At 37.0% G+C, this 65,179-nt stretch overlaps 3 protein-coding genes across 7 annotated transcripts; 1 reads left to right on the top strand and 2 right to left on the bottom strand.

Annotated features, from left to right (window-relative positions):
• The first annotated feature begins 4,520 nt into the window (after positions 1-4,520).
• Positions 4,521-7,003, top strand: LOC132180411 (seed biotin-containing protein SBP65). Of its 2 annotated transcripts, none has more exons than XM_059593218.1 (3): positions 4,521-5,022; positions 5,501-6,205; positions 6,519-7,003. In XM_059593218.1, exons 1-3 carry the CDS (start codon positions 4,615-4,617, stop codon positions 6,795-6,797), a joined length of 1,392 nt encoding a protein of 463 aa, XP_059449201.1. In that variant the 5' UTR covers positions 4,521-4,614; the 3' UTR covers positions 6,798-7,003. The 2 variants fall into 2 exon arrangements, with proteins under 2 accessions (XP_059449201.1, XP_059449200.1); XM_059593217.1 differs by having other exon boundaries at positions 6,516-7,003.
• An 18,533-nt stretch (positions 7,004-25,536) lies between these two features.
• LOC132181168 (uncharacterized) lies at positions 25,537-32,732 on the bottom strand. 3 transcript variants are annotated; one of them, XR_009440227.1, is made up of 8 exons: positions 32,178-32,729; positions 30,330-30,571; positions 30,155-30,251; positions 29,235-29,418; positions 29,043-29,124; positions 28,156-28,225; positions 27,701-27,867; positions 25,537-25,625 (listed from the first exon to the last, which is right to left on the bottom strand). XR_009440227.1 is itself a non-coding variant. In XM_059594259.1 (7 exons), exons 1-7 carry the CDS (start codon positions 32,595-32,597, stop codon positions 27,796-27,798), a joined length of 1,167 nt encoding a protein of 388 aa, XP_059450242.1. In that variant the 5' UTR covers positions 32,598-32,729; the 3' UTR covers positions 27,562-27,795. The 3 variants fall into 3 exon arrangements, 1 of the variants encoding a protein (XP_059450242.1); XR_009440228.1 differs by lacking the exon at positions 25,537-25,625 and adding an exon at positions 28,399-28,538 and having other exon boundaries at positions 27,850-27,867; positions 32,178-32,732; XM_059594259.1 differs by lacking the exon at positions 25,537-25,625 and having other exon boundaries at positions 27,562-27,867.
• A 2,268-nt stretch (positions 32,733-35,000) lies between these two features.
• Positions 35,001-41,926, bottom strand: LOC132180748 (transcription factor GTE4-like). 2 transcript variants are annotated; one of them, XM_059593678.1, is made up of 6 exons: positions 41,742-41,926; positions 39,729-41,591; positions 39,594-39,639; positions 39,384-39,497; positions 39,147-39,220; positions 35,001-35,411 (listed from the first exon to the last, which is right to left on the bottom strand). In XM_059593678.1, exons 2-5 carry the CDS (start codon positions 41,457-41,459, stop codon positions 39,162-39,164), a joined length of 1,950 nt encoding a protein of 649 aa, XP_059449661.1. In that variant the 5' UTR covers positions 41,460-41,591; positions 41,742-41,926; the 3' UTR covers positions 35,001-35,411; positions 39,147-39,161. The 2 variants fall into 2 exon arrangements, with proteins under 2 accessions (XP_059449661.1, XP_059449662.1); XM_059593679.1 differs by having other exon boundaries at positions 39,151-39,220; positions 39,729-41,926.
• Positions 41,927-65,179: the final 23,253 nt, after the last annotated feature.

Genomic DNA, 65,179 nt, shown 5'->3' with positions numbered 1-65,179 from the left:
CACATGTCCTGACCCGCTTTGCAAAATGATCTGATGATTGTGGCTACGAGGCGGGGGTAGTTCCCTAGGCTCCACAAAGACCACCTCATGCTCACTGAGTAACTTTTCCATGTGCTCTTGCTCTTCCTTCTCACTATTGTCCACGGCCTCCATGTTATTCCTCGTGTCAGTTGGGCAAATGGGAAGTAACTCTTTGGATTGTCCCTCACGATATTTAATTCCCTGTAGTACAACAGGCTTCCCATTCCAAGCAAATTGCATCTCCAAGGTTTCAAAATCCCATTGTATGGGCCCCAACGTCCGTAACCACTGAGTGCCTAACACAACCCCATAGCCTCCTAATTGGAGAATATAAAAATCTACTGAAAATTTCCAGCCTTGTAATTCTAATGGGATTTGGACACATTTACCTGAGCTTTGTAATTTTTCCCTGAGGCAACCATCACGTCCATTCCTCCCTCCTTCTTCGGTTGTAGCCTCAATAGTTGAGTGAGAGCCAAACTCATGAAATTATGAGTGCTTCCTGAATCAATGAACACTAGGAAACTGGACTGTCCTATTCTCCCATAAATTTTCATGGTTTCAGGTGTGTCCTTACCAGAGATGGCATGTAAGGATATCTCCGGGGGTTCTCCATCTTCCTCTTCTTCTTGCATTACCATGTCACCATCTTCATCCTCTCCCAAATAAGCTTCGATCATAAAAAGCTTTTTTGCAGCGATGGCCTGGCCCATATTTGTCATTGCATTTAAAACATAAGCCCTTCTCTTGCCTCTCCTTAAGCTCTGCTGGGGTTAATCTTTTGAGTGGAAGTGGTGGCTGGTTTGGCGTGCTCCGATGGGTCAGTAGCTGTTTTCGTATCTCTGAGGGGGAACTTTTTCTAAGGGCCATGTTGCGAGCCTCATAAACTCGTGCCAACCCAATGGCTGATGTGAGATTAAGGGGTCGTCCAGCCAAGACGTCTGCCTTAATTACTTCTTTCAGGCCGCTCACAAAACAACTGACTTGTTGGCTTGGCGATAGTGTCCCTATCTTTGAGAGTAGGGATTCAAACTTGGACTGATATTCCCTGATGCTTCCATCTTGTTGCAGCTTAGTCAGTTCTCCAAAGGGGTCATAGAATTGACTGGGCCCAAAGCGAGTAAACAACCCCTCCTTGAGTTCCTCCCATCCTATCTCTCTTCTTTCCCGCAGCAAGATTTGATACCACAGTTAGGCTTCTCCTTCAAGGTGGAAGGAGGCCATGGCAACCTTGTCTTCTTCGTTGGTCCCTTGGAAGTGAAAAAAATTGTTTTGCCCAACAGACCCAACTAGTGGGGTCTTCTTCTCCGCTAAACTTAGGGAAATCCAGTTTAACGTGTCGATGAATGACGTGGGGTGGCCGTTCTCCAACATGGAAATTCTCCCCTTCACCCTCACGATTCTTCCCATGCGAGGACTCTCCCACTTCACGTTGATCTTTGCTGTGGGTGGACAACATTTCAAAAACTTCTGTCATTCTAGCCAAGAGCTGCTGTTGACCCTCATTAAGGGAATGCACAGATTGCTCCAAACTACCAATTCTTCCTTCCATAATGTGATGTTGATGTTGACTCTTTTGCGTCAATGATCGTGTTATGGGCCGAGATTCTAATGAAAAATCTTGGTGGGCCAAACTTTTATTCCGAGACCGATGTTGACTTTCTCACCTTCCGCTCAATTTTCTGGTTTCGTTTAGAGGGAAACCGGGCCTCTATTGGTTAACAATTCCTTGCTAACACAAAGAACCCTAGCTTTGATACCACTTGATGAGAATCAAATAGCAAAAGCTTAGGGAAAACGATATATGGCTACTTCGAGGGAGCCATGACCTCCAAACAACATATGATTCGAAATAATATTTTTCTGCATACTTTTATTCATGACCCAGACATTTAAATAGAGAAATACAGCTACACCTTTGGAAGAGACCAATTAGGTCTAGCCGCCTACAGCAAGCCAAAATTCTAATAAGGAAAGATTCCTAGCAGACCTAGCCTTTAATTGGAGAAATACTGCTCCTTATTAAACCATAAAAATAAAGAAAGACATTAAATGGAGATTTCACTCCTTATTCATCACTCCTTGGTCCTCAAGGCAATGCCACATAATTGCTTGCTTGGCCCCCACGAAAATACCTTAACACATTACTAATTTCCGTATAAGTAGACGGAAATCATCCAACGTGCGTCTCATGTGGGAGTTTGATGTCTTCTCTTCCAATTTTGCCCTGAGGCCCTATTTCCAACGGCTTCTATAAAACATAGACCGAAAAGAAAGCCAACAAGTTGTATGGTCTCGTGCAATGTAGAGGCGACATGTTAGCTGGTAATTGTGCCAACTGCACAAAGGACGCCATTGCCGAAGCCTTGAGCAAGTGTCTAAAGAGCAAGAGGTTTTGTTTTGGTTTGCCTGATGCTTTCTATGATATTCGAACGAAAGCATTTTTGGGATTATGTAACAGGGTTTAGTGGCCATCACCAATGACACTGATTTCGATGATCCTTATGCGATTTCGAAAGGGCTTTCCTTCATGGGTGGTCTTGCATTCACGGCTCCTAATCAGCCTTGTATGTTCCAGAAAGTGGCGCTGGATGTCGGAAAAAGTGGGAAGAGGTATGGCGTGGCTCAGTGCAGCCTAGACATCAGTAGGGGTGACTGAGGCGTGTGCTTGGATCCTCAATTGGCGTCGTTTCGAACAACAATTGGAAACAAAAGATGGTGGGAAACATTCGGTCCCAGTTGTTTTATGTGGTGCCATGACTACTGGTTTTACTTCAACATCTCGATCTTTGCAAGTGAAGGTGACTTCCGCTGCGTATACCTTAACTGTTCTTTTCTGCTATATATGTGGATGATATGTATAATTAATGTCTTTCCATTGGAAACTGGATTAGGATCCCCATCTCTTCTTAGAGAATTGCCTCAGGATTTTTTTTGAAATCCTGGCCATTGATTTCCATCCAACGGCCACCAACTTGCCACGTGTCCCACCCAATATAAAATAACAAAATATTATTTAAAATTTTAAAATAAAATAATAAAATAATTTATTAAAAAAAATAATTAAAAAAATAAAATTGGGTGGTTCAGCCACCCCATTCTCCTCCTAGGGGTGGCCGGCCACCCCAGCTCAGCCTAGTTGGCCTTTGTGGGGTGGCCGAACCACCCCCTGGGGCCATGGGAGTGGCATCGACCACCCCTAACTAGCCTTTGGGGACGCCACCCTCTAGGCCCCATGGGTGGTGCCCACCCTCAACTGGCTTGGGGTGGGCCACCCACAGGCTCAGGGGTGGTTCGGACACCCCGTAGGGTCAAACCCATAAATTTTGATTTTTGAGTTTGGTCCTAGTGGGTTGCCGAACCACCCACTGGGGCCATGAGGTGGCATCGGCCACCCCCAATCGGCCTTTGGGGGTGGCCGACGCCACCCCCTAGGTTGAGCTGGGGTGGCCGAACTACCCAATTTTATTTTTTAATAAATTATTTTATTATTTATTTATTTTTAAAATTTAAATAATATTTTACTATTTTATATTGGATGGACACGTGACAGGTGGGTAACTGTTGGATGGAAATCAATGGCCAAAATTTCAAAAAAAATCCATGGGCAATTCTCTAAGAAGAGCTGAGGATCCTGATCATTGGAAACTAATGCAGGTTCTAGAAGAGCCTCTTCGTATGGAAGAGTTTCAATTGGAGTAACTATTGCAATATGCTAGCACTTCTGGTAGTGGTCTAGCTAGATTGTTATCCCTGTCGGCTGTCGCCACGGGTAGGAGATCAAGGTGATGGATTTGCAAACAGCAATTTTGGTTTTAATAAGGGCAAAATTAGAAAATAAAGTATAAAAATCTCACGTGAGACACATGTGTGATAATTTATGTCCATTTAGACGAAAATTAGTAACGGATGATCTAAATTATAAATTTTTGAAGCCTTAGGAAGTTATATTGCAAATTTTTAAACATTAAAGTTTAAATTGAAAAACTCCTGAAATTTAAGGGGTAAAATGAATTTAACCAAAGATTCTATTTAAGATCTATTACTCAAGAATAGGGGGTTTTGTGTAATTACTCACATTCTCAATCAGGCCGAATATGGGTGTGCTGAACCCCTCACTTGTATTTGTCACTTCTCTTTGCCATTTATTCAATATTACTCATTTGTAAATTAACACCGCTCTCAATACACTTTTGAGAGGCTATATATTGAAAGCAAATGAGGCCGCCATTTTTGTTGCGTCTCTAGATATCTCTCTCTAGCTACCATCTCTTTAGCAAATGGATGGGCATAATCTTATCCACCAATTTCTCCACGTAGCAGCTCACTCATTTCCACGTGTCTTTGATCTCCCTTCCCAATCGTAATCCTCAATTCACATGCAATCGCTGAGTCACCTCCTTGGTTTGCACAAACCCAAACACGTTGCAGCAGACCACTCACCACATGTCCACTCCATGCAAGCACGTCCATCATCACCACCTCCTCAAAACCGCCATACCCGTTTCTTTTTTAACACCATTAATCTCTCTCATTCCCAGACTCAAACCAGAAAACAACAAAAACAAACATAGCTGGAGATCGAGAACAATCATGGCTTCTGAGCAAGCGCGTAGAGAGACCACCACCAGCGAGAGAGAAATTCCGGTAGAGAAAGACGGGGTCCCGAAGATGACGAGCCACTTCGAGTCTTTGGCGGAGCAAGCCAGTACCAGAGAAAGTGCTCCTCAAGAGGGTGGTGAAGATAGAGAGGAAAGCCAGTTTGAGTCTCTCGCTTATAAAGTAAAGAATGAGAAAGAGGGAGAGGAGGAGGAAGAGGAGAAGTGTGGTGAAGACAAAGAGGGTGAAGCTAGGGAAGGAAGGGAAAAGAGGTCTTATGCTGTGGGAAAGTTTGAAGTTAATGGTGCAGGTGATCAGGCCAAATGCAGGGAAGCGGGAGGAGAAGCCACGGAGGTGGGAAGGAAAGAAGAGATTCCTCAGAAAGGAGGAGAACGCAAAGAGGTGAGAAGCAAAGAAGAGGTTTTGTTAAATCTATGATTTATCTCAGAACTTTAAGGTGATGAGGAAGGGTAAATTTATTAATTTGGTTAAGTAATTATATATATATATATACCCCATTTTTCTATTCTCTTTATCATCTCTTATACTCTTTGGAGAATTTTACATTTAAAGTTGATGGCTTAATGGGTAAAATATAAAATATTTTAATTAAATCAGAGGTGGAGTGACGGATATAGAATTTGAAGTCAGGTTCGTACCATGTTAAATTACTACCCATCTTTTACTCTCTTTATAATACTGATGTTAACATTTTAACATTTAAATTTGATGTGGTGTAATTCTATAATAAGTTACAATTTATTGATCATGTTAAGTTACAATTTATAGCAATTTATTGATCAATTTAAGTTGCAATTTATTGACCAATTTAAGTTGCAATTTATTGATCAATTTAAGTTATATATTGTAATGGAGTCAGGATGAGGAAAAGGAACAACCACCATCTCTAGAAGAGATATCCAAGCTGAGAGCAATGGCGCAGCAAAATTCTCAAGAGGCGCTAAGGGCTGCGGAGGAGCGCTACGAGAAGGCAAAAGAATCTGTAAGCCAGAGAGTGAGCGCAGCAGCCGAGTATGCCGCAGAGACGGGAGCCCAAGCAAAGGACACCGTCCTAGACAAAAGCCTTGCCGTGAAAGACACTGCAGCAGAGAAGGGCGCGCAGGCAAAGGAAACCGTTGCCAGCACAGCAAAGACGGCGGCGGATTGCACGGCATCAACAACAGAGAAAGCTAAAAACTTAGCGCTGCAAAAGGCGGCGCAAGCGAAAGACGTGGTTGTGCATACAGGGGAGACCACCGTGCATTATGTTGAGGATAAGGCGGTTGGCGCAAAAGATGCGACTTTGGAAACTGCCGTTGGCTTGAAGGACAAGGCATCGGTGGCGGGGTGGACGGCGGCGCATTACTCGTGTGAGAAGGCCGTGGAGGGAACCAAAGTGGCGGCGAGTGCCGTTAAAGGAGCAGCGGAGTATGCAGGTCATAAGGCTGCTGAGATTGCAACAAAGCCGTTGTCTGCTGTCAAGGATGTTGCCGCGTCGACGGGAGAGAATGCAAAGGAGTACACAGCTAGGAAGAAAGAAGAGGCACAGAGAGAATTGGAAGCTAAGAGATCAGCCGAATGTCGGGTATGTTTAATATCATGTTAAATTATCCGTCCTCGTAACTTTTAACATTATATATTAAATATTATTTATGTAAATTTAATTATTTAATTAATATTTTAAGACTGTTATTGTACGTATGTGTATATATATGCGAGAGAGACAATAAGTAAAATGTGATGACTTTTGTTTTGATTGCATGTTACTCCACCATTTAAGCTTAATTAATTAAGTTCAAAAGAAATGCATGGTTAATATAAATTATTGAATTAATATTTTAAAAGCTATGAACCCAAATCCTTAATTAATTTCTTAGCTACTTCTTGTTGTTTAGCAGGGAGAAGATAAGGAAGGTGAATCCCAGGTTCAAGAAACAGAGACACAAAAGATGATGGAGAAAGGGACATCCGAGAATGTAATTCGAGAAAGCTTTGAGGGAGGCCAAGAGCATGGAAAAGGAGGAGGAGATGATCAAGACATTGGGGTGCTCGGGGCCATCGGCGAAACCATAGTTGAGATTGCTCAGGAAACGAAAGAGCTTGTTATTGGCGAAGATGAGAGTTATGAGAAGCAAGGGCAACACAAGCATGAAGAGGGAAGTGAAAGTTTGAAATAAATAAAATGAATAAGTAATGGGTTTGATAGATGTTTGAAAGTTGATGCGTAGTGGTGGGAGGGGCATGTGGTTAATTATATAAATATATAATATGCATGTTTGTTGTGTATTTTTGAGTGTGTTAATAAATTTGAGTCTCTTCGGTGATTCAGAAACATGATATATAGTTTCTTTTCAAATAAAAATAAATATGGATTAATGCATGATTGATGTATAATTGTCTCTCTATGAACAGGGGAGTGATCATCAAAGTGGAAATAAATAATTGGATAATGCTTTTGATGCTTGTTTCAAATCAATTTATATCTAGAGATGGACGAAGGTGATTGATTTTTTTGTTTTTTTAAGGAAAATTATTCTTATCTCATTAATAGAAGAATCAAGAGCATTAAAACTCTTACAATCACAGAACATAATGTTCTGAAAGATCCTAGCCGAAGCTAAAAGATCAAAGTCGTAACTAAAAGATTACACATCAAAGACGCCAAACATCCACTAACCTATAACTAATCTTCAGTTGGAATAACAGATCTGCGTTAGGCAGACACAAACTAATGCATAGGTAGCTCTTATTCCTCGACCCTGTGATCAAAAGGACCTTATGCCGACACACATCCTCCTAAACTCGAAAGCCAGGATATCGTTCACATCCACAACCCCAGGGGTCTGGGCCAAAATAACAAGCGAGGAGATCAAGAAAGAGGACATGGCCTTATTACAAGCAGCAAGAAAAACAAGAAAAATATAGGGAAAATCAAAGCAATACAACTAAAAATTTAAAAATAGGAGCACACTAGGCGGATGACAACAGCCGGAAGAAAAGCCGATCGCGTGCTTGCTGGAAACCGATGCGTAGATGGCGTTGGAAGCACATTGCGGTGGGGACGCGTGAAAAGACCCATCAAAAGACAGTAAACGGCAAAGCTGGCGCAGAGGAGATCGGCGGCGCACTCAAAGAAATTGGGGGGAAGTTTGAGTGAATCCCCCATGAGTGGCACCCACAAAGTGTGCCCAAACAAACACCTAGTAAGAAAAAATAAACAAACAAACAAAGAACAACAACATGGAAAAGAAAGTGAAATCCAAAAACAAAAAAAAACCAAAAAAAAAAAAAAAAAAACACAGATCGGGAAAGAGAGTGGGAGAAGGAAAATGGGGAAGGGAGGGGGGAACATATCAAGGAAAGAGAGGGAGGGTGTCTTACTAATTGTTTATTTTTCAATCATAGTCTCTCAAATACAATTGAAACTTATGCTTAAATAGACTAAAATATCCCTTGTAACCTTTTCCCGCATTTGATTAGAAAAAAAAAAAAAAAAGACTAAAATATTAAACCCTAATCCAACCAACTTTTGGGTTAAGCACATTATTAAATACGGACTTTAAAATATAAATTAAATATTAAAAATAATTACAAAATAATATTAACTCTATTAGTTTAAATAATATTAACTCTAAAGTTTAAACTAATATTCATTTTTCGTCAAAGGTGTAATTGAGTGGATTTTTAAAAATATATGATTTGAAATTGGGGTAAGAAGGCTAGAAATAGTGATTTTATCAAACACTTTGTGCGCGTGCCTTGTGAATTTTTCACCCAGACCAAGAATGTTGAGTTTATGCACGTTCGAATTCAAGGCTACATGCATGCCCCCTTACTTGCCAGTTGCCAAGGCTGTTGAAACTCAAATCTAAAGCTTTTTATCAACTTTAAGCCGCGGAGGATTTTCAAATACTCAGTTATCAGATTTTAAATTAGGGCTAAATACCAAATACTCCCATGAGTTTAGTAACTTTATTTTTACCCATCTGGAGTTTCATTTTTATCACAGGACCCCCTGAAATTTTGATAAAGGACCAAGTTAGTCCATCCGTTAATTGACCGCTATGACTGACACGTGGACCAATCAGATATTGACACGTGTCACATATTTAATTTTTTTTAAATTAAAATAAAAAAAAAAATTAAATATGTGCCACGTGTCAACATTTAATTGGTCCACGTTTCAGTCCTAACGGTCAACTAACGGATGAACTAATTTGGTCATTTATCAAAACTCCAGGGGAGTCCTGTGATAAAAATGAAACCCCAGAAGGGGTAAAAATAAAGTTACCAAACTTCAGGGGGAGTATTTGATATTTAACCCTTTAAATTAATGGCATTTAAATTTGACAGAAAAAATCAGCGTAAGCATATGACAAGAAGTAATAGAAAGAGGTATAATTGGGACAATATCACACAATAACCAACAAATTGGGAATAACTTTAACTACAAGTATTATAATCGAGCATAAGATTGCAATTCGAAAAGACCTGTCAGAGCTACGCTCAGGTGAACACCGTTTTTCGGTTTTCAAGCCTAAAATCTACAGTTTTCATCCAAATCCCCATTTTAAGTTTTTTTGTTTTTTTTTAATCATTTTATAAAATATTTAGCTTCTCATTTTAGTAGCGATTTTATTATTGCATTTCTTCATATATTTAAGAAAATTTTTATTTTATTCCGCAATTTGATTTTATGTAATATATATTAGAGCAATTTTTTGTCTAACTATTTTCGGTATAGCGTGAGCTACACATTCTTCGAGGTGTGTGCATGATAGATTCAAAATGCGCTTGTGATGCTCCCTAATGGATGCAAAATAGTAAGAGTGTCAAATGATTTGTCAGCGTCTACGCCGGGGAAATTCCGATGCCTAAGTCAGTTCCTCGGAGAAAAGCAATTTGATGAACAAAGCTTAATAATTTAAGCTAATCACGTATTATCAATATCAAAGAAATATTCAGATCCCTTTGTACCTTATGTAAAGGCCTATTTATAGGCTTAAGAGTTGAAGTAGGCTTGAACTGGTTCACATGAAGAGTTATTTCCTGAAGAGTTGAGATAGACTTGAACTAACTCTCCTAAAGAGTTATCTCCTGAAGAGTTGAGATAGACCTGAACTATTTCTCCCCAATCCAAACTTTGAGTACGTCTCTGTGAAATAGAGACCCACTTTAATTGTACCTTCTACTATTTAATTAATAGCTCTATGGGCATGTCATTGCCCATAAGGCCCAAAACCTGATGGGCTTGTAGTGTGATTTTATTCCCAATAGTTACCCCCAATTCCCTTAGTTGAGGTACTCGGGTAACAGGAATTTCAGTTAGAGTCCCTTGATGACTCATTGCTTGGCTTTGCCCGAGACTCATGTCTCCTTGTAAGTGTACCTGGAGCTACTCTGTTCTATTCATGGCATTGTTTGAGTTCCCGAGGGTACCCCCAACTCTCGTTTTTGCCTGAGGGTGAAACCTGTCATATCTTTTAGGACTTGGTTGAAGAACCAAGTATTCATCTTCATCCATAAACCTGCAACCCTGTAAACCTTTCTCCTAAAATAACAATTCCTGCAAACATCATTAATACATATACCCCCCATGACCGGGTGTGTAAACCGGGAGTCAAACCTGACCTTGTCTATTGGGCTTGGCAAAAACAGCCAAGCTCAAGCCTTTACCTGTGAATCGGGAGTTAAACCCGACCTTATCTATCAAGTATGGCTAAAACAGCATAAGCTCAAGCCTTTACCTATGAACCGAGAGTTAAACCCGACAATGCCTACCGGGCTTGGTTAAAACAGCCAAGCTTAAACCTTTACTTGTGAACCGGGAGTTAAACCTAACTTTACCGACCAGGCTTAGCTAAACAGCCAAGCTCAAACCTTTACATGTGAACCGGGAGTTAAACCCGACCTTACCTACTGGGCTTGGCTAAAACAGCCGAGCTCCAACCTTTACCTGTGAACTGGGAGTTAAACCCGATTCTACTACCGGGCTTAGCTAATATAGCCAAGCTCAAACCTTTACTTGTGAACTGGGAGTTAAACCCGATTCTGCCTACCAGGCTTGGCTAAAACAGCCATGCTCAAACCTTTACCTGTGTGCTAGGAGTTAAACCTGACCTTACCTACCAGGCTTAGCTAAACAGCCAAGCTCAAACCTTTACCTGTGGTTCCTTCCTTCTTGGGATGGCATGGCCCGGGGTTTCCTCCTGTCTCTGGGGGTGGCTGGGCGCTTCTTGTTTTTCCTTAGGGTTTTCTCCCTATAGCCTTGTTTTTTCTCAAGGCTTTCTCCCTGGTTTTTCCTCAGGGTTTTCTCCCCATAGCCTTGTTTTTCCTCAGGGTTTTCTCCTTGGTTTTTTCTTAGGGTTTTCTCCCTATAGCCTTGTTTTTCCTTATGGTTTTATTCTTATAGCCTTGTTTTTTCTCAAGGTTTTCTCCCTGGTTTTTCCTTAGGGTTTTTGTTGTGCCAAATACTTCTTAAATTAGTAGATAATATTTAGTATGTTTTACTCGCAAGTGCACAAGATTAAACGATAGTATAGTGCAACAAATACAAGATCGATCCCACGAGGATTATTGATTTTGTTTTAGAATTGATAAAAATATCAAATTGTCACTAAATTGATATTGTGAAAAAGAAATAAAAAAAAATAAAGATAAATGAAAAGGTAAAGGCAAGGCTTTGATATCCACCACTAATCATACTTAGATAATATAATAATATGCCAATAATCCAATCATAGTATAAATACTTAATGTTTGTCAACCTAAGGGTGTGAGTGTCTACTCCTTAAGCTATTCATTTTCCTAAGCAACGAATTAGGCATAGGTTTCTACTCTCGGTTCCCCATGTTGATTAACCCAAGAACCCGGTGTGGATGACTTTTGTTACTCTTATTAAACCCATCACTCGAACATCCAAATTGATTTAATTAACTAGTCCATACCACATCCATATAATGGCCAATCACATACATAGGAGGAATTCAAGAAAGCATGAATTAATTAAGTTAAGCAATACAATATGATTATCACAAAGGTGCCAATATTAAAATATTAAATAAACACAATTAGGGCTTCAATCTAGCCCTCCTTAAAAGTTAGTTACACATAATTAAAATAAAACTAAAAAGAAAAGGGAAAGAAATAACCAAAAACGACTCCTTAAAGTAGCCTCCAATTCCTCTCCCCAAAGTTGTCTCATTCAAATTGTCTATTGAATTGTGAGGCTTAACGGTCTATTTATAGGTCTTAGGAGAGTCCTAGAAGGACTAGTAATCCTAGGAAATTCGGAGATTTAAGTATTAGCCCAATTAGGATAAAGAAAACCTAAGTCCAAATCGGAATAGGATTCATCCAGAATTGCGGTCCTATCTTGCGGGATGATTTTGACATAGCGGCAGTCCAAATTAGGAAAATGCTATTTCACAATGATTTGTATAATTTTGAGTTATCTTTCCAGTGCCGCTTGAATCACCTCAATGGGATATTTGTCAAAGTTATGGTCAAAATACCGAGACGTGTGCAGAATCCAAGTTTGAATCCAATCCGATATTGCCTCCAATTTAAGAAATTCCGATTTAATCATTTCCTCTATTTGATTAAACTTAACCACATCATATAGGTCCTCTATTATGATTAGTTAAGCTTAAACTTTTCTGGAAAAGCTTTTTTTTTTGCTTCCAAAAACCTATAAAAAAAAAATACAAAAGTGAAATAAAATAGCATAAACTAACAGAACTAAGGAATTAACAAATATAAGTTTAAGGGCTAAATTATGAGTATTTTGGTACTTATCAATTTTCTCCTATAGCCTTGTTTGTCCTCGGGGTTTTCTCTCTATAGCCTTGTTTTTCCTCGGGGTTTTCTCTCTGTAGCCTTGTTTTTCCTTAGAGTTTTCTCCCCATAGCCTTGTTTTCCTTTGGGTTTTCTCCCTATATCCTACTTCCTGTAAAAGAAGAGGCATCAATGGTCCGGCGGTCTTTAGACCGGGGACACTCCAATGCTTAAGTTAGCTTCATTCTTTTATTAAAAATATCAATTCCCCCAAAATCCAGGGGATACCATGTTTATTTGAAAAAGTCCGAAAGCAATAACAGAGTTGATAAACATAAACCTAAGAGAAAATAAGGAAGTACATAAAGATACCAGTAGCCAGAGTTTTGTATTCCATCTGTTGCCGGGTGTGATAAGTGCCTTGCCCTCTTCTTCAGGGTACTTGGTAGCTACAATCACCGTATTTATACTATCACATCCTAGTTCCTTGGTTCTCTGGGCTGTTGACTCCTATCCCTTTCTTTTCTTCGATCATCTCCTCTTCCCATGCTTTCTTGGGGGCCATTCTCCCGACCACTATCGCCCTTTCTTCCTGTGGCACCCACCCTTCTTATTCTTCCTTCATGCAAGCCATAACAATTTGATTCTAATATAGCATAACATGAATACGTGCAATCTATATGGATAAGCATAAGTCTAGATTGGATATAGACGGTCAAAAATATGGAGAATGACGTTCATCAGCCGGTCATTGTGTGATCACTACCATAACGGATTTTTTATTTTTATTTTTTATTTTTTTATAAGAAATGAATAGTTGTTCCCACAGATAGTGTCAAACTGTTAGAACAATTTTCTGTCTAACTGTTTTTGGTATGGCTTGAGCTACACATTCTTCGAGGTGTGCACGTGATAGATTCAGAATGCGCTTGTGATGCTCCCTGATGGCTGCAAAATAGTAAGAACGTCAAAGGATCCATTGGCGTCTATGCTAGGAAAACTCGATGCCTAATTCAGTTCCTTAGAGAAGAGCAATTTGATGAACAAAGCTCAATAGTTCAACCTAATCAAGTATTATCAATATCAGAGAAATATTCAGATCCCTTTGTACCTTGTGTAGGAGCCTATTTATAGGCTTAAGAGTTGAGGTAAGCTTGAACTGGTTCTCCTGAAGAGTTATCTCCTAAAGAGTTGAGATATACTTGAAATAGCTCTCCTAAAGAGTTATCTCATGAAGAGTTGAGAAAGACTTGAACTAGCTCTCTTAAAGAGTTGAGATAGACCTGAACTATCTCTCCCCAATCCAGACTTTGAGTAGGTCTCTGAGAAATAGAGTCCCACTTTAATTGTATATTTTGCTATTTAATTAATAGCTCTGTGGGCCTGTCATTAGCCCTAAGGCCCAAAATCTAATGGGCTTATAGTGTAATTTTATTCCCAACATGTAATAATTAGACTTTTGTTGTTTTTGTCGAAAAGTCAGTTTACTTCATCTATATGACTTGTAAGCTTAGCTCTACACTTCGATTTAAAATCATATTTCAATACTTTTTTCAAAGTTTTTTTTTTTTTGGTTTTTTCAAGTGATTAAAGTTTTCTATTCATTATAATTATTTTTGTCTCTTTCTAAATTATCTTGCACTTTCGATCTTCAATTTTTGCTTATTAGCACGCGTTATCAGAACAGTTCTAATTTCGCTTTGGATCAACTTTGTAGAATGTCAAACAAGAAAAGTCACAAAGGATCCTCAACAATAATTGTATGAGAATTTTGTTAAAGAATAAATAAGGCAATCATTTCTGTATTGAAAGATACATGTGAAAGAGAGCTAAAAAAAAAAGGTTATGTCAACTACACCTCACCATTTGTCAATTACGTAATATTGGGACAAATACTTTTGTTAATTGTTAGTGGCAGAAAGGTTCCAAAGGCTTCTTAGTGGAGTGAATTTGTGATGTGATATAGACAAATAATAATATATAGGTAATGGCTAGCCTATTATGATAATCTTTAAGAGCATCCAAATCCCTCTACCCTAATTGAATTAAAAGTTTATTATCTTATATGTTGCTACTAGATACAAGAGATTTCTTAAACGTTTTAAAGTCGCAATATGATTTGCTGACTAAATTTAAGGTTACATTGTGAGTTTACTCGGAGATGAGAGTTGCGTCTAGAGTTGCACACTTTGTAGTAATTGTTAGGATTAGTGCCCTAATTATAATATTTTGCTTATTAATAAAGTTGCTTATTTTCTAAGATGAACTAGAACATTGAGCACGTATAATCATTTGATGATTGCAGTCCATAAGTTATATTGTATTGGTTTAAGTGTCTTAATGATATTAATACGCAGAAGATTTAAATCACAATTTATTGTAAACTTATAAACCTTAGTTCGTAGTCGGTGATGAAATTGAGCATTTCATCTGACCAGATTATAACTATCAATCATAATGATTTATCTTAATTATGAAAGTTGAGAGTACGGATTGGTTGGTACATTTGAAATACAATGAACTAGATCACTTAAAGTTTTTATTCTACATAATGTCAGTTGAATAATTTGAACGAAGACTAATTATAGCATTGACTCATAATCCTTGGGTACTTTGATTTTCAATAGTAAGGTTGCTAAGAGCAAACCCTAGCCCTTTTCCAGTGCGATCCAAGAGGGAGGGAGGATCTTCCATCCTTCCTCGCTTCCCTTTTTTTCTTATTTTTGTTTTAGATTTTGTTTAGACTCCAACAGCAACAGTAATGCCTTGCCTTCTCCACAGTTTTCGCCTTCTACTCCACCTCGTCGTTCGTTTTCCTCCCCGATCTTTTGGCTTTGTCAGTTTCTGCAAGGGTTCTTAGATCAGCTTTTTTCAAAGGAGATCTACGTTTTCGCCGCCCGTCCAAGTCCTATACATGTACGTACTCATAATTCTTGCAAAAGAAATACTCCATACCACCAGAAGTGGAACCACATTGAGGCGAAACAAAATGAAAACAAAGGTTTACAGAATAAACCTACAAAGAACTATGTAGATAAATGTTACAAGTGTGATATGAAAGGACATTGGTCATGTACCTGTCCTACGCCTAAACATTTGGTAGACCTATATTTGGCCTCCATAAAAGAAAAGGGGATTAAAATGAATTTTGCTAATCACAGTAATCCTGAAGATTCTCCAATTTTTTTGATGCTCTAAATGGAGAGAGTAACATTCATCTTGATGTTTCTGATTTCTTTGTAGACTCTAACATAAAAACTGATATTTTGATTGGTGATGAATATGTCTACAATAATTAATATGTTTTCATTATGTTTTAATCACAATATGTTTACATTGTCAAATTTAATTGTATTTTGTTATTTTCTTTTTGATTAATCAAAATTAAAATATATTTTGTTTAGATATGGAGGCATGGGTCATTGATGGAATGATTAATTCTAAGATGATTGGTGAAGATTTGTGTCTAGCAGACAGTTGTACAACGCACATAATTCTTAGAGATAAGAAATATTTTTAATACTAGATATTAAACAAAGCTAGTGTCAATACAATTTCAGGTTCATCAAACTTAATCGAAGGCTCTGGAAGAGCAAATATCATATTGCCAAAAGGAACAAAATTTTGTATTGATGATACTTTGAATTCTTCTAAATCTAGAAGAAATTTAATCAGTTTTAAGGATACTCGTCTAAATGGTTATCATGTTGAAACCACTAATGAAGGCAGTGACGAATATCTTTATATTACTTCAATAATTTCGGGCCAGAAGCTCATATTGGAAAAACTACCTGCTTTCTCTTCTGGGTTGTATTGTACAACAATAAGAACAATCGAATCACATGTTGTGATGCACCAGAAGTGCTCTAATCCAAAGATGTCTATGCTTTGGCATGATCGCCTTGGACATCCAGGAACAATTATGATGCGGCGAATAATTGAGAACTCTCATGGGCATTCGTTAAAGAACCAGAAGATTCTTTTACCAAGTGATTATCCTTGTGCTGCATGTTCTCAAGATAAACTTGTTATCAAACCATCCCCTTCTAGGGTAATGGTTGAATCTCCATCATTTTTAAGAAGAATTCAATGGGATATATGTGGGCTCATTCACCCTCCCTGTGGGCCATTTAAATATTTTATGGTTTTAATATATGCATCAACTAGGTGGTCACATGTTTGCTTGCTTTCTACTTGTAATATTGCATTTGTTAGACTTCTTGTTCAAATAATTAGATTACGAGCACAATTTTCAGATTATCCAATTTAATCCATTCGGATGGATAATGCGGGTGAATTTACATCTCAAGCATTTTATTACTATTGCATGTCAATTAGAATTAATGTTAAACATCATGTTGCCCATACTCATACTCAAAATGGTTTACCTGAATCGTTTATTAAACAACTTCAGTTAATTGCTCGACTTTTGCTTATGAAAACATATTCCCATCACTAGGGAGAGAAAAGTTGTTGCTAGAAGCACGACAAGAAATTACTTCAAATAATTCGACTTTATCTCATTTTCATCCTCGTACCAATCAATGTGAACTAAAAGTTTAGATGATCATTCATTTGCAGAGTATTGCAAATTAATTGCCGGATGCATTTATTGACAACAAGAAAATAGTTAAGTCTTACATTCCAGCTGCTAATACTCCAACGAAGATAGAAGTCCCTAGGACAATCAATTAATACAGTAGCAAATGAGTCTAAGGCACGCCTGAAGCGTGAAAGACCTATTGATACAAATGATAAGATTCACCGGAAGAGAAAAGCACAAAGAAATGAAATCGGCGCTCCTGAAGAGGCCTTACCCACAAAACAACAACGAAAATTGATCCATCCAAACTTTCTTTACAAAATTCTCCTAGAAAAGAATCCCCCGAAGAGGAACCTCTTGAAGAGGAATCTCCTGAAGAGTTACCCCTAGAAGAGGAACAAGTACCTGAAAATAATGAGATCTCAGTAAATTATGTAAGTACAGGAGAAATATTGGATAGGAACAAAATTGTTGTCGACAACATATTTTCATTTAAAGTTGCATTTGACATTACCAAAAGTAATGATGATATTGAACCATAAATCGTCGAAAAATGTCGACGTAGAAATGATTGGTCAATGTGAAAGGAAGCAATTCAAGCAGAATTGAACTCACTAGCAAAACGTGAAGTATTTGGACAGTAGTCCAAACACCTAAAGGTCTATCGCCTGTTGGATACAAGTGGGTATTTGTACGAAAACGTAACGAGAAAAATGAAATTGTGAGATACAAAGCAAGACTTATTGCGCAAGGTTTCCTGCAGAAACCTGGTATTGATTATGAAGAAACTTATTCCCCTGTAGTGGATGCAATTACATTTAGATTTTTGATTAACTTGGTAGTTACAGAAAGTTTGGATATGCGTTTAATGGATATGGTTACAGCATATTTATATGCATCACTTGATAATAATGTATACATGAAAATCTTTGAAGGATACAAAATGCCTGAAGCATATAATTCGAAATCCCAAAATATTTATTCTATTAAGCTACAAAGATTTTTATACGGGTTAAAACAATCCGAACACATGTGGTACAATCGTCTTAGTGAATATCAATTGAAAGAATGATTTGAAATAATCCAATTTGTCCATGCGTTTTCATTAATAAATTAGAATCTAGATTTGCTATCATTGTAGTTTATGTAGATGATTTAAATCTTGTTGGGACTCCAGAAGAGCTCATAAAAACTGCCACGTATTTAAAAAATAAGTTTGAGATGAATGATCTTGGAAAAACAAAATTTTGCCTTACAAAGAAGACACAGTTGAAAAGAAGACAACAAAATTTCAGATGAACGAGGAACGACAATAATAGGAAGTATTTATAGACCTTGTCCTCGAAAAATGAAAAGGAGCGCAGACAAATTTCAAAGAACGAATCGGCATCCGCATGAAACGCCCTACTAAAGATGGTACACGTGTCCTTCAATCCTCAAACCTGCACAGAGTGATAATGACCCTTGGAAACTCAACCGTTAAATTGCGACGCGGAGGACTCATATAAGTTATTATGACCTAGCCTAAATTAATTTTAGTCTCTGTCATGGGGGTACAGTCAATAATCAATATTACAAACATAGACAAAGTAAACAGTGCATTCTCACAACAATGAAATTTGAGGATCAAGAGTTCAAAAAAAAAAAAAAAAAAAACTTCTACATAGAATCACCAGGAACAAAAGTCATGGATTCGGCTCGGGGGTAGATTTGCATTCACGAGATAAATCTCATGGACACTAACTTCAGGAGCACCTGCGAGCAAATCTCTACCAATCTCCGCCAACTCATCAATGGCCCCAGATGGGAGTCTCAAAAAATCAGAATCAACTGTAGCTGGGTCAATGTTGTATCAATCCCTATTGACAGTTAGATACCGACAATTCTGGAACCCCCAATGGAAACCTCGGGCCCATACTGAATCTCGAAGCCACAAAACAAATGATAACTCTGCAAAATATCATATAGCCTTGGCTCTCGAAAAGCAATGTCCCTCGTGAAATCTACCACATCTATCCTGAGACTCTTTCAAAGACTCCTCCATCTTTTTGCAGCCCTCCTCGGATTGAGATACCTGGGCCTCAAGTGTCTCGAGAAGGTTGCGATAGGATTCCACCAAGGTTCGAACCTCATGAAGCTCCTCCAAGGTCGAAGAAAGCTCTTGGATAGCACGATGGGTAGCAGCAGCTGACTCCTCGGTTCACAAGTTCGGCATTCTTCTGATCGCTGAGTTTCAAAAGATCTTCTAACTGAGCAACTGCAGCTTCCAGATCAGCATTTGTTTGTTTTATCTCTAAAACCTTATGATCTTTTGCAGCTAGCATAGACTAAAGATTCGCCATCTCGGAACTAGAGGCCTCCGATTGATCAATCCCTCAAGAACTCGAAGCATCCTGGCGATTGCTCAACTTTCGATCCAAGTCTCGGAGCTCAACAATCTTTGAAGTATACTATTGTAGACCTTTTAGAAAATCATCAAACCATCCAGCTATAACGAGCAGGGACTACAAACAAGATTATTGGATGTTAGACAAATAAAAAGAGCTACTTTCCTTAGAAAGGGAGGGTCACATAATTTACCAAGAAGTGATGATGAATTAGTTTGTCAACAAACATTTCGGGAGTAAGTCTACCATCTCCCCGAGTATAATCTTCAGGCAGCAGCTTGGTAACAGCGGCCAGGGGATTTCCCTTTAGACCCTTCGCAAGCGACCTAATTAAAGGTGACCTTCTCCCAGAATGGCCCCTAACCGGTTGTCCTTCATACACGGGCACCTGATTCTCGGGCTCGGTAGGGGAAGGTGGAGAACTTGCCTTCAAAATAGGAACGTCGGGCATATCAGCAGTATGGACTTCCTCCTGAGTTGGCCAAGACTTAGAATCCATCGCATCCGTCACTAGAGTACGTATGCGCAAAGGAGTAACCTCTAAAGGAGCTACACCGTCATTTTGAGGAGGTTAGGGCGAAATCACAAAAGAACGAGGTTCCTCGAAAGTAGCTGGAGCAAAGCAAGTACTAGTAGATTTCGCCAAGCTCAAAAGTTGCTAAGACCTCTCCATCCTCGCCTTCTTCAAAGATTCATCCACTACAGCCTTACCCCTGTCCGCTTTTCTTTTCAAGGATAAGGGGTTGGCCTCTGCAGCAGAAGCGGATGAAACACCACCATAAGCTTGAGGGCGCTTTGAAGATTGAGATATGGGGACAGCCAAAGCAAAAGCCTTAGTAGAAGGCTTATCCGATTGAACATAAACTTTGTGCGCCCGGGTTTTCTTACTCTGAACCCGAGTAAGAGATTTTTGAACCACCTTATCAAATGGTAGGACCCGTTTCTTTGGTTTTCCCCGACAATCCCAAAAAACCTTGTTGGCCGGGATCTGATAGCTCAATTGCTCACGAAGAGCGAAGTCGGTAACGATAGCACCGAAAGTCATCCGAGCCTCATTCTTGGGAAGAAAAGAAAAGGCGAGAATCTGATCAACCCGGCGCTACAAGTTTGGGTTAAGCGTGGGACACTCTTCCCCTACTAAAAGGAGAAATTCTTTTAGGGAGTATTTAAAAAAGAATTAAGTCTAAAAAGCCGAGAAAGGAGAAGAAAACACTCACAAGTCAACTGAGGATAGGGGTGCAAAGGCGGTTACGGTTAGCGGTTAGTGGCAATAACCGCTAACCGTAACCGCCCTAGCGGTTAGTAAATTTCACTAACCGCAACCGCTAACCGCCTAGCGGTTAACGGTTAGCGGTTAGTGGCCGGTTAGCGGTTAGTGAAATAGATAACCGCCCGCTAACCGCTTTTTTAAAATTGGGCTTTTTTTTTGGGCTTTTTGGGCTTATTTTTTTGGGCTTTTTTTTACCCTCATTTTTTTTTTCTTGTATTTTTAATATCTTCTTGGGCCCAATTGCTATAAATATTTGAATTATCATTAGATCATATGATTAAGTGTTGATCTTATAAACTTACAAACAAACAAAAATACTTCAATTGTAGTTATAAGTAACACATTATTTAATCCAATGTCAATTACTTAATTTGATATTATATGAATCACATTGTCATTGTCATTGTACATGAATAATTGATTAAGTATTGGAATTGTAATTGGATCATATAGTTAAATATTTATCTTATACATTTATATTATTCAATATGCATATAATATAACTATAAGCAATTATATATATATATATAAAAAATTCAAAATTGTTCAAAATTGTTAATTTTCTTTTTTTTTTTTCTTTCAAAAAATGGTTAAATTTCTTTTTCTAAAAAATGTTCAAAAAATACATTAATACTTCAATTGTGATTATAAGTAACATATTGTTGAATCTAATGTCAATTACTTAATTTGATATTATATAATCATATAGTCTCATTAAATTATATCATATGATTCATATGATTAATTATTTAAATTCTTATCATATTTACTTATAATCTTTTTTCTTTGAATTGAACTTAATATCTAATGGTAAATGGTACTGTTCAAACTCCTAAATCCTAAATTCCTAAAGTATCTAATAATGCTTTAATTAAATTGTAGACTTGTAGTTATAAGTAATATATTGTTTAATTCAATTGAATCAATTGTGATTATCATTGTACATGAATCATATGATTAACTTGTAGACTTATGACTTATGAGTTATGTCACATTATATATGTATTATTTATTATTATATAATCATATGATTTAATGATCAAGTCATCATGTGATATAATCATATCAATTATAGTGATAATATATAAATTACTAAAATTATAATGATAATACATTAATACTTAAATTATGTTTATAAATAACACATTGGTCATTGTTTAATCCAATGTCAATTACTTAATTTGATAGTATACGAATTATATCATCATTGTACATTAATAATATGATTCACTTGAAGTCTTGAATAAAGTATTTGAATTGTCATTGAATCATATGATTAACTATTGATATTATACATTTATATTATTCATATACATATGTAGACTTATATAGACTTATAGGTTTATAACATACATTGGAAATAAGTCTCTAGATATTTAATTGTTGTATTAGTATGAATTAGTATGAATTAGTATACTTATGAGTTATGTCATATTATATATGTATAATTTGTTATTATATAATCAAATGATTTAATAATCAATCTCATGTGATATAATCATATAAATTATAGTGATAATATATTAATACTCAAATTGTGATTTAATTATTTTAAAAAAAAAATTGTGATTTAATGATCAAGTGATTATATGATATAATCATATAAATTATAGTGATAATATATTAATACTCAAATTGTGATTTAATTATTTTAAAAAAAAATTGTGATTTAATGATCAAGTGATTATGTTATATGTATAATTATAAAAATATATTATATAAAAAGGCGGTTAGCGGTTAGCGGTTACGGTTAGTAGACCCAATAACCGCTAACCGCTAGGCGGTTATGGCGGTTAGGCGGTTAGCGGTTAATGCGGTTAAACGGTTAGGCGGTTAGGCGGTTGGCGGTTATAGCGGTTAGCGGTTAGCGGGCGGTTAAAAACCGCCCGCCTTTGCACCCCTAACTGAGGATCACCCCAATTCCGGGGAATGGTATGTTTTAATGGCAAAGTCTCGGAAGGAGAAGCTTCCCATTCACCAGAAACATAGAAAAAATGCTTTGACTAGTGTTTATTGTTGGAATAGGTGGAACCGAGCTCAATAAATTGGTTCTTTCCATGAACCATGAAAGTCACTGTCTCAGTAGCAGGATAAAAGTGGGGACCATATATATTGAAAAATTCCGGAATTGACATCGTCTTCCCCAGAAAAATAGTGGGCCACAGCAAGAAAGTTGCTAGAAAATACTGCCATCCATTCGGCATCAGCTGCCTCGGAGCAACTCCCAAGTAAGACAGTAGCTCTATGATGATGGGAGAAAAGAGTAAGTGAATCCCACTCGAAACATGCGTTCATATACGCACACGTCTCTAGGACCATCGACCATACCAGTAGAGTTATCGGGAAAATGAAGCTGTATGGAAGAAGGAATCTCATAATTATGCCAGAGTACCTTCTCATTGACTGGCATGAAACATGACCTCTGCTGACAGGGAAAATCCAGGCATAGAGGAGTCCTGGTTGTCGAAGGCGGCGCCTCCACAGAAGGACGACCCCTTGAAGAAGAACCGCCACTCCGATGAATCAAAGGAACTTCAGAGGAGTAACCAGCAGAGTATTCCTCATCCACGGGATGTGATTGCTTGGAAGAAGACATCGTTGCAGGAGATAGAAAAGAAAATTTCAGGGGTATGAAAAAGTAAGGATTCGAGAAATCAATGGAAGGAGAAGGAAGGAAGAAGACGAAGATTGCTTATAAAGAGGAAACCTCGGTTGAAACAAAGGAGCATTAAATGCAAATAATGATGAACTCGCCGCCTTGTCAAAACTAAAATGACCTACGGAGTATTTCTCTCATCAAAAGGCGCAAAGAAGTAACCACTCAATAATCGACACCTGTCCCCTAAACCGATGCGCTCGAGCACGGATCACGTAGAAGGAAACACGTGTAAAGGAGAAGACTCATTTATGAATAGTGAACAAAATATTCAAACGATCAAAGATCTGGTAGAATCACCGGATATTGTGGATGAACAGTTGTCGGAACAAAAAACTGTCGTCGGATTCAAAAGACAACTATGATATCGAGGATAAAAGCTGTCAGGTAATGGTCATTAAACGGAGCGAAGATCTCGCAAATACAGTTTCTTTAAAATTTGGGAATTCTCGAATCCTCTTAAGAAGGAATTCGGGGGGTAACTGTTCATACATTTATAAGACCTGAGCCCATGGGCCCGGATCATCAAGAAATGTCAGTATGGGCTTAAAGCTTCCACTAGCATAGGGCCAGTCCAAGAAGGTCCAGACCATCAATTGCTCAGACTACCGGAAGTATCTCCTAGATACTATATCATAATCCTCAGGGGGTAAGTACCCGAGGATACAAGTATAAATCGAAAGAAAGCTATTCAATAATCATTAAGAGGTGGTGTCAGTTACAAGGTTAGTAAATGCCTATAAGCGTTACATGCGCCCATAAAGCCATTCGAACGTTACGCCTGGTTATCACAAACGGAAGATCTTGTCATCAACTCTCCATCACTTACGCGTGGATCCCGGATTCTCCTCCCGGTCATCACTAACTCTCCATCGGTTACACCTAATCCCAGATCCTCCTCCCGGTAATCATTATCACATTTAGTGGCTATGCTATAAATAAAGAAGATAACCAACAGGAAAAGGTACATGTTCAACTCATTCTCAAATATTCTATCATCTCATCAAGAAGGTCACTGACTTAATCATCGGAGGAGGATTTGCCGGAAACACCCCGGCGTGCTCTCTTAACCATCTTTTATCTTACGGATCAGGAAGAAGCAGCAATAACAAGGCAACTCAACATTAAAGAGGCAACCTGCTTCCCCTTGAATTCACCGAACCGAAAACTGTTTTAACAATGTTGCTCGTCATGCATTTTATAATCGTTGTGGCATGACTACGAACATATGAAGAGCAGACACAAATTCATCATGCATTTGGTGTAATGGTGAAAAGAATTTTGACAGGTTTAGGTTGACTCACGAGCAATTGCATCTGGCACTTAAGTAGTGAACAGAGACGAGACATTGTGCCCCTGTATACTTATGTAACGCATAAAGTTAGTTGACACAACATATGTTGCTTTAGCTAGGGCCAAGACGAAGTTTTTGTTTTTGGTGATACCGTGCATAGATAACCCATATTCCATGTAATATGTGACTAATGAGATACAAGACCTTAATTTGACGTTTGAGGTAGTGAGCAAATAAAGAACTCGAGTTAGGCACTTGAGAAGCAACTAGACTAAAATATGCACGGTGTATTGAGTTTAGTAGACACTCTTTTAAAAAGAGAACTCCATTGTATCATGCATTTCATGCGTGTGCTTATTCAACCAACCGTGGAGATGAATGAATCAATCCCTGCTTTCTCACCGTACAAATCCCATAAGTCATTGTAATTACCTTATTTATGTCTCATGTGACAATTGAGATTTTAGTGTCTAGTACCTTAGCATGTTCCTCCGTATGATGAGGTCTAAAGAAAAGTCAAAAAAGATCTACAATAATAATTGTAGGAGTATTATTGTTAAAGAACACCCAGGCCATCATTTCTATATTGAAAATATAGGTGTAAAAAAGAGCGCAAGACTTTAACTAAAGATACCAAGGGCCTCTTGTATTTTTCTGGTCAGGATCCTAAAAACTGAAGCCCATCTTTGTAAAGAATTGCCTTTACAGCAAAAGTTCTTCGGCAAACAATAGGTCTCCTACTTCATTCAAAGTTTCTTTTCATTTCTCAAAAGATTAAATAACAAATTTGAGCCATGAAATACCACAGTTCATCCATTCATCCACAATTCATACACCTTGTCAAGATTTCAAACAAAACCACAATCAAAGGCCATTATATCACACAATCACCTTGCTTTCAACAGCACTACAAGCCAATAAATATGAAACCCAGCAGCTATAGAGAGATTAAAAGCTAACAAGGAATCTGAGAAGTAAACCACTCCATGACATGAATTGGGGCCTTGACTAACTCCAACGCCAGTTCCACTATCACAGTAACGCACAAACAGCATGGGCATATGCAGGTCAGCAACAACCTGCCAAAAATTTACACAATTTTCCCATCAAAACTAAGAAATCTATGATACCCAGAAGGTGAAATTGCATTCAAAATCACATCAAAGTTGGAAACTTCAGAAACTTATAAGACCAAATTGCACGAAAATCAAATCAAAGTTGTAAAATTTTAGATACCCAGAAGATGAAATTGCATTTATGTCACATCAAAGTCTAAATTTTGCATACCCATAGGACCAAATTGCATGATAATCAAGAAACTTTAGTATCTAGGAGATCAAATTAAAATCAAGATATTTCAAATACCCAAAAGATTAAACTTCAAGGAAACACTAGAGTTGGGATGAGGATTCTACCCTACGATCCAGACGACGAGGCCGACGAGGGAGATAAGGAGGGAAAGAAAAGCAAAAGGAAGGCCCAGCAGAAAGCCCAACGGCCGGCAATCCCCGTCCCCACTGCACATTTTTTCTTGTTATCTTTCTTTCTTGAATTCTCTTCTTTTTCTACTACTACTTTCGTGCGCGCCTTTTGTTTGTGAAAGCGACTGAGAGAATGATGCAGAAGGCGGAAACCGATGAGGCGGTGATGGTCTTATCTGTGTTTTCTTTTACTTTATCCTTTCGTCAGATTGATGATGATGGAGGCTGGACGCTAGGTATTTATTTCGAGGGCAGAAGTACACGTTGCTGGCTTTTGATCAAAGCAATAAAGTGATGATGCAAAAGGAAGGCAACATGTATTTTACTTCAGTCAAAGAATTTAATAATTTATACTTTCCCAAAAGAATTTATTCTTCCTTTCCTAACCCTAATTTTTGCAGGCATATTTTTTTTTTGTGGAATTATCAAAAAGAAGAATATATATTTGAAACTAATATGCTCATGTAAATTATGTTTTGTTTTGTTTTGTTTTTTTTTTTTCCCCAGCAAGTATTAGTTTTATGAACACAAGCACATATCCAGGATGCATCAGATCAATTTTATGGTTAAGCTTAAATTTTTTATATATATAAATTTAAAATTCTTAAATAACAAACAAAAATAAAATTTTGATGGAGAATAATGAGGTGGTCACATTATTTTCAGCACTTTGTAAAACATGCATTGCACATGGGTGGTGGGTGTATTATGTGGGCAAAAAATGATCCATTGGAACATTGAAAGCTAGAACATGATAATCGTGCAAATATTCTCCCTTTGAAATAATAAAAAAATAAAAAAATAAAATAGAGAAGCCACCTTTTTGGGCCAGACTGAAACAGCACTATGAGCAATGGAGATACATTTAACCTAGAAAAGTGCCATGAGGGTTTACACAAACTGCTTTTCTGACCCATGAGGCATAATAAAAACAAAACCCCTTTGGGGATTTGAAATTTATGATCATATATTTTAATAATACTATGGTATGAAGGCCTTAATGAGATTATGAAACTGAAATTCCTGAAGTTATATGATATGGACCTTTAAAGAAAACTGAAATTAATACTCATTTGCTCATAAAAGGGAAAAAAAGAAAAAAGAAAAAAAGAATTAATACTCATTTATTTTTCTTTGAATGAAGTCCGAAGGTTATTATACTTTTGAAAAAAATAAAGTTGGATCTGGATTTAGGTTTTAAACCATATGCAATTTCTCATTCACCTAATACGACTATTTAAACCATATGCAATTACTCATTCACCTAACACAATTATGAGCTCGTTTGACAATGCTTTTTAGATTATGTTTTTTGCTTTTTAGTTATGGTGTGACATAAAGATAAAAGTTGTCTCGAGCATTTTGTATTTTGATTTGTTTATTCATGATTTTACTTTTCTGCTAAAAAGCAAAAATCTAACCTAAAAAACTTTGCCGAACCAGCCCTATGTTAACATCCATATTCGCGACATTGATCCAACATTATTGAAACTAAATTGCTTTGATAGTTCACCCAGATTGCATAAGCCAGAGAAACCAGAAAACTTCTATACAAGTTATAACAGCAAGAAGAAAATTTACAGTAATATAATGTCAAAGCAAAAGTAATGAAAGTCACCCAGTCAGCTCTTGCAGAAACAACCTGTACAGGAAGACAAATACTGAGTTGTTACCAGTGTGGTTGCAAGTGGATCAACACGGAGAAACCAAGGATGAACTTCCCAATATCGCCAATCATTGTGTTCAAGCTGAATATGTGAAACAAAAATCATCCAGGAGGCCTATTCAAGCTTGAGTTCTCACTCTCCATAGAAATGATGGAAGAAAGCCTCTCATAAACCTATACAAAAGTTTTGATGTATTATATTACCTTTTGCCAAAAGAATACGCAATGTCCAAATAGTTTTAGAGTAAGATATTTAGTAGACTGCTATACGATTGTCAAACAATTTGAATAGAGAGTGACAGTGAAAATAAACTCTTGATTTTTTATTTTTTTTCTCTTCAAATGCTGACTAAGAATTGATTTTCATTGCCATATCATCAAGTTGTATGACAGTCATATAACAGTTTACTAAATAATATTACTTTTAGTTTTATAGGAAGTCTAATTGCCAAGACCACATACCACAGAAAGCTTCTCATTTTTGTTTTCTTTGCCATTCTTATCCTGTTCTTTTGAAGATGATGCATCATACCTAGACAGCAGATGATGCAAACAGAATGTCGAAAACAGATAATTGTATACATTTAGTATAAGAGAATAATTTCTGTAAGGACTTGGTACAAATTAAGTCCTTTGTACCCTCCATTGAGAGAATGATACATTAGCATGTAACAACAAAAGTTTTATGAAAACACCAATCTTTACCTTTCTCTATCCCTCATCAACAAAATCCCAATTTACCTATTCTCTGTCACTTCTCTTTAGAAAAGAAACGCCAGTCAATCAGCAAGAAGGGTAACAAATTTGTTTAATAAAATAAAACCAATCATTTCAGATTATCTGATCTGCAAAGTACATAAAGAGGACCTCAGCTTACACAAACGACAAAGAGTAAAATACAGAAACTTAAATTTATAGTTAAACAAAACTGTATCAGCGGTGGTGGTGGTTTTTTGTAAAAGAAAAAAACCACAAAACAGAGAGAAAGAGAAAGAGAGACAGAGAGATGGAGTTTGGTTTATGAGGGTGGCATCCGGCGGTGGCTTGGGCAGAGGGGTGGCATTTCTTTTCACAAGAGAAGTGATAGAGAAAAGGTAAATGGGATTTCCTTTTTGGTGGATGAAAGATAGAGAAAGGTAAAGATAAGGTGTTTTCATAACACTCACTTTTGTTGTTACATGTTGATGTGTCATCTTCTCAATGGAGAGCACTAGTATAAAGCAAAATCTACTGTCTTTTGGTTGCCAAGAAAATAAGTACAATGCTAAATATGGTATCAAACAATCACAACACAAAATCCAAGGTTCTTGTGAACCAAACAACCAACCAAAATTATACAATTTTCTCACCAGTCAAGGGGAAGGCCAGCTTCGTCCCGAGCTGAATAATTGAACGGCCCTTTCAACTCCACATTGTACTCATTCAATAAATCTGCATGGTTATCCGGAAAGTTCCACATGAAAATTTCGAATGCCTTAAGTAGGATTTTGTTGTTTCAACCATATGCACACGTGAGCATACAATGGATTAGCTGCCTAAACCTTTAAAAGTGGAACAAGGGGCACGGTCCATCTTCTGACAGACTGAGACAAACCAATGTACACCAACAGCGACATGTGCAACTTCCTCATCAGCAATTCTAGCCACAACATTAGATGTCCGGAGATCTCCAAAGCCAATCAATTTTTGCACTAGTCGTGGCCCAGCATCAAGTCCTCTAGCCTCCTACACCATTACAAAGAAACTTACCTCATCCAATACAAATTGGAACCAAAAGAAAAAGGTCTTTAAATTATGTACAACTGGATGCCTTAAGGACTAAATCAAATCATATGGAAATATCTTGAGGTCGGCAAGAATCAAAAGATGAAGTGCCAATGAACTGTTGTTTCCTTGCCACTTCCACATGTGACCTTATCCATAGAACCTAACCAGAGAAGAGGGAAGGCATGCCCTCCCTTTGGTACTACCGTGACACCATCAATGAGTCTCTTTGGCTAGGAATGAACCAGCAGAAGAGAACTGGAAGAGGATGCCCAACATTCTTAACAATGGTAATCAAAGCAGAAAACACAGCTTTGACAAATAAATAATAATCGATAAAGGGACAGTGTACAATCATATGCATCTAATGCATGGAACACTAGTTAAACTCAATATAAATAGATCACATTGAGCACTAAGAAAATAAAATTAAACATATAAGGTTTTCTTTTTTTATTTATATGATAAAATAACACAAGATAAACCATGACAACATAGCTCAAAATCCATAACTTCCTTTAACATAAGAAATATTTGCAACCTTGACTCCTTATTCAGAAGTAAAACCTGACATGTGAAGAAGAGGAAGGTAGGGGAAGGGCATACAGCTTCGTGACAAAATAACTGTTAAAACATATTTGCCAAGGCTTACAATACCAGCAGTAACGAAAATACACACCCAAGAGCAAAAGCCTACCTGGACAAGTGGGATCACTGCCAAACGTGCAGCGACATTGTCAGATGACTTTTCACACTCCCTCCAAAGCAGATTATGGGCAGGCATATCGCCATATCTTGTTACAAGGAAAAAACTGAAAGTCAGTTTAATGAAAACAGTCAATTATAATACCCAAAGCAACAGTTATTCTCACTTGAATCCGAGCTCAGAGAGCCTTTGCGAACACCAAGCAAAATGGCGACTCTCATCATCAGCAACATGAGCAAAATCAGCAAAGAACCCCTCCCCAAGAATCTCACTAAAGGGCGAAAACCGAACAACAGTATCCCATGCCAGATCAATTGCATTTAACTCCACATGAGCAAGATTATGAAGCATATAAGCATTGAGAGGCAAACCTGAATTTTTTGGAGCAGGAATTTCCTTTGGGGAAACCTAAGTTCCACATAAAACAGGCCAGAAATGAGCATACTCAAGTTGCTAAATACCAGATTAAAAAATACAAAAACAAAAGTCATGTCATGAAAAGATGGGGGACAAAGATGCTTAAAAATTTAAATAAGAGAAAGCCCATCAAGTATAACAGAACCAGCAATCATAAGCGAAAGCAATAACCACATAGCAAACTCATCAGAAATTTCAACTCAAACTGTACAAAAGTTTGAAGGAATCAAAACTATTGAAGCTAATCACGGGCACAAGTACAACGCAAATCCATCTTGAAATTAAGTACCAAACATGAAATAAGCAATACCAATATAGCAAAATGATAGGATTTTGGGGTTTCTATCAGTTGAAAAATCAAAAAATAAAGGAGAAACAAAAAATAAATGGAAAGATAAAGATAATCGATCGTTTCAAGGGGATCATCCTCCAAATCATCACTTCAAAAGGATCAACTTCCAAATTCCTTAGGCAATGTTGTAATTTTTTTAATATAGCTCATTTTAGTAGGGGCACAAAGAAAAATTTTGAATCAACATTACTTCTTAGACACACACACAATCTGGAGGAAACATCTCTTTGCAGTCATTTCACTTTGTTGAATCAATTTCCTTCCAATAAAGCCCCACCAAACCTAATCATAACTTGCTTCTTCATCATATTGTAGAGATGAACTCTGGGACTTTTGCCTTTGTCACAACTAACTCCTCTGCTAAACGAGTGGTAGCAATTTTGCAATTTGGAGCAGAAGATTAGCTACTTTTGTTAGTCATTGGTTTATCTACCACTTTGACGGTTTTCCTCGTAGAGTATCTCCTCCTCTCCTTGCAAATGAAATGACAGCTGTCATAATCCGAGGTCTGTAGGCCTTAACTTAACGTTGAATGTCCGAGCAAAGACCCTCATTAAATGTCTCTATCAACTATCTTTTCGTCCAGTCACAAGCTAGATTAGATAACCGCTCAAAATGACATTGTTATTCGCCAACTGTTGATGCTTACCAAATTTTTGCTAGTTGGCCATCAATATTTTCTAACTTAGAGGGACCAAATTGGGGAAACTCCACCTTTATACGCAGAATCCTTGATCATCATCGTTAGTGTTGATTCAACACAAAATCCTAATAGATTGTTGGATGGATTCATTAATAAACTCCTCTAGCTGCTCGAGGAACTTCGAATCAACCAGTAAGTCAAGCGGGATATACTCTTGTTGGTGAGAAAATTATGCTACTAATAAGAATAAAACCAGAATATCATGCTAATAACAAGGATAATATCATAATAAAATGGAGGAAATTAGGAAATATTGGTTTTCCTAACACAAAATCATCAAAAACATTAATTATAGAAATCAAAAGAGTTCTACGGAAAAGTAGTAAAAAAAAAATTAAAAAACAAGTATGATACAACCTCTACTAAACAAAACGCAAAGCCCCGAAAGGCTGGAACAGTTCGACTATGTTTGCATCAACAATTCAACATAAAGAAAAGCTCTAAAATTGTAAATTCTACTAATTACTGAGTAGCGCATTAAAAAGAGCCCAAAAAGCATAAAGCATTCAAGAATTTAAATCTTTAAAAGCCAGAAAACGAACCAATTCGGGTTTTGGAGGTCGGGCAGGGCGCGAAGGCGGGTCAGACACCACCCCAAGCGGAAGTTTCTCACGGCGCCACCTAGAGTAAGCCAAATGCGAAAGCCTGGACTTGGTGAGAGGGTCACCGGTGGATAGGACGAGAGCGCCAAGCTCCGCTAAGGAAGAAGCAGACCCAATTGGGCTTTCACCGTGGTCAATTACTGAAGAGGGTGAGTGTAGCACCAGAGGTTCTGGGCCATTGGGTCCCCAAATACGGTTCTCGTTGACAGGGCTGTCTCTCCAGGCCTGGAGACCCGACCATGGTGAGTATTGCAAGGAAGAAGAAGAAGAAGAAGAAGAGGAGGAGAAGGAGTACTTAGATTTGAAGGTAGAAGGAGGGAGATGGGAGCACAAGGAGTATCGTAGTTTTGGGGACAGCATGGATTGGAGCTTTCAGACGCTGCATTTCATGTGGCTCCTGAATGGCCTGTGACCGACTTTCGTGCCAAAATGATAGGGAATTTTTTTTTTTCTTCTAAATATTCAGCTTTTCATGTCACTCTCATCTAACTAGGATGACAGTGGATTGTCATTAGAATCTGATCAGAGGATAAATGAACACTGCAACAGAGTCTATTGGGATAAAAATTGAGTGTATAACATTTCTCTTTTCAAATTGTTTATAGAAGTTAATTTATACAAAAGTAATCAAACCATCTCTCACTCATATCCTAGTGAACAACCTTTGTTAAAAAAATAAAAATTCAAGGATTGATGATGGTGTGTTGGGTTTATTACAACACACTATTTCATTCAATTGACGAGTGAATCTTTTAGAGTAATGTTATATATACACTACATTATTATTGTTGAATTTAATAACGACCAAGGATAATTTTAATGCTTAAATTAGCAAGAATAATTGAAATGGCTTGCTTCTTTTCTTTTGTTTTTTAGTGATAAATTGAAGATTGATGAGTCAAGTCATGTGTACCTCCCCCCATGGTAATACATGGCTCTTACTTTTCCTACATGGGCTACCAATTTCCACTCTATGTTGAGGGAACTGTGTACGATGTATATTTTAGGCCAAGTGTCCTCAAGTAATAGGGTGTAACATTGGCTAGATGTGGGAATTGGGGATCTCAGAGTATCCCATCAAGTTCTTGATATTTAACATTTTTATAAATTTTTAACAAAATTCACAAAAAATATCATTTATTAAGCTCTTTAACCAAAATTAAATTTAACATTTGTTTTAACACCTCTCCAAATATAAAGACATCAAAAGCAAAAGTTTTTTTTTTTTTTTTTTTTTAATATTATTTTAGTTGGTGAGGTGACATTTTGATAAATTCATCGCATAAAATCAAAGTGAGTAACTTTCATGACAGTTACATTTATTAATAAAAAATAATATTTAAATAAAGTAGAGAAATATTTAAAGAATTTAATATTTGATAATTTTAAAAAGTGGCTAATTAATTAAAAAAAAAAAAACATTTTCAAAGTTAAATTTAGATAAATTTTAGAGAGCTTGATGGTTGGAATTGAGATTACAATCCTAACCAGTTGTGGCTTCGGGTTTCTAGCCTGTTGTCAGGTGGCAACCATTATCAGGTGTAGAATAGCCAACAAGGTGTTGCCTATTCTCCGGCCAAGAATGACGGGAGAGCTAAAGTTCAAGCCATGGGGAAGTGTATCTTTTGCGATTCCTTCTAACTATTACCCAACTGGCAAGAGCATTGGCCTACAATGACCTGCATTTCGACTTTGGCGTGTCAGTTGGGTGCCCGGTATATCATCTCTTTATCTACACATGGCCCTTGTTTTTTAATTTTGCCTTAATTTTCATTAATATTAATTAATGATAAATTATGGGATTACAATACTAAACTACATAATTCAAAATGAAGTGCTAGAATTTCAATAACTCTTTGTCAAAAGTATTAAGGATCTTAATCTAACCCACTCATTTATATATACTAATATATATATATATATATATATATATATATTAAAAATTTTATAATAATAAAATATATTAATTTTTTCATTTGTATTTGGATTAATGAATTTGGACTATTTATGATTGTATATGAAATATATAATATAGTATGTGATATTTTGGGCTAAACCTTATTCAAAGCATGTTTTTTTTTTTTTTTTTTTCATCTTTTTTTAAATATTTTGGCTTTAAACCCTTAAAATAAGCCAAAAAAATAGGCCAATCCCATAAAATAAACCCAAAAAATAGGTCAATTAAAGGCCTAAAACACTTAAAAAACTCAAAAGCTCATATAAAAAAAGCAGCGCTAGTTATAATAATCGATAACTGCTCAAGGCGGTTGCGGTTATAGCAGTTTGAGCACCCCTAAATTTACCACATATTACAAATAAGTTTAAGGACGAAAAGCCCATAACTTCTTCAACCATTCAACTCTAATGAGCTGGTAAAGGTCCGCAGCACTTAGGTTTCATTGGGCTTATAAATGTTAAGAGTAATACATTTCAAATAGTAAAAGAGCTCCTGTTCCAAATCTAGCCGTCCCTTTTGAACCATTTCTTGCCCTGTGTAAGGGACCAGCAAAGGTGTGTAATCTCCCAATTATTTTGTTCTTAGATGGCGCGGGTTGCCCCATGGCCCATTCTCATAGATTACTACTCCATTCCCAGTCTCCCAGCATTCTACAGAACCCATGCTACCCAACCTTCCAAAGAATTTCAAGAACAAAACCCCATTGCCCAAACTATATAAAGAGAAAACTAGTGGTTGGAAAATCAGTAATAAAATGCAACTTGCAAGAAGAAATCTACCCAACAAAACCACCAAACCCAAAGTAATGATATAGGAAGCAATTATAACTTCAAGAACTTGAATTACAGAATAGTTTTTGTGTAACACCAAAGAATCCTGAATCTGCCAGCACTAAACTGAAAACAGGTAACTGAAATCTAGATGAGCAGCAGTAGTTAGCAATGTACACATCCTACACAAAACAAACCAACTACATCTAATTATCATTACATTCTACAAATATTATACAAATTTGAGACTAGAAAAATGAGGCCACATGTGATAAATGAGGCCATGTCCTAGCAACAGCAAGAAATAGAACCCCCACCCCCAAAATGTTAAGATAGTGGTGGCCTTGAAAATGCTTTCGCTGTACACCAAATGCATATAGAAATTCATGATGCGGAAGCTTCAAATCACCATATGGAAGATCACCATCTAGTCTAAGTTTCTCAGATCTGCAAAATAAACAGCATAATTAGCAACCACAAGAGCCTGTATATAAGTAACAACATTGAGGTTGTCAATCACATAATTTCTACCACAGTAGAAGCAAATGCATGGGCGTGGGGGGAGGAGGTAAGGGAAGTCCTGAAGAACCTAGAGAGCTAGAATAACCAAAATTTGAGGAAAAATGCACAATCAAGAAGCTGTTGATTGGGCAGCTTTCACAGGGAAATCTTGGATAACACTCATTGTTCAATGAGACTAACATGTCTTAGAATAAAAAAAAAAATTACTTGCACACTAAAATGCAGTATTACAGTTTATCAAGATTTGACAATTATGACAAATTCAATTGTTTCAACTTCACAGGAGATGTACCGATTGCAGGTACATCTACAACACCAAAATGGGGGTGCTTCAACTTTATTAGCTCATCCAAAAATGTATGTTAATGGCAGCTTAAAGGAACTGACAACTGCTTATAGTAACTACCTTCACCAACACGATACATTGTCATCCTTTCTGTGTATTTGTTCATTTATTTTGACTATATTCAAGATTTTATGTCCAAGCATCAAGAGAATATTATATACACATAAAAACACGTTTTCTGTAAACAAGTACAAAATTTTCAAGAACATTAATACTTATTAAAAGAGAATTCCAAGAACATAAATCTCACTTTAATGGAGTAATGCTATAAGTAAGACTTTTGTCCCCTTTCTATCTTCCCAAAAGTGAAGATTTTTAAAATCATCATTGAATCAAAATTCAATAATGATTCATTCTAAAATCAATAGTGATTTCAAAAGTCACATGGCCCACATCACTTTTAGGGGGATAAAAGTCCTTATAACATTACTTCACTTTAATAAGCTCTTGCTTTGTTAGATGGTAGAAAAAAAATTTCCCATCTCCCATATGGTAGAAACCAATTTCCACATCAGCACTCCAAATCTGTCAATTGGCTGAGAACAGTATCCATCACTTTTCACCCCAGCAACAATATAAATAACCCATCCTTTAATAGGAAAGAGAAATAACCCACCAGCACCTAATAATCGGTTTTCACACTAATTTTTTTTTTTTTTTTTTTGATAAAGTAAAATCGAAACTTAGCATTTTCAGTTTTCACACTAAATTCTATCTTCAATCATTCTCCAGTGCTCCTTTCTCCAATCTACACTGTTCATAAAACTTAAGCCATCCTTACATAGTAAGTTTGCCCATGCAATGTATATAGCATGCCAAAGTGCATCATTTGAATAGGTTAAGAGTTTCAATTTTGTAGTTTGAATGGTGTAAATATGCCATTCTAGAATAAATCAATTTGGGTGAGTTTGGATTAGAATCAATTCTGAACCAAAATGACAAAAAGTGGCACAAATTTTCCCCATTCAACCCATAAGCACACACTAACACAGAAGGCAAGTGGATGACCTCTTTCCACCCAATGTAAAATGCATGAAAACCTTCCAATTTTGCATGAGAGGTCTATTTCCAATTCAGAATGCCTTTTTTTTTTTATCTATAATAGCTTTCTTTCAGATGCATCTAAGCTCTAAACCGCCTGCATTAAATTGTTGACACATGGCCTTTGACTTGTACCATATAGTTTAGCATAAAAATTCTCTAAGGTATCAACACACAATCCCTTGTGGTTTGTTTTGCGACTCAAATGCCTTATGGTCACAAAAAAAGGATAAATGGTTGGCTTTAATAACAAAAACAGTAACATTACAGTTACATTACACCATCAGCTAAAAGTCATGTTTTAACGCCATTGCATGTTTTTAAAAGTCATGTTTTAACGCCATTTACATTACACCCTCCATTTCCCAGCAGTGATTTGAGCCACACCTCCTAACTCTTCATTGTGTATGATAATGAACCCCACTCATATGAAACACCACGGTAAGAGCTTTCATTTGAAAAATAAACCATGTTATCTGAAACTTGTAATTCTATGGAGAATTTGTGGTTGAAAGGAAACTGTTTGATCAAATATTGAGAGTAATACAGTTTAATTGGTTATGTATTTTGCGGTGTCAGGTCTGCAATATCTAAAACTTACCTTGCACCTGACTATGCAAAATCTACACTTGAACAGAAACTACAAAAAAACTAAGAGTACTATCTAATTTTTGAAATCCTGACGTAATTGGAAAGACCAGACTGAGGCAGCCACCAACATCTCCTCCTAAAACCCATACTCTCCACCACTATTCATTCACGACCATCATTGACAATAATATCAAACCCCATTGTTGCCAGACCAAAGACAAAACAACAGTAATTAACTTTTAAGAAAAAAAAAAAAAAAAAAGAACAAATCGTAAGAACATTTTCAAAAAAATTTATTATGAAAGGAAAACTAGAAAAAGAAAACCCAAGTCAGCCACAATTCTACCCTTTCCCCCTGCCCATCACCCACCAAAATGTGTGAAAACAAATCAAACAAGACAAAGCACCACTCAACCATAAACAGTTAAAATCCACTGGGGAAGAGAAAAAGGCATAAAACTTAACAATCAACACACACAAACGCCTGCACATGCATGCACACACACACACCACTAGTTCAAACCCATTTGGGGATGGAGAAAAAGACATCTATCTAGAACAGCTAAAATCCATTGGGTAAGAGAAAAAGGCACAAGACTAAACAATCAATACAGAGTTGGTGGGCTTTGTTTTGGTGTGGGTAAATCATGTCGTTGGACGGTTAGAATTCACTCTCTTGCTTCAATGCAACTCAAACGACATATATGTCATACAATATTTTCATGAAGAAACGAAAGGTAAAAAGCATTTAAAGACATTACTAAGAAAGGTCCTGTGAATCTTGACCATCTTCTTTTCAAAATCACAGGCTTACGCACCAATATTTCTAAAATATTGGCATAAGTTTTACAAGTTCTGGCTAAATATGCGAAAAAAATATTGGTGAATAAAACAATTTTAATCACGCCAAAAGCTCTACTGATGGAAAACCTCGAAAAGACACTGCATACCCAAGAGACCGACCCACACACCTATTCTAATCCTTCTTTCCATAAACAAGGAAAAGACGAACAATATAATAGGAAAGGTAGGTCAACAAAACAATTCAGGTAGTCTAATGTAAATGAGGTATTTTCTATGCCTCGTATCCCCTAGCTGGATCATATGGCAGATGTGCAGTAATGCGAACCTATTTGACATTTAAACTTATATCGTAAAGTATGCCCCCAATACCCTCCCTCTTTCAAAACCAAGGTTATTCATGTTTGGAATATAACCATGTTTTCATCATATTGCAAGTTACCCAGGTATATGTGGAAATTTAGTAGCATCTGATGTTGAAATCATGAATTCCTCAACATACATGATATTTGCCGACTTCGTTCTTAGATTACAAGTACTTAATGATGTATTACTAAACACAATAACTGAGAGATTGCTCAGTCTGAATGCAGGATAAATCCCAAATCACACAATAAGGACTTGAGAATTTACCATCATAAATATCATCTTCTGTAATGATTATCTGATTCAGTACAAGAACAAAATCATGCCAGCGATAACCGAATAGGCAACTCAATGGCAGAAGCTATGACATGAAATCAAGCATCATGCGATATAATTTCAGAAAACAGAGGCGCACTATATAATTATGAACTTCATCAAATGTAGAAGCAGTACATGGGTGAGGTGAAGAACAGAAGCTATAAAAACTGAGGCAAAATGCACGAACATAAACCTACCTACACAAAATATGCTCATGTCCTTGGTGACCCTGCATCAGATCCAGAGGCTGATGAGGTTTCGCTATCAGAGTCTGCCACACAACAATCATATATTAGACAAAGGAAAAACATGACTTAACACAAGAATTTTTTTTGATAAGTACTTAACACAAGAAATCATATAACTAAAAGCCCAGAAATATAACAACACAGACAATATATGATGTTCTACAAAGTTAAAGCTATATCAAGTACCACTTGAAGAGGATCCAGAATCACTGCTAGAGCTGCTTGAACTACTGGACCTACTCCCATTGTCCACCTGCTTTTCCCCTTGTACAGGTGACAAAGTGGAAACATTTCTTTCATCTGCTCACAAAAGGAAAGATTTTTCAAGTTATCAATTTATGCAGGTAGTCAATATTGAAAATGCCATCAATTCTCATATTTAAATAAAAGCTTTACCTGCTCTGTTTTCCTTTGCTACCTCTGCCACAACTGGAGTGTGAATCTGTATTTAAAAAGAAAAAAAATTATCCACTTAGTAACAGAGGAGAAAAAGAAAAAATAAATGTTAGAATATGTGATTCGAAGCTTTACCTTATCCTGGACATTCTGTTCAGCTTCTGCTCGGGCTTGAATAGCAAGTTCAGCTTTTCTCTTGTGCTTGCTCAAACTCTTCTTGTAGTTGGTTACAAACCTATCAAGTTCCCAGAGAGTCTCAGCATCCACGCTATCAATGTCCACTTCAATTTCATCATCATCTTGTCGAAGCGATGAATTCCTCTTCTTGATAATCTGCACAATTGCATCTAGCTTCTCTGAAGGTAAATTCTGAAGGTTTGTACTAAGTTTTTGTTTTTCATCATAAGTCATGTCTCTTTTATGAGGATCTTTTGCCTTGGGCTTCTTTGGTGCAGGGGTCCTAGCCGAAGGAGTAGTACTCATGGGTTTAGATTTGGGATCAATGGAATTCGTCATCGACTCTGACCTATCCAAAATCCTTCTCATATCAAGGAGGGGCGGTGGCAATGGAGGAGCCTTTCTTGATGTAGGTGTTGGAAGCCCTACCCCATAGTCCATTGCATACCTCAATTCTCGATTATAATCTGACTCTATTATAGCCCACCTGTCCTCAAATATCTTCAATAGCTGCTCTGCCATTACATGAACATCTTGCCCTTTTGGGTTATAGGTCATAGCGTTGGTAAATGTAAGTCTCACATCCTCTGCAAATTCCTTCGGAGACTTGTACCAATTCTTGTTCAACCTCGATTTCACAGTTCCCAAGTCCATTGGATGCTTGATAATGGTAAAATAATCGTGCAAGCCAAGACCGTCTACATCCACCGGTGTATTAAACACCCACCCATGCTTGTGCTTCATCAATTTCTCAAGCAAAGAACTACAACTCTTGTTAAACTTGGTACCCATCCAAAACCCATGTCCCATTTCTCCTCCACCTTGCTTCTTGCTATTCGATTTTGATTTCTTGTTACTCTCTGCTGGCGGAAACTTATCCTTTGCAAGCAAAAACTCCGAATTCCGGTAAAACTGGTTTGCCTTTGGCGTTCTCTTTTCTTTCTCCACATTTTCAATCACACCTTGACTATTCTCCAACACCGATAAATTCAATTGGTGCAAAGGCCTATTCACCTCGCGAGGAACACCAACTCCAACAGAAGCCACCTCTGACTGAACTCGCTTAGCTCCACCTCTACAATTGTCGACCCCATCATTGGCCAACATATGGGAATGACTAAACCCACCAATCTGCCCCTGCTTGGCTTCAATCCTCTTCACCAAACTCCTCACCTTATCCAGCTCACTCTCCAGCTTCCTCCTAAGCTCCCTCGTCTCCTGCTTCGACCTAGACCCCAAATTGATCTTAATCCTATTCTCCAACACTGGCTTCACCGCCCCATTCCCCAAAGGCTCATCCCTAGTGCCAGGCACAGCCACCGCGACCGGTTGCTCCTGTTGCCGGTTGAGGCTGGACGAGTCGTCCGACCCGGCGTCAAGCCTCGAATTGAGCTGTTTCTGAGCCTCGTTCCCATCCTCCAACGCTAATTCCGTCTGCTCTGGGGGACAAGCCAACTCGTTACTCTCGTTCTTGTTGTAGTCGTTGTTGTTATCCCTATTGTCTTCATCGTTCTTGCTGTTGTCGTTGTTGTTGGTGGTAGTGTTTGTGGTCACGGAGTTGGTGTTTATGGTCGCAGTGGTGTTGTTGTTCTTCTTGGGGCCTTTGAAGGCTTTTCTCGTATAGACCTTGCTCTCCGTGTACCTCTGCCTCTCTCTAGCCCCATCTCCAACCATGGGCCCCGAAGCCATACATCCAAAACCCTAACTTTCTCACAACCAATATCCCAATCCCTCCACCCTAGGGTTTTACTCTCCCCCAAACAATCACCAAAAACCCTAACTTCCCAACCCCAAACACAAAAAAGATTAACACCTCCTCTCCTCCACGCCACAAAAATTAACCAATTCAATTAGGGATTTTCCCCAAAATCACAAAATCCTCGCCCTCACACACACGCACGCACACATAAAGGAATATACAAAGAAAGAGAAAGAAAAAGAGAGAGAGAAAGAGAGAGAGTTGGGGCTTACAGGCTCAGTAGGGTTTGGAGCATCGGTGCCTTTGAGAAATTTCGATCAGATCTCGCTCTTTTTACTTTCTCTCTCTAACAACAAAAATCGAAGCACTTTCTCTCTCTAGAATTTTTCTTTCTCTCTCTATCCTTATCTTACAGGTGTACGGCAGCAGGGGATTCGTGTGGCGAATGCGATTTAGGTTTAGCGTTTGGATGCGCCAAGAATCGTTCCCCGGAAGGATATTATAGCGGAAATTGGGAGCGTAGACTCACTTTATGCCTCGATGCGTGTAATGCACGGGCGAATGGTAGGCTGAAGGGATTGGCGCGTGTGGGTAACGATGGTCGAGTGGATGAGGGCGGGGTTATGGCGGGGTTTTGGTTTGTGAAAATTTGAACGGGTTCCCCAGGCGAGGTATTGGCGCGTGGAATTACGAAAGCGGGCGTGTAGGTGAGTGACCGGCGGTGTATCGCACGCGCCGGTAAAAGGTTGGTGGTACAAATGGAAGTAGGTGGGCCAAATTTGGATCGGACAAGATCCAAGCCCAAGTTAGATCCAAATTGTTTTGGGCTTCAAAGGATATCCCATACAAAAGCCCAGGAGCACCAAGGAATATTTGCAACAGCAATAAAAGATTGGAAAAACTTGTGCTATATTTTGTGATTTGATAAAAATTTTGTTTAAAGGAAATTATATAAATTGGGTTAAATACTAAATACCCCTGAGGTTTTGTTACTTTATTTTTTTCTTTCTAGGGTTTGATTTTTATCATAGGAGGTCCCTGTTGTTTTGATAATAGACCAAATTAGTCCTTATATCAGTTAATCGATAGTTGACTTAATGAAAGTCTACGTGGATCAATCAAATGTTGACACATAGCACTTACTTAAATTTTTTTTTTAAAAAATGTATTTTTCTTTTTTTTTTTTTTTAAAAAAAAAAAAAAGAAAAAAATTGGGGGTGGCATGGCCAAAGGGGGTGGCTCAAAATGGCCAAGGGGGTGGCCCCCAATTTTTTTTCTTTTTCTTTTTTTTTTTTCTTTTTTTTTTTAAATACATTTTTTTTTTAATTTTAAAAAAAATTTAAGTAGTGCCACGTGTCAACATTTGATTGGTCCACGTGGACTTTCGTTAAGTCAACTAACGGTCAACTGACAAAGGATTAATTTGGTTTATTATCAAAACCACAAGTACCTCATGTGATAAAAATCAAACTCTATGAAGAAAAAATAAAGCAACAAAACCCCATGGGAGTAATTAGTATTTAAATCTATTTAGAATAAATAGATTTTTTGAGAACTTGTTGTATATTTAGTTTTATGACTTATTGATAAATTTTTTATTTATTGCTTTCCGATTTATAAGAATGAAATATAAATGTTAATAAGTAACAATCATATTTTCAACTAAAAATTTTTATTTAATAAAAAAATAAAAGACGCAGTTTATTAAAAAAATAGAGAAAAAGTATACATACCCACATTAAATTACCACAAAATTGTCAATGTTTCCCCAAATTACTAATTGTGTTAATGTCCTCCTAAACTACTAACAAAATGTCAATGTTCACCTAGGGGTGTCAATGCCGTTATGGTTAGCGGTTATTGGCAAAAACCGCTAACCGTAACCGCCTTAGCGGTTAGTAAATTTCACTAACCGTAACCGTAATTGTATAGTGATTAACGGTTAGCTACTAACCGCTGGTTAGCGGTTAGTAAAACATGTAATCGCCCGCTATAACCGTTTTTTCAAAATTGGGCGTTTTGGGCTCTTTTGGGGCTTTTTATGCAGTTTCAAGATAAACATATAACCAATTTTTAATTTTAGGCTTTTTTTTTTTTATCACTTTAGCATTTTTACCTTTTTTGTTTTTTTGCCTTTTTAGTGTTTTCTTGGGCCAAATTGCTATAAAAAGAGCCCATATTGAAAAATAAAAAATATTTGACCCCAAATTTACATTTAATTGTACTTTAAAAAAATTCCTTAAATATAAATCATAACCGGTTAAAATTTAGTTTTAACATGTAAAAAGTCTTTTAAAGAACATTTAGTTTTAACAAGGATTTGTACATTAATAATATGATTAACTTGAATAAAGTATTTGAATTGTCATTGAATCATATGATTAAGTATTGATCGTATACATTTATATTATTCATATGCATATATGTATAATTATAATTTATAACATATATAGACTTATAAGTTTATAACATACATTGAAACTAAGTCTCTAGGTACTTAATTGTTATATTAGTATAAATTGGTATACTTATGACTTTTGCCATATTATATATGTATAATTTGTTATTATATAATCATATAAATTAGAATGATAATATATTAATACTTCAATTGTTGTTATAAGTAACACATTATTTAATCCAATGTCAGTTACTTAACTTGATATTATATGAATCACATTATCATTGTACATTAATAATATGATTCATTTTAATAAGTATTTGAATTGTTATTGAATTATATTTATTCAATATGCATAATTGTATATATGTATAATGTATAATTATAATTTATAATATATATGGACTTATAAGTTTATAATATACATTTGAACTAAGTCTCTAGATACTTGATTGCTGTATTAGTATGAACTTGTATACTTATGACTTATGAGTTATGTTATATTATATATGTATAACTATTTGTTTAAAATATAGTGATAATATATTAATACTCAAATTGTGATTTAATTATCTAAAAAAAATTTGTGATTTAATGATTAATTGATTATGTTATTTGTATAAATATTATCATAATTATAATTATAAAAATATATTATACAAAAATATGGTTTACGGTTACGATTAGTAAACCCGAAAATCTCTAACCTCTAACCGCTAGGCGGTTATAGCGGTTAAGATGGTTAAGCAGTTAGCTAACCGCCCACATTGACACCCCTATGTTCACTTCACCCTAAGAACAAAAATATCCTTCATAATTTTATTTTTGGAAACTTTACAAATGACCCCTAAACTACCAAGCTTAGGGCTGTTAATGAGGCGAGCTTGAGCGAGTAGTGCTTGCTCATTCTTGGTTTTAAAAAAGCTTGAGCTCATAATGAGCCCAAATTATCGGTTCGAGATAACATTATTACATTTTTTTTGTTTATTTAATTTTAAAAATAATAAATAAAATTTATAAAAAAATTTAACTAATTAATTGCTCCAAGAAAAATTACAAAATATATTTATATAATTAAAATAAACTAAACTTAAAAATCAAATTTAAACAAATACAAATTGATACAATCAAATAAAAGAATAAATACAATACATTGGGCTTAAATAAAATCAAATACAATCACAAATCAAATTAATTTACTATTATGTTTATAAAAGCTAGCTATATATATAGACTATTATTAATTAATAAGTAATATATTATATATTATATAAGCTATTTTTATTCATATAGATACATAGATATATATAGGGAAAAATGCACTTTACTTCCCCGAAGTTTGACTGTATTTTCAATTTGAATTCCAATATTTAAAAATTTGCAATGTACCATATCAAAGTTACAAAATTTTACAATTCAAGCAATCCGTTATTGAATTCCATCTTTTCAGACGGAAAGTTAAACACGTGACACACACGTAAGGCTTTTAGCTTCAAATCTTCCCAGGACCTCTTAAAAAATCTAACTGAAGCAAAAGAAGAAAACATTTATCTTTAAAATTTTTTGGAATCAGCCAACAAAATTGAAAAATCCTTGAAGGTAGAAAATAACTCATTATCTATTAAGTTGTTTGATGTTAACAATGTTATTGCCAAATTGCAGGACAAAAATCAATTATTGATGAATAGGATGGATGTGATCAAGGGATCAGAAGATACCCAAAAAGAGGAGACTCTTAAAAAATCTACTTCATCAAAATTGAACACCATTCTATGCATGCAGAAGTCCTTTGGTGATAAACATGGAATTGACTATGATCAAACTGCTTCTACTTCAAGAAATGTGGTAGCTTCGAAAAATTTGATAAAATTTGTTCTTGCTTCACATGTTGAATTGAGTAATCTTAGGGAAAATGGCATGGATAAATGTAGGATTACAAATAAGTCTCCTAATTTCCTTGGAATGAAAGGGTCCAATGGACAAAATTCTCAAATTCCTATGAGGAGAATACCTTTCAGAGACCTATTCCCACTTGCCATTTATGTGGCAAAGTAGGTCATATCTAACCTCACTGCAATCGTCTCTCTCACAGATCTCCTGTTAAGGAAAATTTCCCAGAATATGAGATTGAGACATACAATAACACACTTAACCAAATCATTTCCTTAATAAAGGACATTACCTTTAGGTTGGATAAACATGAAGGTAATCAGGGTCCTATCTAGAGTGTGTTGGGGTTAAATGGCTAGTTATCTTTGTGGATTGATTTATTTTGTGTTCTAGCTCATGTATTGTGTGTTGTAGTAACTTTATTATGTTGTTTTTACTCCATTTCCTTGTTTTTATTCTATTTTGAATTGTGACTGCAGAATCCGTATTTCTTCATGCAGGGTCGTCAATCTCAGAATTTAGCCATCATTCCATACAATCCAAAAATTGAACGGACCATTCGACAAAGGCAAATAAACAACTCTGAAACAGAAGAAGAAATCGAAGTTGAGGAAAATATGGAAGAAGGAACATGTTGAGAATCCACCACCGGTGCAAAGACCAATGAAGAGTTCCTTCATTCCACAAAACCTCAACCAGCCATCATGCATTGATTTCCAACCCATTGTGGAGAACACACCCAGATAGAGCAAGAAGAGATCTGACTGCTGAAGGCAGGAGCTCTGCCAGTTGGATCTGACCGACAGAAAGCCGCTTTCCTCTCCAGCATTGACAAGGATTTTGAGGCACTAGTCAAGGACGAAGAAGATCCGTCAGAAGAATCAACCAGAGAGTGCTAGACTTTCTGTTGGTCAATCCTGTCCAATCCTATGCTAAGCAATCAAGAAGGCTATTACTATAGCCCGCACCACAGCCGAACAACAAGTAGGGAACCTAGGTCTATCCTATGCTCCATTCTTTAAGATTTAAACCTAGGGTAATGCAGCCTATTTTCAGATTGTTAGCTCCGGTCGGCAAGACCGTATGCACTGAGACCATATTGTAATGCCCCTAAAATTAGACTTGGCTAACCTAGTAGGGTTACTGGCAATTATTCCAGTTAAACCAACTTGTGGCTAAATGAGGAATCGCCCCTCTAAGCATTATCAGAGTCAATGCATTGGAAGGTGAAATAAATCTAAGAAACTATTAAATCATCAAATCGACAAGTATATTTCTCGAAATTAAAGACATGGAGAAACTAATAATAATGTAAAACAAACCTGAAAGCAACATGAAGATTCTAAAGCAAGGTCCGTAGTGGTAACCATGCCACTCCTGGGTTTTCGTGATAAACTTCCTAAAAAGGTAATAATAGTATAAGTCTAACGACTTAGTAAGTAAACCTTACAATTAGATATGAAATGAGCCCATTTAAGCAGAAATAAATGTGCAGTTTTAGTAAACATTTAAAAGAGGTATTTGTCACCGTTAATACACCATAAAAGTATTGTTTGGTTAATAGAAGAGTGGTGTACTCCCAGCGACAATCACCTAAGTATTTTAATGCAGGAAAAGCTAATACTTTATAGGTCATAACTCTCATGTATGGTCTACCCGAGATATTACCCATTCTCAGCAAGGTTAGCGCTGTCCCGAGCGACTTGTAATACAATGTCGGTACCTCGACCATTGTACGCTACCGTCCATCCCATTAGTGGCACGACTGAGTCCGACCTCGGGTGACCCACACCACTAATGATGTCCGTCCTATAATGACCATCCATTAGGAAATGGCTATGCCTTGGTCACGAAATCATTGGATCCAAAGTCCACAGACACACACATTTGACCATAGAATGAAGTCTATATAGTAAGCCTATGGCCATTATTCCGCACGTACCGGTGCCCATGTCATATGATGCATCTTATCAACTAGTTATTAAAGTAGTTTTCATGTTATTACGAAAAGTAGACATGCTCATATCATACACGTGGTCAGTCAATTGACATATCCTTTGTTTTTAAGAAAGTGTCCGTGTGTTTACTTACCTTGTACGCTCGCTCGAATCCTCCGACATCATAAAAACCCTACTATAACGAAATACGACACATCGTTATGCCCAGTTCTAGAGGACACTTACGAGTAAAGATACTAATTCTTATCTAACAAAAGGATTGCTAGACTCTAAAATACACAAGAGTGAGGCTTAAGGGCAGATGCTTGTTGTGCCAAATATTACATAAATTAATAGATAATATTTAGTACGTTTTACTCGAAAGTGCACAAGATCAAACGATAGTATAGTGCATCAAGTGCGAGATTGATCCCACTGAAATTGTTGGTTTTGTTTTATAATTGATAAAAATATCAAATTGTCACTAAATTGATATTGTGAAAAAAAAAGGAAAAAGATATAAAGCTAAAGGTAAGGCTTTGATATCCACCACTAATCATACTTAGATAATATAACAATATGCCAATGATCCAATCATATTATGAATACTTAATGTTTGCTAACCTAAAGGTATAAGTGTCTACTCCTTAAGCTATTGATTTCCCTAAGCAACGAATTAGGCATGGGTGTCTACTCTAATTATTTTCTTTCTTAAAGGATTTAGCATGAGTGTCTACTAAGTGATTCTATAAGAAAGCATAAATCTATGAAAATCGATAAACACATGAGGCCTAGGGCATGAGTGTCTACTCTCGGTTTCCCATGTTGATTAACCCAAGAACTCAGTGTGAATTTCTTTTATTACTCTTATTAAACTCAGGACTCGATCATCCAAATTGATTTAATTAACTAATCCATACCACATGCATATAATGGCCAATCACATACATATGAGGAATTAGAGAAAACATGAATTAATCAAGTTAAGCAACACAATATGATTATCACAAAGGCGCCAATATTGAAATATTAAATAAACATAATTAGGGCTTCAATCTAGCCCTCCTTAAGAGTTAGTTACACATAATTAAAATAAAACTTAAAAAGAAAAGGGAAAGAACGAACCGAAAACCGCTCGTAGAAGTAGCCTCCAAATTCCTCTCCCCAAAGTTGTGTCTATTTAAGGATGATCATTCTAAAGGTTTAGAGGTCTTATTTATAGGCTTAGGAATACTCTAGAAAACCTAGAAACCGTAGTAAAATCGTAGGGTTTAGTCCTAGTTCAACTAGGACTAGAAAAACCCAAATATGGAAAGCAAAGGGAGTCTAGCCGTAGCTTCTGGAATTCTTGAGCGCACGGGTGCGCTCGATCGCAGCTCTACGATCGATCGTATGTCTTCTGCACTCGATCGCAATGCGATCGAGTCTTCTCTTGTTTGCACGAGCTCACGCCTTGCACTCGCTCAGCTGGACCTCTTTGGAAGTGCGCTCAATCGTAGGGAACCTGCGATCGATCGCACTACCAGAATGTTTTTTTTTTTGCTTGTTTCAAGTCTTCTAGCTTTTCCCGAATTTTATCCTTTAAGCCCGATACTTCCAGGAGGGCTTTCTTTTCTTCCAAAAAACCTATAAAACAAAGAAAATATAAGAAGGAAGTAAAATAGCACAAACTAACAACACAAAGGAATTAACACATATAAGTTTAAGGGCTAAAATATGAATATTTTGGCACTTAACACACCCCTAAACTTACATATTGCTAGTCCCTTAGCAATACGAAACTAAAAGCAAAATGGAAAAATAGAAAACAAAAAGATAAATTGATCTTTCGTGGGATGTACGATTGCATTTAGCATATGCAACAAGCCTTTTAAACTCCTAGGAATTCCTTAGAGGACAAGTGAAGTCTCATGAGGGTTTTTTAGAAATGTTGCCCATAAACATTATGCCCAATTTCATGTTGTCCAGAAATTTAAGTATCACTCAGAACCATGATTTTCATTCATTAGCAAGCTTAAAAGGATAAACTCCATCTTCACAATGAATTGGAATTTTGAAATTTAATCACTTACAATAGACATACAAAGGCATCACAAGTTCGAAACAGTGTAAAGTGAACTAGCACATAAGTAAAGAGCTTCCAATTATTTCCAATTTGCAATGTCTGAATATCTTAAAATCCACTGAAATCCTCATTAGAATGAATATCTATGGCATAACTTTTTTTTTCTTTTTTGTTTTTTTCTTTTTGGTTAGGCTATGCAATGTTTGATTCCCTTAAACTTTCTAATTGACCCATGTAGCGAATGTTAGGCCAATGACTCCCAAACCAAGTGGTTTTAGGGCATCAAGTGTAAAACACTCCTAAGGACTTACTAACCCAAGTCAAAAAGGCTACAAAACCAACTAACCATGACTTTAACCAAATCAAAATTCTTCACCTTTTGACGTGAACACTCAATGCCTTGAGGTAAGAAGTCCAGTTGCTTAGTGAAAAGCTTATCAATGATTTTTTTTTTTAATCATATATATATATATATATATATGCCAAAGTATCCATCTAATAAGTCATCTAGTTTCACCCAAGACATAGAAACATACACATCAGACTTTCATGTCATACCCCACAAATTATGTGCTAATGTGCTCGTGTAAGATCAGATCAAACATGTGAATTTTCAATTGCTTAAAGCAAGTAACCAAACTGAAAAATTTTATCATTAGATCACGTGTTCAACATTTTAAGTTCAACAATGAGAATCAAATCACAATTTTTAAGATCAACCAAAATTTTAAGACAAACATGAATATGCATATATATATATTTTTTTCTTTATTTTTTTTTAAAAAAAATGGGACAAATTGTGTGTAAAGTGTCTTCCATACTCCCAAACTTAAATTACACATTGTCCCCAATGTGTGTAGAACATGGAAAGAATTTACTCGGGAGATGAATGAAACTGTCCGGAATAGCATGGCTCATAGCATACCCCTAAACTTGAATTGAAGCACACTTGTTCCTGAAAATTAAAACACTAAAGTAACAAAGGAAAACAAAATGAAACTATAAATAACGAACAGAAAAATAAAACAAACAGGAAATAAAAAGGATATGCTATGGGGTGCCTCCCATGAGCACTAAGTTTAACGTTTTCAGTCAGACTGTGGCACTTTAAACTTGAAGCAACAGTCTTTTCTTCTCTTGCACCAAAAGGAATGAATTCTTCCTATTGCAAGATGCTTCCGAGTGTTTATAGATCGGGGAGGACCACTTTGAGTTTTCTCAAACAGTTTCTCATCCGGTGGGAATCATGAATTGGAATAAAGTAAGAAGAAAACTCAGTGAGCTTTTCTATCTTGATGTCCTCAATTTGCTCATGTGGTAGCTCTAACAGACTTCTCTCCTAGCCTCTTGGTGTTTCAAGAATAAGAGCTAATGTTGAAAAAATCTTAGTGCTCTTTTCTTTTTCCTGATATGGCTTCTGTGGAACTTTGGTTTGCTCCTCCTTCCCCTATTCCACTGGATTTTCAACCACCTCTTCACTCCTCAGTGTGACAGCTTGTGCATGATAGTAGGTGCATTCTTCCTCCATTGATTGTCCATTGGGGTTTTCCATCAACTGGCTTTGACACTCTTCTTCTTGGTATTGTTGAGGCCAATTGAGGGGAGATGCACTTAGCTCCCTGGCCAATTGTCCCATTTGTACTTCCAGTCTTTGAATGGCTTGATCGGTTCTTTGAAACACTTGATCGGCCCTTGTATTGATTTGTTTTTGATCAATCATAAATTGCTGTTGCGAAGTCACCAGGGTGTGTACCATACTCTCCAGTTTATTCAGCTTTGACTCTTGCTCCTGATTTGTAGATGAATACAAAGGACAAGTTTCAGTAGAATGATCAGAATGAGAACATATGGCACATACCTGGAGTTGGGTAGCTGGCTGAATGGGAGAGATGTTTTGAGTAGTCATGGAGTTTACAATCATATTTAATGTCTTCTGCATGGCAGCTATTTGATCATAGAATTGCGGATATGATTGATGATGCAGTTCATTAAATTGTGGAGCATGATTTCTAGGAGCTTGAGCTTGCCATTGGAAATTTGACTGTTGGCTCTAGGTTGGGTTGCAGGAATCAAGATAGTTGTCGTTCTTCGGTCTAGAAAACGATGTGTTCTTACGCCCATTAATTTTGTTAAAAATTTGTCTCATTGTAAGACATTCTCTAATATGGTGATAAGGGTCATGGCATAATGAACATGGTCCATGGGGTGTCGGAATGCTTCCTCACATGTGTGAAATTAAAAATAAAATAACAAAAAGTTAAAATTAAAAGGGAAAATAAAAACAAAATTAAAAATAAAACTTACGAAGATACAGACTCAACTAACCCTGTATGAAATAAAAGAAAAAAATCAGATTTATAATTAGTGCAGTAACTGTGCTGCTGTTCGGATGTGTGATCGATCGCATCGTGAGGTGCGCCCGATCACCTTGGATGGGGGCTCGATCGCATCTCCAGAGGCAAAACAGTAACTGTGGAAAAACTTAGAAAAAGAGAAAAAATTAAAACAAAAATAAACTAAGGAAAATAATTCCAAACAAAATCAAACAATCCTTGGCAATGGCATCAAAAACTTGTTGTGCCAAATATTATCTAAATTAATAGATAATATTTAGTACATTTTACTCGCAAGTGTACAAGATCAAACGATAGTATAGTGCAGCAAGTACGAGATCAATCCCATCGAGATTGTTGATTTTGTTTTAGAAGTGATAAAAATATCAAATTGTCACTAAATTGATATTGTGAAAAAAATAAATAAAAAGATATAAAGATAAATGAAAAGGTAAAGGTAGGGCTTTGATATCCACCACTAATCATACTTAGATAATATAACAATATGCCAACGATCCAATCATATTATGAATACTTAATGTTTGCCAACCTAAGGGTATGGATGTCTACTCCTTAAGCTATTAATTTCCCTAAGCAACGAATTAGGCATGAGTGTCTACTCTAATTCTTTTCTTTCTTAAAGGATTTAGCATGGGTGTCTACTAAGTTGTTCTTTAAAAAAACATAAATCTATGGAAATCGACAAACACATGAGGCCTAGGGCATAGGTGTCTACAACTGGTTCCCCATGTTGATTAACCCAAGAACCCGGTGTGGATTTTTTTGTTACTCTTATTAAACCTAGGACTCGATCATCCAAATTGATTTAATTAACTAATACATACCACATGCATATAATGGCCAATCATATACATATGACGAATTCGAGAAAACAGGAATTAATCAAGTTAAGCAACACAATATAATTATCACATAGGTGCCAATATTGAAATATTAAATAAGCATAATTAGGGCTTCAATCTAGCCCTCCTTAAGAGTTAGTAACACATAATTAAAATAAAACTTAAAAAGAAAAGGGAAAGAAAGAACCAAAAACCGCTCCTAGAAGTAGCCTCCAAATTCCTCTCCCCAAAGTTGTGTCTATTCAAGGATGATCATTCTAAAGGTTTAGAGGTCTTATTTATAGGCTTATGAATACTCTAGAAAACCTAGAAACCCTAGTAAAATCGTAGGGTTTAGTCCTAGTGCAACTAGGACTAGAAAAACCCTAATATGGAAAGCAAAGGAGTCTGGCCGTAGCTTCTAGAATTCTTCAGCGCAAGGGTGCGCTCGATCGCAGCCCATGTGTGCTCGATCGCAATGCGATCGAGTCTTTTCTTGTGTGCACGAGCACACGCCTTGCACTCGCTCGTCTGGACCTCTTTAGAAGTGCGCTCGATCGCACTACCAGAATTTCTTTTTTGCTTCTTTCAAGTCTTCTAGCTTTTTCTCAATTTAACCTTTAAGCCCGATACTTTTAGGAATGCTTTCTTTTCTTCCAAAAAACCTATAAAACAAAGAAAATATAAAAAGGAAGTAAAATAGCACAAACTAACAACACTAAGGAATTAACACATATAAGTTTAAGGGCTAAAATATGAATATTTTGGTACTTAACAATGCCTGGTTTCCTAGCTGTACGTACGGGCTCGAGGGCATATGTCCGGTCAGTGGGTTAGGCAATCCGTCAAAAGCTCCAAATGGTGTTTTATGGTTTCTACAAAATCTATAGGCTACTATATCCCTTCTAGGCTATTGAATAAACGTAAGAAAACGCAATCATCATGCAATACAAGGAATCAAGGAAGCTTTTGAAACTCTTTTGAAAACATTCTTGGTTAGTCAGGAAAGGAGTAAAAAGCTTGACATAGTGTCTTTTGAAAACTCACAACATTAATAAAGCAATAAGAACAATATTAAGAGTATAAAAAGGGGCAAGGGTTTACCTCGGGAGGTGGCAAGAACACCAAGCTTTCTTCCTTCTCTCTTAAATCAAAAACTCACAAATCACTCACATAGAAGTTTCTCAGAGAGTTTGGGGCATAAGAATGGGTTCAAGGGGGTGGTGAGGGTTGGTATTTATAGGCCAGAAAAGCTGAGGGCGCTACCAACAATTCTGAAAAGTAGCGGACGCCCGGTACTATTTATTCAACTGTCTAAATGGTGTATCGTACGTACAGTTATTAACCAGTGGTCTACCAAAAAGTAGCATACGTCCAATGGTCCCCTGGCATATGTCCAATACTAAAGACAAGAGCATACGTCCGGTGGTCCCCTGGCGTACGTCCGGTACTACTGGGCGTACGGTGAGTAAGCATAGGGTCTGGTTTAGCTTCAAGGCTTTAAGTGTGAGGGCTTTGGGTTATGCTGAGATAGCTTAGGGTTTTCTGTTTAGGGCTGATTTAGAAGGCTATTAACTTGTTGAGTAGGGGTTTAAAACTCTTTTTAAAACGATTTAAAAATTCGGGGTATTACAATTTGTCACAACAATTGCCACGAGCACATTAGCACATAATTGGTGAGGTATGACATGTGAACCCGATTGTGTATGTTTTCAATGTCTTGGGTGAAGTTGGGTGACTTGTCAGATGGATACATTGGCATTTTAAAAAAAAAATGTTGATCATTTTGAGCTTTTCACCAAGTAACTGTATCTCTTGCCTTATTAAGCACTTAGTGTTCACATCAAAATGTAAGAATTTTAAATTTGTTAATGTCATGGCTAGTTTGGTTTCGTAGCCCTTTTGACTCTAGTTAGTAAGCCCATAAGGGTGTTCTTACACCTAGGGCCCTAAAACCATTTGGTTTGGGAAGCATTGGCCTAACACTCGTTACATGGGTCAATTAGAAAGATTAAGGGAACCAAGCATTGCATAGCCTGTCCAAAAAGAATAAAGAAATAATGTTCTTACTGTTTTGCCATAGTATTTATTCCAATGGGAATCCTAGTGAACTTTGAGGTATTGAGTCATTGTACATTAGAAATAATTTGAAGCTTCATAATTATGTGTTGGTTCACTTTACACTTAATTGAACTCATGATGCCTCAGCCTATCATTTATAAGTGATTAGACTTTGGAATTCCAATTCATTTTGAAGATGGAGTTTATCCTTTCAAGCTTGCTAATAAATGAAAATCATTGTTTCAAGTGACACTTCAATCTTATGGATGACATGAACTTTGCATAATGTTTGTTGGTAACATTTCTCCCTCCCTCATGAGACTTCACTCGTCCTACTAGGGATGCCTAGGGGTTGAAAAGGTTTGTTGCATAAGCTAAATGCAATCGTGTTTCCCACGACAGAGAAGGTAGAGTAGTTGTTGTTTTATGCTCTTTTTTATTTTCAGTTTCGTATTGATAAGAGACTAGCAATATGTAAGTTTGGGGGTGTCATAAGTGCTGAATGTTACACATTCTAGCCCCTTAATTCACATATTTTAATCTCTTAGTTTTGTTATCCGTTGATGTTTTGTATTGTTTTCATGTTTTCTTGTAGTTTTTAGGATTTTGAAGAAAAGCAAGCGTTTCCGACAAGTTCCATACTTAAAAGACATTTTCGGGAAAAGCTGGAGGCTGGGATCAATTGCATGCAAGAATAGGCTCGAGCGCACAAGTAGCCAGGCTCGAGCATAGACATGTGCTCAAGCACCCAAACCAGTAGGATCGATTGCAGGAATGCGATCGAGCGCTCCCTCCTGCGATCGAGAGCAGTCGTGAGCTGGGCAGTAGAGGACACGGTTTGACACGATTTTGCACGGTTTCAAAGTCTAGAATCCAATTCCAACTTGACTTTTGAGTTGTTAGGTTGAACAAGAACGTCTAGGGTTGTTCCAAACCCTATAAATAACCCCTCAATGCATCCAGTTTGAATAGGGAGAAGAAAGAGAAGCAGATTCAATCTTTGGGAGAAGATTTGGAGGCTAGAAGGGTTTATCGGTTTTTCTTCTTATCCTTTTTATTTTCTTTTTATGAGGATGATTTCCATCCAAATTATGTGTAGCTAATACTTTAGTTAGGGCTCTATTGAAACCCTAATCATGTCTCTTTAAGATTTCAATATTGGCGCCTTTGCCACAATTATATTTTGGATACTTAACTTGATCATTTCCTATGTTATTTAAGTCAATTTAGATGACTGAGTTCTGGGCTTAATAAAGTGACAAAAGAACCCCATCACAGGTTCTTGGATTAATCAACATGGAGAATCGGGAGTAGATTCCATGCCCTAGGCTTCATATGGTTGTCGATTTTCATAGATTTATGCTTTTTTGAAGAACAACTTAGTGTCATGCTAAATCCTTTAAGAGAGAAAAGAATTAGAGTAGATACCATGTCTAATTCATTACTTAGGGAAATCAATAGCTTAAGGAGTAGATACCATGCCCTGAGGTTGGCAAACATTGGATATCTTTATATGATTGGAACATTGGCATATTGTTTATCTTATTTGAGTATGGTTAGCGGTATATATCAAAACCCTACCCTTTCACTCTTCTTATTTCAATTCAATCTTTCATCTTGTTTAATTCATTTAATTAATTTAGGGAATTACTTTTAAGCATAATTATCACAATCCTTGTGGGAATGATCTCATACTTGCTTTCTATACTATCGTTTTGATCTTGTGCACTTGCGAGTAAAACGTACAATTATTCGTCTATTAATTTAGGTGGATAATTGCACAACATGAGCCTCACTTCTCCTTATTTCTCACAGCAAGTTTTGGTTGTCTCCTCCCCTCTCTTTCTCTCTTGCATGGGCTTGAGATTGGCATGGATCTTGGCTCTCAAATTGGTCACGGCAAGCTCAATAGTTTAATGTTGGAAGCTGTACATAGTTCCTTGTGTCTAAAACCATAAGCTCTCTCTTTTCTCAATTCTCTCTCATTTTCTGTCTTGCGATTTCATATCAGCTTGAGATTGATTGGCTTGGGTTTTTAGCTCAAAAATACCCATAATGGGGTTGTACAAGGGCTGTAACTAGTTAGCGTTTTGACTCTCTCAATCACTCTCTCTTTCATGTGTGCTCCAGGTTTGGCTTGGGTTTGTTCCAAATCAACTCTCCCATCACTTTTGAGCATGGGGTAGCATTTGTTAACAATTGAACATCCGTTTAACCGATTAAATTGAGGTAATTTCAAAATCTCTAAATTCTCTCGAAGTTAGGTAAAATTTTGGGTATGAGATTAAATTCCAAAATTGGCTTGGGGCTTTTATGTGTAGTGAAATCCTATGCAATAATTAAGCTGTGCAAACCACTTTTTAAAGTCCTATACAATTATGTTATTCTTAAAGTTGATATTGGTTTGGAAATTTTAATTTTTCCCTGTTCAAACCACTTTTTTCTATACTTTTTCCAACATCTTCCATTTTTCACTCTCTATGAGGGCCTCCATATGAGAAGGAACGAGAAGGAGGTTGTTGGTCCTGACCCTCGAAAGATACAAAGGGCTTATCCTCGAGTATGAGCCTCCAACCAATTTCTTTTCGGGAAAGCATTTGCCTAGGAGGATTAAGCTCTCGAAGAATGATTGGGCCTTGCTCCTTGCCAAAGGAGCTTTTGGTCTCTCCTCGGAAAGAATTGTGATTGCCTTCCCATTTTCCTTTTCAAGAACCAAATTTTTTGGCCCTCTCACTACGGTCGAGGGTTGACCACATGGCTGTGTCCCAAATACTCATCCAAGAAGGAATTGTTAAGGAGGTAATACTGGTTCATCTTGCCCTTATTACTCTCTCCCTAGTTGATCACGTCTTGAACCCGTGCCTTTTCCTCAAGGGTCACTATAGGAGGGATCATGGTTTTGGGGTTTCGACCACCTCACCTTAGAGGGACCCATTTCACCGGCAGATTCTCTCCCAGCTCCTTAGGGAGCTCCCATCCAATCCCTAAGATGAAAAAGATGAGCGGCTCGCACTAGCTTGTCTCAGTGCACTTGCTTGGGTTTCAATGCACTTCACACATCTTCTTTGCATCACCCATGATTCCCCATACCTCACTGGGCAGTACAAGTGTAGAAATTCTCTCGATGTCAGGTGGTTGCCTAGGTCCAAAACCGTCGGCCACAACACATAGAATGACATCAAGTATCGCCACCCGTTAGGCTTGAGCTGGGCAAAGGCTAACCGCAGTTCGAAAAGTAACTCTCACACCACTGAAAGGAAGGTGATTCTTACACTGGATTTGAACATTAGTTCGTATATGGCCACTTCATGCCCCTTATCCTCCACCTCGACACCACAATTTGGTCCTGGAATTTGGATCCACAAGTCTTTTGGAATCACACTTGCCTTCTGCAATCTGGGTACATCTTTCTTTGTTAGATTCGATCTCCAACTCAAAAACTACAAGGGCTTAGGATGAACATCAAAGATACCCATGGAGTAGGTGGCATCTGACACAAAAGGTTTGGTTACTTGGTGAGAAAGTGATCGAGATATACGAGAACAAAACACCATCGAAATTGAGAAACAACGATTTTTGTGACGCTCGAAAATTTAATTAACTGGTAATTAAATTCATGGTTCATCTCCCAGTCTTATCCTGCAAGGGGCAAGACTCAAGGATCTCTACTCCAAAAAAAGAGGATCCTAAGAAGCAGAAACATTAAGATTCTATAAACAGTAATCATTACAATCAGAGCATTTACCAAGGATCATCACAATAGTTGAAATCACACTATAAATATCGTCTTTATAAGGGATCCATGCTATACCTTAATATGCAAGCATGCATGAAAACTCTTAAGTTTACAGCATAACCCAAAAGTACTAGTTACCATGACACCCCACTTAGTCATGGTAACTAGTGGGGTGGTATCCACCTTCAGCTAAACTATCTATAACAGCACATGTATACAGATGGAGAAAAAAAGGGGAAGATACAATGTAAGTCCGATGACTTAGTGAATAGAAATGCTCATGATGTACCTGTCATTAAATGGTGAACTTCTGTTGTTTATAGAACACATGCAGCATTATGTGGTGGCAATTTATCATGGATGCAAAATAGATATAATATATGCTGTAATATGAGAACCATGTCATAGTTCAAATTGTATAGTCTACCCAAAATATTACATGCATGCTTTTATAAGTCTCATCATTATCTTGTTAATCCACATACGTTTTCACAAAAGAGAGTTCACAGTAGTCTAAAATGTATTTCATGAGAGTTTTAAATATGCATGTTTGATATATATATATATATATATATATATATATATATATATGTGTAATGCGGGGAAGTAACAACAAGTATTCATGTGAGTTTGTACTCACCTGAGTCGTAGGGCTCCTCTAGAAAATCCCCTTGAGGCTCCATAACCTGGAATACTGAGAAAAGACCTATAATTAGTTTTATACTCAAGCTAAAACGAGTCATAAACCTAAAAACGTCCAATTTAAGTTTCTGCCTGAACATTTTGCCAACCTAGCGAATGTTTGAGCTCGAAATCGAACATTCGGCCAGAAAGTGCGAACGTTCTCCCAGAAACCCATTAGCCTTCTAATCACTCCTAAGCAAGTTCTAAGGTTACAATAAGGTTCCTAACATATTCCTAGCTAGGGGTGTCAACCCGGTCCGGTTTTCCGATTTTTGGCCAAAACTGGGACCGGAACCGGGGTACCCCGGTTCTTGGATTTGGGAAACTGGAACCGGGAACCGGGTGTCGGTTACCAGCCGGTTCTGGTTTTTACCCTGTCTGGTAACCCCTTTTTTAAAAAAATTGTTTTTTTTTTTTTTGAAACCCTCATGAAAAAATCATAAGGTTTCATTTCAAAAAAATGAAAAGAAGAGGGAGAAGAGAAGAAAATGGAAAAGAAAAAATGAGGAGAGAGAGGAGGCTCTCGGAGGATGAAAAGGAAGAAAAAAAGAAAAAGAAAAAAAGGAAGGAAAATAGAAATGATGAGAAGACACAAATAACCCTCTTAATTTAACTTTGCAAAGAAATAATAAGGCCTAACCGTAAATCTACAACATCATACAAAAAGTAAGTGAGGTGAAATACCCAAAAACCCGGTCAAACTAATTCAAATTTATTATTTCCTTACCTTTGTGTATTAAAAGACAAAATAACCTCAAATCAAATTCATTATTTCCTTACTAATTAAACTGGGTGAGCTTAATACCAAAGGGCAAAATAATAATTTGGCGCCATCAAAGAAAAATCACTATTATAGAGGCATTGGCTCTTTTGTATATTAATTTAATATATATATATATATATATATATATATAATATAAAATATTAAAAAAATTATTATTATATATAAATGCACCCAATTCCGGTTTCCCGGTTTTTGCTGGGTGCCCAAAACCGGGACCGGAACTGGAACCGGGGTCCCAGTTTTTTATTTTTTTGCAACCGGAACCAGAACCGGAACCGGCTCCCCAGTTTCTTGGTTCTGGTTTCGGTTCCCCGGTAATTTTTGACACCCCTATTCCTAGCCCAAAATAACATCTCCATGTATAACGAAATACTTCCAATAAGAATGAAACGCTAACCCTTGCTTAAACCAAGATGAAGGCCAACAACATGACTAAAAGCTCAAAACTACCAACTAAGCTAACTATGAAGAGTACTTAAACAACATAACAACTAAGTGAGGAACAAGCTGAGCTTAGAATATTATCCCCTTGAAGCAAAACCTCTAAGAAATCTCTCATTCTCCTTCAAGAACTTTCACAACTTACAAAATCACTCAAGCAGAGGTTCTAGAGGGAAACATGGGTAGAATGAAGCTTAAGGATTGAGTAGGGAGGGGTATTTATAGGGTAGGAAAAGTTGTGGCGTTGTTGTGACAATTTTGCAAAGTAGCAAACATTCGGTACTATTGGGCGAACGTTCGGGTACTATGCATAGCTTTTGTCAGGCGTTTGGTCAATATCCAGCGGTCCAAAAATTGGTCAGCAAATGTTCGGGTGGTCCTCCAACTAACATTCGGTGTACTTTTGGACTTACGCCTGAAAAGCCTGTCTGTAGACTCTGTACCTTCCTAACACTCTCTCAGTGAATTTTCAGTTAGGAACAGTGAACGTTCAGCCAAAGCCAGCTAATGTTCGGCTAGAACCAGCAGGGAAAGTTTGGTCAACACTTATGAACGTTTGCAATTGACATTTCAGCAATTGAACGACTGCGCAGTGTTCAGTAAAACAAGCATAACTTTTACTACGGGTCTCGGAATTGCGTGTGAAACCCGATTACGGAAAGTTCTTTCCAAGACGAACGTCATGGTATCTATTCTAATATTCTTAAGTGTCTTCTTGGGATTATAAAATATAATATTTCCATCTTATGAAGTGTTTCTAATGCTTTCTAGTCTTTTAGGAATTATTCCTTAACCTTCACACTGTAATTGATCCCATAATCATTGGTTGTTACCATGTATAAGCTAAATCTTCAGTACTACAAGGATCGGTACCTCCGTTGAACGTTTGGTGCAACAGTAAATTCTTAAAAGTCCAAGGTCTTACACTTTACCAAATGAGAACCAACCCGAGTATCATAATCAGAGTGTACTTAACCCTAATTTATTTTCAAGGTATTACAGGTTCGATTTATGAGATAGCAAAGTGAGGGCTTGGGAAGAGCATCCAAGACAACCATGGAGTAGGTGGCATCTAACACAAAAGGTTTAGCTACTTGGTGAGAAAGTGATCGGGATATACGAGAACAAAACACGACCGAAATGGAGAAACAAATGGTTCAATTCATGATATAGAAAAGTTTGAATGCTCTCTCTCAAGAATGTTGAGGTCATCGAAGGGTTAAAAGTCCAATGTTCCAAAGGCAACCCTTGGGAAAGCTATGAATGAGAAATTAGGAAGAAGAATGAGAGAGAAGACACGACGAAAAGAAAAACTAAAGCATGAAATGTTGCCAGAAGAAAGCTAGCCGAATCAACACTTAAAGGAGAACTCCGTAATTGTGAAAAACCCTCTGAAGTTGGAGAGACATCTCTGAACGCATGGCGAGATCTGCTCGCAATTGAAAATAGTTCACCGAATATCAAAAGCAGAATAGGAAGGTATGAACGCTGCCCTTAAAATAATTAAATCCCAACTGGCTTCCTTCAATACGTCAGCCAGGGGATTTAGGGGGTAACTATTGGGAATCAGGCTAACAATATGGGCCCAACCCATTTCTTAGTATATCTAGGGCCGGTTAGGCAAGACCAACTACGATTGATAATCATGAGATATCTCCGATCATCAATTACTCAAGGACAGGATATTTGAAACTTCAAATGATTAAAGATGGAATACAATTTTTCGTTGAGTTGTTCGTGAGATATCTTCGTTGAGTCTTTCATGCATTGTTCGTGATTGGACTTGCAATTAATGTGTATCTGTGAATAATCCCTAAAGCATGGTAGTTTGATCACACTACTTCTGATCTTATTAGTCAGAATGCCAGCAAGTGGGGGCCTATTGCCTTCCGATCACTATCACTATACCTACTGAGTGTCAGAAAAAGCGTACGTTGTATCATTCCAACCCTATCCCGAGCCCCTCTAAGGCTACACCCAAAGAGTACGGAGGGCACCTCCCATTGATACGTGGTTTTCAGTCACATTTTAGAGACATCCACATGATGCCCAGAATCTGTGGGACAAAAGGATTTGTCTTGATTCAAAGCACTGTCTATATAAATGGACAAAATACACGCGGAAAAACACACATTCAATTAAATATTTTCCAAAAACACCGTGCTAACTAGAGGATCAAAGGACCCTCTAACTATCTCTCTATTTTTGCAGTCTTTGATCTTGGATTCCTTTAGAGTATTTCTGTTTGGTTGTGTGTAGGTAATCTTTAGCTACTTCTTTAGTCATTGTCTTATGATTAATGATTTGCTTCATCAACTTTATGATTGACTTCTATATGATAGGTTATCATTTTCTTTACAATATATACAATGGAGTTTTATTTGGTTAGTTAATTAAGTTTTCATAGACAATAGCTTGCTGTCTAAACCTTTTATGCATGGTTTTGTGGCAGAAATTGATACTTTTTTAATCTGTCTCTAAGTTGCTTGCTGCATATTTTGGATGCTTTCTTGATGTTATAGTTTGAGTTTTGCTTGAGTGGTTTTGGTGTTTGTCTGTCATACCTATCTTTTAGATTTTTCGATGCAGCATGACTTAGTGGGCTGCAGTGAATAACAACAATAAAGAACGGATAAGTATTTCTAGATCTTGATTCTATCAAAGGATCTAAGAAATCTTCTCTAAAACGCTAGATACTCTTAAGGTTTTGACGAAAAAACAAAAGAACGCTCAACTCTGAGGCTTCTTATTGAACAAAACTCAATCATAAACAACAACTGCGTTCTAGGGTCTATAAAACATGTATTTATAGGCCCCCAAACCCTAAACCTAAAATTAATACGAAATAGAGTCGGAATAGAACTTCTACGATGCCCGTCCGGATGGAACATACCCCCGTTCGGACGGTCACCCAAATAACTGAAATTAAAGTACGTAAAACAAGTAAAAATTGAAACATTACATAGGGCAGCCCGGACGGCTTGCAAATGGGATGCGAATGGACGTCTCAGGTTTTACTATAGTGGCTTCCGAAAGAGGCACGTTCGGATGGCTTGCGAACGACCTGTGAATGGAGGCTCTTTTGACCTAGTAAACATCAAAATTAGCAAACTCTCGTGAAACATGACTTTGTAGAACTTTGAATTAGATTTCCAACGTCATAATGTTTGCTCCAATCCGAGGTTTGAAACTCTGGACATGGCCTTTCTAGTAGGACTCATCAGGTATGAATCATCGCTCTTCTTTATGGAGTCTTTAGCTTTTCGGTCTACATCATCCTCCCTAGGTTGGAGAGAATTCATCCTCGAATTTACACCCTCACTATTGCAGTTCGTAGGGTTTAAGTTCCAAGCATTCCCTCTTGTAACACCCCGAAAATTAGTTAACTAGTAATTAACTCCACTGTTCATCTCCAAGCCTTATTCCGCGAGGAACAAGACTTGGTAATCTCTATTCCTCGAAAAGAAAGGATACTAAGTAGAGGAAACATCAAGATTCTATAAACATTAATCATTACAATCAGAGCATCTACCAAGGATCATCAAAATAGCTGAAATCACACTATACAAGTCATTTTTGGAAGGGATCCATGCTATACCTTATTATGCAAGCATGCATAAAAGCTCTTAAGTCTACAACATAACCCAAAAGTACTAGTTAGCATAAGCACCCGCCTAATCTCGCAATAAGTCCTGAAGCATTTCTTGAATCGAATCCACCACAATAACCGAATGCTTCATGCTATCCATCTTCTGCTAAACTACATATAACAACATAGTTGTACAGATAGAGAAAAAAGAGAAAGAATACAAGGGTAAGTCTGACAACTTAGTGAGTATAAATGCACATGGCGTACTCGTCATTAAATGGTGAACTCAGTTGTTTATAAAGCACATGCAGCATTATGAGGTGACAGTTTATCATGTATGCAATATAAATATAATATATGCTTTAATATGAGAATCATGTCACAGTTCAACAGTATGGTCGACTCGAGATATTATCCATTCTCAGTAGGGTTGGGCTCTATCCTGAGGGACTTGTAATACAATGCTGGTGCCCCGTTCATTGTATGCTATCGTCCACCACTAGCAGCCCGACCAGTCCAACCTCGGGTGGTCCACACTATTAGTGATGTACATCTTGTAATGACCAACCATTTGGCAATGGCTGCGCCGGTCACGAAAACCACTTGGATCCAAGGCCCACACACGCACACATTTGACCATAAAAGTTGACCTATATAGTAAGCCCATGGCCATTATCCCGCACGTACCGGTGTACCATGTCATATGATACAATTAGTCTTGTCTGTATTTTACATGCATGCTTTTACAAGTCTCATCATTATCTTATTAACCAACATACATTTTCACAAAAGAGAGTTCATAGTAGTTTCAAAATGTATTTCATGAGAGTTGCAAAATATGCATGTTTGTGTTGGCAATATGTATGCAAATCAAAAATTTGTGCAGGGAAAAATAAACATATTCCTAAGCTAGGAAAACATTATGAACAACAGATGAAGAGTAGATG

This window comes from Corylus avellana, chromosome ca5 (genome assembly GCF_901000735.1).
Source record: "Corylus avellana chromosome ca5, CavTom2PMs-1.0".
In the NCBI taxonomy this organism is placed as follows: domain Eukaryota; kingdom Viridiplantae; phylum Streptophyta; class Magnoliopsida; order Fagales; family Betulaceae; genus Corylus; species Corylus avellana.
This window is presented reverse-complemented; position numbering and strand designations above follow the sequence as displayed.

Coding starts and splice junctions, on each gene's coding strand:
- LOC132180748 (XM_059593679.1), bottom strand. CDS start 41,459: ATGGCTTCGGGGCCCATGGTTGGAGATGGGGCTAGAGAGAGGCAGAGG. Junction 39,640..39,728: donor AACAGAATGTCCAGGATAAG/GTAAAGCTTCGA, acceptor TTTTAAATACAG/ATTCACACTCCAGTTGTGGC. Junction 39,221..39,383: donor TTCTGGATCCTCTTCAAGTG/GTACTTGATATA, acceptor GTTGTGTGGCAG/ACTCTGATAGCGAAACCTCA.
- LOC132180411 (XM_059593217.1), top strand. CDS start 4,615: ATGGCTTCTGAGCAAGCGCGTAGAGAGACCACCACCAGCGAGAGAGAA. Junction 5,023..5,500: donor AAGGAGGAGAACGCAAAGAG/GTGAGAAGCAAA, acceptor TAATGGAGTCAG/GATGAGGAAAAGGAACAACC. Junction 6,206..6,515: donor AGAGATCAGCCGAATGTCGG/GTATGTTTAATA, acceptor CTTGTTGTTTAG/CAGGGAGAAGATAAGGAAGG.
- LOC132181168 (XM_059594259.1), bottom strand. CDS start 32,597: ATGCTGTCCCCAAAACTACGATACTCCTTGTGCTCCCATCTCCCTCCT. Junction 29,419..30,154: donor CAGTGATCCCACTTGTCCAG/GTAGGCTTTTGC, acceptor GTAATGGTGTAG/GAGGCTAGAGGACTTGATGC. Junction 29,125..29,234: donor CCCTTGTTCCACTTTTAAAG/GTTTAGGCAGCT, acceptor ATAACCATGCAG/ATTTATTGAATGAGTACAAT.